This window comes from Leguminivora glycinivorella, unplaced genomic scaffold (genome assembly GCF_023078275.1).
Source record: "Leguminivora glycinivorella isolate SPB_JAAS2020 unplaced genomic scaffold, LegGlyc_1.1 Scaffold8, whole genome shotgun sequence".
NCBI lineage: Eukaryota > Metazoa > Arthropoda > Insecta > Lepidoptera > Tortricidae > Leguminivora > Leguminivora glycinivorella.
Window position 1 is genome coordinate 93682 of NW_025952833.1, and position 60948 is coordinate 154629.

At 40.2% G+C, this 60948-nt stretch overlaps 3 protein-coding genes across 3 annotated transcripts; 1 reads left to right on the plus strand and 2 right to left on the minus strand.

Moving 5' to 3' along the window:
• Positions 1 to 10489: 10489 nt before the first annotated feature.
• On the minus strand, positions 10490 to 40868 carry LOC125242127 (ethanolaminephosphotransferase 1-like). The gene is made up of 9 exons (XM_048150832.1): positions 40660 to 40868; positions 37982 to 38050; positions 32279 to 32492; positions 29285 to 29438; positions 27781 to 27889; positions 23412 to 23569; positions 14568 to 14745; positions 13011 to 13187; positions 10490 to 11228 (listed from the first exon to the last, which is right to left on the minus strand). The coding sequence occupies exons 1-9, from the start codon at positions 40714 to 40716 to the stop codon at positions 11166 to 11168; spliced, it is 1179 nt and encodes a 392-aa protein (XP_048006789.1). The 5' UTR covers positions 40717 to 40868; the 3' UTR covers positions 10490 to 11165.
• Positions 40869 to 43069: 2201 nt separating this feature from the next.
• Positions 43070 to 49977, plus strand: LOC125242138 (caspase-like). Its single transcript, XM_048150847.1, has 5 exons — positions 43070 to 43632; positions 46011 to 46183; positions 47352 to 47506; positions 48900 to 49271; positions 49714 to 49977. The coding sequence occupies exons 1-5, from the start codon at positions 43101 to 43103 to the stop codon at positions 49898 to 49900; spliced, it is 1419 nt and encodes a 472-aa protein (XP_048006804.1). The 5' UTR covers positions 43070 to 43100; the 3' UTR covers positions 49901 to 49977.
• Positions 49978 to 50101: 124 nt separating this feature from the next.
• Positions 50102 to 60724, minus strand: LOC125242137 (facilitated trehalose transporter Tret1-like). Its single transcript, XM_048150846.1, has 10 exons — positions 60562 to 60724; positions 59409 to 59641; positions 58110 to 58263; positions 57349 to 57518; positions 56671 to 56794; positions 56273 to 56371; positions 53954 to 54012; positions 52413 to 52571; positions 50723 to 50905; positions 50102 to 50334 (listed from the first exon to the last, which is right to left on the minus strand). Exons 1-10 carry the CDS (start codon positions 60596 to 60598, stop codon positions 50116 to 50118), a joined length of 1437 nt encoding a protein of 478 aa, XP_048006803.1. The 5' UTR covers positions 60599 to 60724; the 3' UTR covers positions 50102 to 50115.
• Positions 60725 to 60948: the final 224 nt, after the last annotated feature.

Sequence of the window (60948 nt, forward strand, 5' to 3'; positions counted from 1 at the left end):
GTTAACCCGTCGTCTGTTTCTGTAAAAAAAAATCGTAAAATAATTAACTTTGATATACATTTTTAAAGTCCAACGCCATAAGGATCCTCATCAAACACAGCGAAGGGTTAAGTCTGCCTGACTGTACTATAAAGCTAGGAACATACTACGCGGACGTCCGTCGTAAATCGACCGCGACCGATCAGTGTTCACGGAACAAAACATCCAGCGAGCCAGATTTCGATCGGACGTCCACGTCCGTCGACCGATAGTTTGCACGGTTAAGTGTATATTCATTGTCCAGATCCCCGTCCGCGGTAGATTTACGACGGACGTCCGCCGTAGTATGTTCCTAGCTTCAAGCTAATACAAAGAAAAATAAGTGTATTATCAATATACTTTTATTGTTGAAATATTCTTGTTGATTTAAAGATCATGTTCATTTACTGAATATTGTAATGGATGTGGTTAAAATTATTAGTAAAGAAAATTTAGTCATTTATTAAGTACTTCTTTTTTTTCTGAAACCCACTTTTATTGTAACCTTATCATACAGTCCAGCAAATAAGAGCAGAAACTATAAAGTGGCAACATTATTGTGTCATCCCTTTCTAATAAATTAGTGTAAGAAAACAGGACAAGAAATAAAACGAGCATCGAGTTGACATGATTTATTTATTAATTGTGACATTACATCGACTGGGTGAGCCTGAGAGGCCTCCGCGAACACTAGTTTTCTTTCACTTATATGAACACGTAAGAGAGCGCGCACACGGGCAACTGTTGCCGGCGACTTTTTTGTCGCGACCATGGCCTAGTATGAAAGTGCGCACACGAGGCGACGCAACTTTTCATACAAATACGAAAGTCGCCGAGCAACTGTGTCCCCCGTGGGCGCGCACCCTAATTAGAGTGACAAGCAAGTGACACCATCAGAAAAAAATGAACACTAGTTCTCTCTTACACTTATATGAACCCGTAATTAGAGTGACAGAGAAGCAAGTGACAGCATCAGAAAAAAGAAATCACCACCCCATCTCATCCCGTGGGTGTGGTATGTGTAAGGTCTGAGTGCTCGCACAATTGAAGCTCATACTAAGTGTCCTGGGGAGCGATTTTTGAACCTCGCATACGGGATTTTGTCACTAAAATACCGGTTGAAAACGGTGACTTGCTTTGCTTTTTAGTGACAATTTTCTGAATTCGAACGCGTGAGACTTAAAAATCGGCCCCCTGAGTCCACGCCGCATAGCGAGTCCGCCCCACCACCGAGCGTCTACTCAGGCCTAAAAGGGAAAACTGATGACGACAAATATGCACATGAGCAAGGCTCCCCGTATCCTTCTCGGGGTTTTTCTTCACACGACCTGTGCACGCTGCCACCAAAAAAAAAAAAAAAAGTGACAAGCAATATTTGAACATTGGCGTTCGCGACAGGCCATCTGGTGCCGAAAAAGCGAGACTCGTGTAAAAGCGCTAGATAACTATCACAACGACGAAGGCATATCGGGAAGAACCTGTTTCGTACTTCGACTTTCACAATTTGCCGTTGGCAATTGGGGTTCGCCATAGTATTTTACCGATCCTTGATGAAGATATTTCAATAGTTTGAGTATGGATTGCGGTCTGACTTCTTTAAATAATAAATACAGCTCAAGTGACAAACTCTAGAAGTCTCCCTGGTCAGGCGGTCGCGGTTATTTAAGCAAATTTTTATGTAGTCTTAAGTCCCTATTGCTAGCTGGTGGGTCATGTTTTAAGTAGTTAGATCTCACTGAAATATAATTATGATTACATTTGACAAGTACTGGTATTATCATTTCGAAATAATCAGCTTCTAAATTTAAAGAAGTCAGCGCTCACAACTTAACATGGTCGGTTAGGCACTGGTCCCATCAAAAGCGATCCCGTGTAAATAAAAGGGAGAGCGAGCGATTAGTTTATCGCTCGGCGACGAACTATCTCGCTCGCGCTATCATCGCGTCTCTTTTATTCACACGGCAGCGACTATCTTTTGTTCTTTTCTATCGAAGATAGTTCATCGCTTACACGCTTTTGGCAGCACTAGCGCCTTACAACTGACGATACTTCGACAAAACTGACCATTTGGTAGGTTATGTGCGGCTTTAGCATGGTCGCCTCTCGTGGTCAACAACACAGCTGTGAATACAGACAAACTGACAAAAGTATGTATACACACCTTAATGTACAGGCAATAAAATTCTGTATACATATTTTTCGCATTTTGTCTGTACCTGTTGTTGCTGTGACTGTATGTGCGACAGGTGACAAAAAACGCGACCATGCTAACTCTGCTATACAGCTAAATTTTTCTACATTAGTGATTAATACATTTAATTTACGCTACTAATTTAACGCTAGAGTCAAACTTTTTACAGGTTTTCGTTCGTTTTATTCAAAAGTTAAGCGGGGCTACTTTAAGAGGGCATTCAACGAAAACGTCGTAATAATGTAAAATTGATAGTTTTAGTCGGCAAAATGCTACACTTTCCGTCATCTAAAAGACTTATTAAGTTCAGGATTCGATTAGGACATCTTCTTAACTTACATGTTGTGAGACTGGATTTTTAAAAACTAACTCACTTAAATAATTATGATTTTTTTTCTGGTGCATGTTTAGGAAAACCCGCGAAAAGTGCTGACTTAGTCCGTCTAATTTGTAAAATTTGGATAGTTTTGAATGCTTCAAGTGGTAAATTTGTATTATGTATATCCTGTACTACAATCTTCTGAGACTACTTCTTTGTTATAAGGCTTTAGAATAGAGTAAATGAGGATATGATGAATTCAATTTGTTTCAGAAATCACCTCAGAATAAGTGTCAATTTCTTCGAAAACTTACGTGTTTTTGAAGTAGTTTTAATATAAAAATAATCTGCAACGCTTACTCAAACAGATTTTATGCAAAAGTTTTCTATTAATTGCAATTTAATATTTTTGACGATTTTTTAAAAATGCCTCCTTATTACCGGTTACGCGCGCTTGCGATGTCAGTACCGCGGCAGAGCTTGTAGAGGCAGGACGTATGTTAGTCCGCTCCGCACGCGGCTCGACGATCGCGAAGTTATTTTGTCATTGTGTGCGGCACCCGCCGTGTCCAAAACCGCACTTGTGTGCGTGTTTAGCTGTACTGTTGCATGTATACTGCGACCGAAAACTTTGATCCTTGGGTTGACGACTTTGGTAACTAACTAATTAACTTGACTAATATTATTTATTATTGAATATCATTTTAGGTTACTGACTCGTCTCAACAAAATCTTTGACAATAGATGGTACTCAGGATCTGATGATGAAGTCAGATGGTAGTCATGAGTTCTCATCAACCAGGTCTTGAAACCATTTCGTGTTTGGGCTCGTTTGATTCGCCTCAACAAGATCTTTGACAAGAGGTGATGGTACCCAGGATCTGATGATGAAGCCGGAAGGTAGTCAAGAGAATTCAACAGCTAGGTCTTGAAACCGCTTCGAGTTTGGGCTCGTTTGATTCGTCTCAACAAGATCTTTGACAAGAGATGGTACCCAGGATCTGATGGTGAAGCCGGAAGGTAGTCAAGAGTATTCAACAACCAGGTCTTGAAACTCCTTTATGTTTGGGCTCGTTTGATTCGTCTCAACAAGATCTTTGACAAGAGATGGTACCCAGGATCTGATGATGAAGCTGGAAGGTAGTCAAGAGAATTCATCAACCAGGTCTTGAAACAACTTCGTGTTTGGGCTCGTTTGATTCGTCTCAACAAGATCTTTCACAAGAGATGGTACCCAGGATCTGATGATGAAGACAGATGGTAGTCAAGAGTTCTCATCAACCAGGTCTTGTAACCACTTCGTGTTTGGGTTCGTTTGATTCGTCTCAACAAGATCTTTAATAAGAGATGGTAATCACTCTTTTATACTCTGGCGCATCCACTGTCTCAGTGTGTCACCAGTGAATTAAAGCAGGTAGGCGTAGCGTAGAGTTGTATTTCCTTACAAAAAACTAATACATAGATGTGGACCTTCCTGTGCTCCATGCAATTAAAACAACATAATATTTAAAAACCGGCCAAGAGCGTGTCGGGCCATGCTCAGTGTAGGGTTCCGTAGTTTTCCGTATTTTTCTCAAAAACTACTGAACCTATCAAGTTCAAATCAATTTTCCTAGAAAGTCTTTATAAAGTTCTACTTTTGTGATTTTTTTAAACATATTGTTCAAAAGTTTTTTCCTTTAGGAGCGATTAGTTCCGAAAATATTAATATTATCAAAAACGATTTTAGTAAACCCTTATTCATTTTTAAATACCTATCCAACAATATATCACACGTTGGGGTTGGAATGAAAAAAATATATCATCCCCCACTTTACATGTAGGGGGAGTTCCCTAATAAAACATTTTTTTCCATTTTTTTATTTTTGCACTTTGTTGGCGTGATTGATATACATATTGGTACCAAATTTCAGCTTTCTAGTGCTTACGGTTACTGAGATTATCCGCGGACGGACGGACGGACGGACAGACAGACATGGCGAAACTATAAGGGTTCCTAGTTGACTACGGAACCCTTAAAACTGTGATAAGTTTAATAATTAAACTAAAAGGTCAAGTATTGATGCACGAAATCATGTATGCAAATATGTAATATACGAGTATATGGTGGTATTTTTACGCAAGTATCAATAATGGTTAGTCCGCAACGCTACTGACGGCGTGGCGGTACCGACCATGAATGCTATTCCTTTCGCTCTAGCCGCACGTAAGGTTGGTTCGAAGAGGATCGCACGCTATGTCTGTACCGCAGGCTACAATCGTTATGCTTCTGGTTATAGTGTGCGTCTGCACACAGGCGCACGCCAGCGCCGCCGGCGCCGAAATGCGAGCAAGCAGATTTTTTGAAAGCGCTCTTAAACAGAGGGGTAAAATTAACCATCAATATTCGTTTGTCGATTTCTAAACACAAGTTAAAGGAGTTCATAAATACATTTCATTCATTTCTTTTGTAATCTGATGATCAATGTTGCTGTTTATAGTAACCCCAGCTTACAGTTTATTACGTACTTTGAAGTGGACCTTCGTGATTAAGCACATTTAGAATCATTTCACCCTGTTTAGACAACGAATACCTATCAAAAGTGTGATTTAGAATTATTAGACTATAATTACGTGACAAAAATATCATTCACTCGTGAGGCACTTGATATTAATACTAGCGATTTGATAAATACTAGTATGGAACTACGGTTCGGAACGACTCATACCGTTTTTATGATATTCTACAATTATAGCGATATTTATGTTCTACGTGATCTGAAAAATATAGTGAATAATTGTATGACATAGGAAGTTTCAGAATCCTCTTACTTTTCCTGGTAAAATAATAACAGCGACTAGGAAAGTAAAACCTAGTGAATAACCCTAAAAGTACTGAATTTATGATACCACAGACTCACAAACCCTATTTATTATCATTTATCAAGCAGATAGGTATGTATGTTAGCGAGTGCGGAGCGACAGCACATATTTTTAAATGAAAGGAAAAATAGATATCATACAGTTATTCACCACATCGTTCAGTTTTTCAGGCCAAATCATCACCAAGTAACATTTCAATTTTCACTGTTGCATTGCCTATAAGTATAACTCAGTCAAACTATTTACACGAACACATCATTATTAAGAAAGAGTATTATGAAATCAAGATAAAACGCCAATAGTCAAGAATAAAAGATCATATTCCCAATTGTACAAAAAAAGCAAGCAAACAAAAACAATGTACTTTCATTTTATAACATAGGACATAAAAACATATTCGATATGCATATGCATTAGCGATATGATTACAATATTTAGTTATTTTGGAAGTACCAACAAAGTGAATAGGGGAACAGAAAATTATTTTCAGCCCAGCTGTCCCTAGTCACCCCGATTGACCCGGTAGACTGGGGTTACATTGATTCATGGGGTATCATTGACCATCGATTATTGAGGAATTGGGAGATGAGTTTTGAACGTGAAATTAAATCATTTTTCAGGCTTAACAGAATTACGTAATTTAAAAACAAATTATTTATGGATACTTAAGAAATTGATGATTAAAGTTACCCCAATAATCAAAGTAGCCCCAGTTTACGGTACTTATAAACAAAACCAAACAATGTGAAAATAATAATACTACTATAAATATTATAAATAAGTACTTAACAGTATGCTTTAGTTAAATAGCTTTTTATACAAACATTGACATTTTCATCCGGAATATTAAATAAAATACCTATTTGGATATATCACATTTGTATTTAACTAACTGCCTGAATCACTGTCATAGTATATTTTAAATAGGCCAAAATTAAACTTAAATAGTAAGCTATAATACAAATTAGTTTTAAAAATACGGTTTTAATAATGCAATCAGTAAATAAACAAGAATACTATATAAATACTTAGAGAAGTGTTAACACAAAATACACACTATGGTTAGTACAGATGAGGTACTAAAAATACTAGCAAAATACTAGAAACGAAAGTGGCAATTTTTAACTTAATGTCATTGCATAAATTAAATGCCACTTTTTTACATAGAAGCTATTCATACATTCAGAAATGTAATGCCAATATTACCAATCCAACGACATTATGTAACTCCGTAAAAGATAGATAAAGTCTAAGAAAAAAACGTACCTCAGAACAATGCAAAAAAAGGTACGGTGACCTAGATGGCGTCACACTTTTGGGGGACGCTCGGCTAGATGGCGCTAATATTGATATTGGACATTTTAACACATATATCAAGCTAAAGCTGAGGTTAGACCAGCAAGTTATTGCTGCATGTTTTGAGACGCAACTATAGGTAAAAGTGAGTGGCAGATATCTGCATCTCTTTCTTGCATATACTTCTGTCTTAAAACTAGCAGCAATAACTTGCACGTCTAAACTCAGCTTTAAAATATGGGCCAAATTGTTAGCGAGTTGCTAGAGAGTTACAGCCAAAGAACAATGTGTAGTGACAGTGCATAGACTGCCATCTCTCGATACAGGCTTAAATCTTTGAACCTCAATTTGGCCCATATTCTTAGCTTGATATGCGTTAAAATGTCAAATAGCATGAGAGTCCCCCAAAGGGGTATCGCCATCTAGGCCACCGTACCATTTTTCTCTATGGTTCCGAGAAACGTTTTTTCTTAGACCTTATCTGTCTATACGGAGTTACATATGTCTTTGGCTTATGTATGAATAGCTCCCAAACTTAAAAATAATGACTTGAAGCTGTCTTAAAGTAAAAAGTTAATACATTTAGATCTTCAATATAATCTGTAATACTAAATATTATTACGGTCTATGAATAAAATATGAAATACTAACATAAATACACACATTCTGTTTTACTATAGTCAAATTAAATAATACGTTTGATTATACAGGAGTTTTCAACTGTACAATAAACATTGCTTAAATTAATGTTAAATAGTGTATAAAAATATTACTGTATAACACAAGCTTATGGAAAGCAAAAATTAATAAATACTTATTTTGAACAAGATATAAACTATGAAAACCTTTATATTCAACTAACGACCCGGCGTCTTCTTAGTTATAGGGGAACAAGCAAATGCCACACCTCGGACACTGGCGATCAAATATATGAAAGAGGCGCGTTCCTAGCACACAGTCTAAGCTCGTGTAGGTGAACGCGTACGCTTGTATGAGTGAGATATGACAGGTCGACTGTTCGCGTTTTTGACAGGCGGTAACTGTGAGGTAGCCGGAAGGGGGTGGGCGGCACTTTTCAGGAAGCGAGAGTGGCCATACTGTACGACAGTACTCTTTATTTTATGTACTGTGATCTTGGACTAAATAAAGAAACAAAAAATGTCTATGGGACAGTGAACCTTCGTTTTACAATTTTCAAATTTACTTCCTTTTTAAATGACAAGATTTACTTGAATGTCTATATAAACATTCCTCTTGAATCACTATCTATTCCAAAAATACGCCCTAAGCGTTTCGCTTCAGCATTTCTTTTGCGAACCGCCAAGGAGTGGAATGCCCTGCCTGAGTCTGTGTTTCCGCATGAGTACAATCCAGGGGTCTTTAAAACATGATTAAATAGGTATCTCATGAAATAAAACTATGGAAACGGATTAAATCGCGTATAATGAATTTAAAATACATCCCGACGTTTCGAACTCTTTACAGCGACTTTACAGACTTTGCAGTTTGTTTCTTTGTCAATTTTGTGTAGATTAATTGGTTAATTATTTTTTAACAGAGTAATGGTAATTTTTTTTTTTTTTGAATATTGTATAACTAGCTTTATTAATAGTGTGTGAACCTGCCTTAGAAATCTAGATTATTTGTGGTCATGGTTCGTTAATATTTCTTGTAAGTGGGTAGCTTTTGCACATTTTAATTTTTCCTCAGTCACCCGTTGACCACGAACGCTGTAAAGAGTTCGAAACGTCGGGATGTATTTTAAATTCATTATACGCGATTTAATCCGTTTCCATAGTTTTATTTCATGAGTAACTATCGCGGTAACCGAAGACAATATTAAATAGGTATCTCATAGGTAAGCGTGCTCCACCGTAGATCGCATCATCACATTCATCACTTACCATCAGGCGTGATCATGGTCAAACGTCTACCTATTCATACTAAAAATAAAACATTGCGTAGTTTAAAATAATCTAAGCATACAGACACAGTCAGCGGGTACAGTTTTTTTATTATTATAAATGGGCTCATTCAGGGCCACAGACTGGCCGAGGCGAAGACGTGGCCTAGATAGAATGAGCTCGCCCAGAAAAGCTTATGTTTTATAATATGTATTGAAAAGGTAATCACGGTCTATATCCCAGTCAATATTAAGTCTAGTGAACTAACTAAAACTAAAAACTCTTAATGAATAAAATAAGACAATGCATGTTAAAACACCAAGAAAATATATGCACAAGAGAATATTTGTAAATTATACGTTAAATATTTAGAAATGTCAGCATCAGCAACAACACATTATAGCTTTCAAAATTATATTAACACAATATTCTTCTAAAAACATAAGAATGTGGTTATACAATTTCGAACACTCTCTACTTTAGGTATTAAAAAAGCGTAAACAACTGTGAGTGTGTTTAGTAAAACGTCCCACTTTGTCGGTAACCATTAAGGCAAAACTTACTTGTATCTTTATATATGAATAAACTCACAAAGCGACTTTATAGCAATCGACAAAGTGGGACGTTTTCCCGTGCACATTCACAAATAATTTGTAAAAAATCGGGTAGTAACAAGATTTAACTGTTCACCAATCAAATACAAAACCAAATGGATCTGTCACTGAGCGACATATCGTCACTACTTTAAAAAAAACTTGTATCTTCGTCTGTCAATGAAAAGAAAATTGTAGTAAGTATGTATGGAATGCATATAGACTTACTGCGTTTTAACTTTGAGGAGCGGAATACGAGATTTTTTCAAAGTAGTGACGAAATCCTTCTTATTTGATCGCGTAATCTTTTCATTTACCCTCAACTGTCTTAAGGAACCTTTTGAGGGTAAATTTTGTTTACATTTATGAAATTGGCCATTTTTTTTTCAAAGTTGTCCACACCACTTTTTTGCAACATGGGTATTTTTTACACGATTCATGCTCAGAATTGCAAGATTTTTCGATCCTGATAGGAGAAAAAAAAATTTTATACATTGTTCAAACCTTCCGTTCCGTTACCGCCATACAAAATGTATGAAAAAATGATAAATGGAAAAAAAAAACCTTTGGACACCTTTTTCTCCTATTACGATTGAAAGAGCTCGCGATTCTGAGTGGAAATCACATAAAAAAGTGGGACAACTTTGAAAAAAATTGCCCAAATGCTTAAAAATACAAACTATAGCTGTGTAGTCACTGATTGGATGTGCCAAATAAGGGTAAGTAAACAGTACATGATATGATTCAAGTACATTTTTAGCTTAAAAGCTGTTAATGTACTGCTGGATTTTTTGACTGTGCATATTCTTCACGTAACGAAACATCAGAGAACATAATACAAGTACTCCAACTAATATTTAGTGATTGTAGTTTTAGTAAATTAAAAAATATATCTCTTGAGAAAAACCACATAAAATAAAAGAGTATTTAACGTTTTTGCAACCAAGAACTCGCCTGGCGGGTACTGGCGAACTTTGCTCAGATGCCGGAGAACCCGCTAAGCGGGTTCTCGCCATATAAGCGGGCGGTTATAAATTACGATCGGTTTCTGACGTAGTGCGCAGTTTTTTTTGTCTGGTAGTGAATGCAATGGGTAACGACCTGTAAGATTTAAGGGTTTTTCTTGAGGTCATCATCATCCTCCTTGCGTTATCCCAGCATTTGCCACGGCTCATGAGCCTGGGGCCGCTTTGGCAACTAATCCCAAGAATTGGCGTAGGCACTAGTTTTACAAAAGCGACTGCCATCTGACCTTCCAACCTGAAGGGTAACTAGACCTTATTGGAATTAGTCCAGTTTCCTCACGATGTTTTCCTTCACCGAAAAGCGACTGGCAAATATCAAATGACATTTCGCACATAACTTACGAAAAACTCATTGGTGCGAGCCGGGGTTCGAACCCGCGACCTCCGGAACGAAAGTTGCATGCACTTACCGCTAGACTACCAGCGCTTAAGGGTTTTTCTTGAGGTGTGAAATGAAAAACATCCGTATCCCAGTGGGTTGTCGGACATCTGAGCTAAGTTCCCGAGTGCCCGTTAGGCGGGTTCTTGGTCCCGAAAGTGCTATTTAAAATAGTAACGGGACTTAAGTTCCGTAACAAGTTTAATTATATTAGCGAACACTCAACAAGACTCAAAAAAATCGTGAATGAGGGTAGACACTCAAAGATTATCACAGATGGCGCCACCCTATTAGTCCTTTGCACTTGCATTGCACATGCACAGATAAAGAATTTCATACGTGAGAGCGAGAAGATGATGTTTTTCCTCTTTCTCACATATGACAGTGACATGCCTAGACACTTGCACAGGCGCCACCTGGCGAGATAAAATGTCAGTGTGCCTCCAACTTTAAAAATTCTGTACAGGAAAAAAACATAAAAAGTGGGTTAATCTCGTGGTAAAACTACAGAATAGTTGGAGTGCTGTAATGTATGTATGTATGTATGTTCGTTACTAACACGCATTGTCGTCCAAGAGTCAATCGTCGCGCTTCTTTATATGGAAGCAGTTTATTCGGAAGTGCGCGCACATCTGCTGTACCTGGAAGTAGAAAATTGTATGTTAGATACTTGGTTTGTATTAGAGATAGGCCGAATACCAATATTCGGCCTAACATTCGTTTCAGTTGTTACCGAACCGAACATTCGGCCGAATATTCGGTTTCGCCATATGTTAAATACTGGCTTAGAGTTAAAAACTTTTCAATGATTGGTAATGGGTACTAAGGCTCTTAATGTTTCTATAATTTAGTGCATAAGAAAATTTTGGTTTTTGTTTCTTAAGCTACGTGATTTTTACTTTTTTTACATAATTATTGTAGGTACTTATATTTTAACGCATTTTATATCCCTTTGGTGGTTCCTTAGAATGCTGAAATAGGATGTCATTATCCAATGAAAAACGAAACAACTTACGCTATTTATTTACTTTGTTTATTCGGTAAATATTCGCGCAATGTAACCGAACTATTCGGCCGAATACGAACATTGAAAAACTTGCCGAATACCGAATATTTACCGAATATTCGGCCCATCTCTAGTTTGCACCTAAAAAGCTATAACTCCCACTAAAAAATCTTAAACATAGTGTTATTTTATCATACTAGTACGGGAAGTGATTCATTATGTGCCTATGTCGAAACTTCAAAGGGTCATACGTACTGAAAAACGTCGTACGATACAAGTGCGAAGTTTGCTATAGCAACTACACAAGCGCCATAATGTATGTGCGCCAACACAGCAAGCAGAGTAACGCCGTAGAATGCATTTAGTTCGTGTTGTGGAGTGATGAGACTCACTGCGGCGCACACCAGTGGGTATATCACCCCGTTACCATAGCAACCAGTTACTAGTGACATACGTACCACACAAGCGCCATAATGTATGTGCGCCAACACAGCAAGCACAGTAACGCCGTAGAATGCAGTTAGTTCGTGTTGTGGAGTAATGAGACCCACCGCGGCGCACACCAGTGGGTATATCACCCCGTTACCATAGCAACCAGTTACTAGTGACATACGTACCACACAAGCGCCATAATGTATGTGCGCCAACACAGCAAGCACAGTAACGCCGTAGAATGCGGTTAGCTCGTGTTGTGGAGTAATGAGACCCGCTGCGGCGCACACCAGTGGGTATATCACCCCGTTACCATAGCAACCAGTTACTAGTGACATACATACCACACAAGCGCCATAATGTATGTGCGCCAACACAGCAAGCACAGTAACGCCGTAGAATGCAGTTAGCTCGTGTTGTGGAGTAATGAGACCCACTGCGGCGCACACCAGTGGGTATATCACCCCGTTACCATAGCAACCAGTTACTAGTGACATAAGTACCACACAAGCGCCATAATGTATGTGCGCCAACACAGCAAGCACAGTAACGCCGTAGAATGCAGTTAGCTCGTGTTGTGGAGTAATGAGACCCACTGCGGCGCACACCAGTGGGTATATCACCCCGTTACCATAGCAACCAGTTACTAGTGACATACGTACCACACAAGCGCCATAATGTATGTGCGCCAACACAGCAAGCACAGTAACGCCGTAGAATGCAGTTAGCTCGTGTTGTGGAGTAATGAGACCCACTGCGGCGCACACCAGTGGGTATATCACCCCGTTACCATAGCAACCAGTTACTAGTGACATACGTACCACACAAGCGCCATAATGTATGTGCGCCAACACAGCAAGCACAGTAACGCCGTAGAATGCAGTTAGCTCGTGTTGTGGAGTAATGAGACCCACTGCGGCGCACACCAGTGGGTATATCACCCCGTTACCATAGCAACCAGACCAGTTACTAGTTACATACGTACCACACAAGCGCCATAATGTATGTGCGCCAACACAGCAAGCACAGTAACGCCGTAGAATGCAGTTAGTTCGTGTTGTGGAGTGATGAGACCCACTGCGGCGCACAACACCAGTGGGTATAGAAGCCAGTTGACCGCGTCGCAACGCTGGTTCGACATCTGACTGACTATTAGACGACACTGGAACACACAAAAGGTTTTTTTTAGAATAGTAACTACTTAAAATAGTACGAGTGAGTACTACATTTACACGTTGATATTTTTCAAATGAGCCTAAAGTACTAGCCAAGAATTTTTTCGTTGATGTTTTGGCCTCCTTGTGGCTGCAGCCTCAAAAACTCATAGTTCTATCACATCTCGGTCACTGGCGATCAAATATATGAAAGAGGCGCGTTCCTAGCACACATTTAGGGTTGTAAAAAAACGGTTTTTTTTTCTGGCTTGAAAAAAAACATGAAAAAAAAACCGTGAAAAAAAACAGTTTTTTTTCTGGAGTATGTTTTTTTTCTAAAGTACGAAATCTCAAAATTTGCAAAGTAGTTAATACTTTTATACGGTTTTTTAGACTTAATGTTAACTATTAAACGAATTTAATCAAATAACTTTAATTTCTGGTCTTATAAAAGTAACATTTACGAAATCTGTAGTTTGTAGTTATCACTATTTACTGTTGGCAACACCACCGCCTCTCCACGCTACACGCCGCATCGGGGATTCCCCAATAAACGTTTGTATACTGAATTAAAATGTACGTTATTGTTATTGAAACACGTTACAACTCATGAAAAACCGTTATTGTCGTATTATTTGTTCATCTGAAAAAAAAAACCATATTTAGAAAAAAAACCAAGGTACTCGGTTTTTTTTCATGTTTTTTTTTCATAATTCTGAAAAAAAAAAACATTTGGTTTTTTTTCTATTTACAACCCTACACACATTCTAAGCTCGTGTAGGTGAACGCGTACCATGCTTGTATGAGTGAGATATGACAGGTCGAATGTTCGCGTTTTTGACAGGCGGTAACTGTGAGGTAACCGAGAGGGGGTGGGCGGCACTTTCAGCGGGGAGCGATAGTGGCCATACTGTACGATAGTACTCTTTTTTATACTGTGGTTCTATGCCGGTCGGAAATCCTCAACATTTTTTAAATGAAAGATGTATGTATTGCAATAGGCGAGACGACTAAAGAAAACTAATTAGTCCGTCAGTTAGATTATCAAAGAATTTTAGACACGTATTTTTTCTTTTTTCTCGTAAACGAAAAGGGACGACGGTACAGTGCGTTGAAGTTTCGCGTGACGTCACACCTAGGCGTCACTTCTAAGTGAAAATTGTACCTAGGTTCATTGTACTCAGGAACTTTGATGCTCTATATCTTTGTATTTTTTCATTAATTAGAAACAGAGAAAAATATGTGTTCAGTATTTTTGGACGATTTAACTGACGGACTAAACAGAATGCCATTTTTTTAATGTAGTCGTCATCCCTATTTAACATTTAACTTGACCAATGGTTGAAGCTACGAGGTGAGCCGATATCATTGTTCGGAGGTGTACTTACAGCAAGATTGCTGAACAGTGTTCCGATGAGTAGGAACAGCATCCTAGGGTCATACTCCGGTAGTCGTTGAGAGTAGTGGACCCAAATACTGCATACTAGGAATACTGAGAGTAGCGACCAGAGAGGTCTTAGGGCTTCGGTGAAGGAGCGCATCTTGCCTGTGCGGAGTTTGTATGATCTGAAATAAGAAATAGTAGATTAAGGTAAAGGTAAGGTCTGGGCAACCGAGCTTCGCTTGGTTCTGTTTCGTATCCTTGACATGTGTCGCCATCTAGTTCAAAAATGAATAGTACCTACATCGAGCGAAAGAATTCTCAGCCTTAACAACACAACTACTCCACACGAGATGGCGCGCATTTCGCCACAAAAACTCAAATAGTGTATTTTCTATTCGTTTTAGCCTTGACCTGTGTCGCCATCTAGTGTTTGCAATAAATAGTACTTACATCGACCGAAAGAATTCTGTCTTAACAGTACAACTACTGCACACGAGATGGCGCGCGAAGAAAAACGCATGAAAACTCGAAAATTCGCGTTTTCCGGGACCTAAGGATAAGTTAGACCGATTTTTCACCCCCAAAAACCCCCACATAACAAATTTCTGCGAAATCGTTAGAGCGGTTTCCGAGATCGTCAGTGTAAATAAATATATATATAAATAAATAAATAAATATACAAGAATTGCTCGTTTAAAAGTATAAGATAAACACTTTCATTGTCCCGTGGACGTAAATACAAGGTGAGGAAACGGAAAGATTTTAACCACGTATTTCTAAGGCCAAAACAGAAAAACCGGCCAAGAGCGTGTCGGGCCACGCTCAGTGTAGGGTTCCGTAGTTTTCCGTATTTTTCTCAAAAACTACTAACCCTATCAAGTTCAAAACAATTTTCCTAGAAAGTCTTTATAAAGTTCTACTTTTGTGATTTTTTTCATATTTTTTAAACATATGGTTCAAGGGGGGGGGGGCGCACTTTTTTTTCCTTTTTGAGCGATTATTTCCGAAAATATTAATATTATCAAAAAACGATCTTAGTAAACCCTTATTCATTTTTAAATACCTATCTAACAATATATTACACGTTGGGGTTGGAATGAAAAAAAATATCAGCCCCCACTTTACATGTAGGGGGGGTACCCTAATAAAACATTTTTTTCCATTTTTTATTTTTGCACTTTGTTGGCGTGATTTATATACATATTCAGGGTGTCCACTACTAAACCCAAAAAAAATTCCCTGACTTTTCCCTGACTTTCCATGACCATTTAAGAAAATTTCCCTGACCAAATTTTCAATTTTTACCGCTTTTGCTTAGGGTTGCAAAAAAACGTTTTTTTGTCTGTCTTGAAAAAAAAAACCTAAAAATTTTTAAGGATCACTCGTGCGTCTGTCTGTCCGTCTGTCAATCCAATTTTTTTTCCGGAATATGTTTGTTTTCTAAAGTACGAAATATTAAAATTTGCAAGGCAGTTCATACTTTTGTACCTAAGGTTAACTATTAAACTTTAATTTCTGGTTTTATAAAACTAACGCCATTTACTTTTGGCTATACTAGTGCCGGCCCGTGCATCATGGTAGAGCGAGTTTGGGTTTCGGCGCCCTTAGATATCCTACACTAGAAAGAAATATCTGGCGAGCGCAGCGAGCGCGAATTTTTTCCCCCTTTTTTACGTCCCTGGGACTGGTAGTAATTCTTATGTATATAACATAGAAAAAAAAATGGAGTACTTAGTCTATCAGAGCAGAGTAGTTATGTGCAAGTTGCGAAATGATTTAAAAAAAATCTTAAATTTCATGAAAAATTCACGAAACTTTCACGAAAAATAAAGGGAATTTAAATGTATGAAAGGAATAATAGTGAACGCGAGCGAAGCGAGCGCGAAATTTTTTCTTTGTTGTCAGTAGGCCTAGCACATGATGGCCGCGGGAGTATGTCGCCGCGAGATAGATGCCACGTCTTCTTCTAACTGTATTAATGACATAAGGACGGGTAGTCTATCTCGCGGCGACATACTCCCGCGGCCATCATCTGCTAGGCCTACTGCGTCGGGATGCCCATTTAGGTGTTTTGCCACTACATGATGCCTTTAGGTTTCCAAGTGTTTGAAGTTCTCTCATCGTCACGCTTATTATTTGTGCCGTTTGTATATCCGAGGTCTTTATAGAGAGAGTACGTCGTAGACGTCGCATCGGACCGATAGATGGCGCCATCGTTCGTTGTAAGTCGCTCCGGCGTCACACCGCCGCGATGTTGGTAGTCCCGTTTTCCCCACCTGCAACCTAAGGCCCCCCCCGCGCCCCGACTCGCCACCAGCCACCCACACTGTTTCGTCGAACGCCGAAGTGACCGGTTGTCGCGTATTCCGTTCGAACATTTTTACAGCATGGTGTCTCGAAATTAATCTTTTAGTTTCTATTTCCTCGTTACTTCTGGTCAAACCAGAGTTATTCGTGTTTTTATTTAAAAAGTGGCTTATAACATTTCGGAATTATGAAATTTTTCAATTTCATCCGTCAATTCTTTCTTCCCTTTTAATTTACGCTCGTTCGTCTTGAATAATGAGATATATTATGCCTCGCTAGCGATCATTATTCGTCTTTCGGGGTTCTCACGATAGAAATGAACGAGCGGTGCTTTATGATTCTACCCACTTTTTTGTAAGAAAGTTCCATGCTGCAAAAATCGTTACCGTTAATCAGTTTTCTTTTTTAAACTATTCGCATTTCCGAGACTAAAGTAGGAAGTGTTATCCGCGTATTAAAAGTTTCGCGCGAGAATATAAGCGGTAACGTAGGTAAGTTGCTCCGCCGGGGACCACGTGCTCCGGGGACCACGTGCTTCGCGACCGCGGGCTGCGCGACCTGTGGGCTGCGGCGGCGGCGGCGGCGGCGGAGGGCGCGGGGAAGGAATACCACGCTCCAAGGAGGTTTGAATTTCTCGGACGAACGGGTGAGCAGCTTCATATTATTTTAGAAAGAACATGTTCGGTTTCCGATTCGGTGCGTAGGACACGTGTCGGCGCCGAAACTTACTGGTAGCGCTGCGATAGCGCCACTGACGGCAGTGTTGTCCGCAACGTCGGCGCCGTCGAAGTTGCGTAGAAGTTGCTTCCTCGTTAACGACCTCTGCGGTGCCGCCGAACAACGTTGTGGCCGCCGCATAGGCGTCGCGTGTGACGCTGTAAGTATGTCTGCTGCTGCCCCGACGCGAGCGCCGCGCCGTTAGTGATCAGTCGTCAATACGCAGGCTACCAGCGCGGCCACCTACGCCGCGAGCCTGCTGAAGCTGTCCACCAATATCGCTGGCCGCCACGCTTATGCTGGCGCCTCGATGGTGATGCAGAGCGTTCGTCTGCCGTGACAACGCCGCGATCCTGCTGAAGCTGTCCACCAGTATCGCTGGCCGCCACGCTTATGCTGGCGCCTCGATGGTGATGCAGAGCGTGCGTCTGCCTTGACAACGCCGCGAGCCTGCTGAAGCTGTCCACCAATATCGCTGGCCGCCACGCTTATGCTGGCGCCTCGATGGTGATGCAAAGCGTTCGTCTGCCGTGACAACGCCGCGATCCTGCTGAAGCTGTCCACCAGTATCGCTGGCCGCCACGCTTATGCTGGCGCCTCCATGGTGATGCAGAGCGTGCGTCTGCCTTGACAACGCCGCGAGCCTGCTGAAGCTGTCCACCAATATCGCTGGCCGCCACGCTTATGCTGGCGCCTCGATGGTGATGCAGAGCGTTCGTCTGCCGTGACAACGCCGCGATCCTGCTGAAGCTGTCCACCAGTATCGCTGGCCGCCACGCTTATGCCGGCGCCTCGATGGTGATGCAGCGAGCTCATCTGCCGTGACAACGCCGCGATCCTGCTGAAGCTGTCCACCAGTATCGCTGGCCGCCACGCTTATGCTGGCGCCTCGATGGTGATGTAGAGCGTTCATCTGCCGTGACAACGCCGCGACCCTGCCGAAGCTGTCCACCAGTATTGCTGGCCGCCACGCTTATGCTGGCGCCTCAGTGGTGATGCGGAGCGTAATACTGTTAACCGCTGCACAGGCGTCGCAATCCTTCTGCTGCGTCTGTCATGACAACGCCGCAAGCTACTTGAAGTTTTCCACCGGTGTCGTCGGCCGCCACGCTGATGCTGGCGCCTTGATGTCGCCTCGATCGCACGAGGTAAGATTGCAGACGCGGCGACCTTCATCGCGCCACCGAGCGCAATACTGCGGCTGCCGCGAAGGCGTCGCTAATTTTCCTCTCGCGTTTGCCGTGACGACGCCGCGAACTCTGTCGATGCTGTTCACCGATGTAGCTGACTGCCACGCTGGCGCCGGTGCCTCCCGCGCTGACGGCGGCGACCTCGAGAGGGCCACCGAGCACGATACTGCGTGACGCGACAGGGCATCGAGACGCCTTTCGAGCTGACGACGGCCGTCTCAATCTCACCGCCGAACGTAACACCGTCTGCTGCAGTGACAAGCTGGTAAGATTGCTGATGTGCTCCCTTGGTGTCGCTGGCCGCCACGCCGACGTCGGCGGCTGCCGTCGCGCCTGATGTCACGCTCACCGCGAACACTGTCTTCCGCTACAATGGTGCCACGACCACGACTATCCAGGCCCCGTCTGCTACGGTATCGTTGCAGACTCTGTTGCTGACCAGGCTGATACTACCCTCCAATGTGACGCCGGGCGCCGCTATCAGCTGACATCCCGTACACTATGGTATCCACTCTTCTCTTTCCAGTTCCCGTGAAATACTTTGACAGTATTTACACTCTATTTTGACCAAGGACTCCTCCGTCGCCGAAGTGAGAACAGATAAATTCTAAAGATGCTACGTCCTAACGTGGCTTGGCCACCCATAGTTGAACGAGGTAAGACGTCAATAACCGGACGAGAAGCCGCACTGCTGCGAGGGTGTCCTGACGATGTTCGCGAGCTATCTAATCGGAGAGGCGCCTCGCGAGACGACCCTGTGGTTCCTGTACATCGCTCATTGTGTAGGTCAAACACATCGTAAAGGTTTGCGGAATTAAAAAAAAAAAAAAAAATCTCAGAATGTCCAGATCTGAATTCGAGCCAGCGTCCTGCATCCTGAGCGTGCGTCTGTTTACCGGGCGGACACCAAAACCGATCGGTAATCTGGCCGCGGGGGTTCCAAGTACACGAAGATTTCCCGGAGGCTTGTGGCGCCCCCTGTCGATTCGAGAGATGAACTTGTTCGCCGAGCCTCTAATAAACAAATTGGGAAAAATAAACCCGCTTCGCCTTAGTGAACTTGAGATTCCAGCTCAAAGCGAAAGGGGCCAGGAACTCAGGAGGACTTCAGTAGTTATCATCTGGCTCGACTATACTGAATTAATAGTGCTTGATTCGATCGTAGAACCTGATTTCATCAATTTCACAACTTTCGTAGTCTACAGAGGAAGGTTGCACCGCTGCAGTTTCCAGCATTACCTCGTACAGCTGCCGATAGCTGTAGGCCAATCGCTCCTGTTTTGCTTGCATCTGCAGTCCGATAAGACCTTCAATAATCGTAACATTGTACGAAGTAAAGCTCTTCCGATGGAAAATAATCTTCTACAGGCGGTGGCGCTGGCGACTGAAGTGACATGCAGCCGGATTAAGGTTCGCCTAGCACTATATGCTATGCACAGTTCGGTTGTATGTTATGTTATGATGTACGATGGCAGGACTACATCTCTTCTGTTACGAGTAACTACGACAGTAACTGCTGACTCCAACAGACTGTCGTACGAGGTCAGTATGCACCCCCTGGGAGCCAAGTGACCTTCAGTGACCTCGCCTTCTTCTGCTTCGCCCGTCATCGTACCTCTTCGTCTGCGAGAGCCCTGCATTACGCCGTACAACGGTACGTATTAAGCCTCCGCCACACATAAAGCGCATTCCGCTTCGCTAACGCTACGCTATCAGCGCGCTGAATGCGCGCGCATTCCGCTCGCGTCCCGCGCGCGTTGCGCTCGCAATCCGCGCTCGTTAGTTCCCGCTAGCGCCCACTGGGCGCAACGCCAGCGTTTGTGCGGTGCACCGCCATTATTGCGCTCCGCCTACGCTCTCAAAGCGCGCATGTGTGGCGGTGTTTTAATTCATCCCTTGACCTGCTACCACGACGTGTTCAGCAACCACCAGCGATGCGACACGGACGTCACCTCTCAGTCTACGCTGTCGACCTTCATTGCACGAAGTAGAAATCCGTCGCATCGGGTTTTGGATTAGGTAATGGATTACCCTAAGAGTCAATGACTGACTTGAAGAAATCGACTGATACCTCCGTCCAGTGTAGTAGCAATCGACAGCGCTCGTACTTTTCATCTTCTAGGCTAGTTTTACCGAGCGATCAGTATCCTCAATTGCCCTCACTAAAAACTTGGGCGCGTGAGTGATGACCTTTTTCTGTGTTTGATATGGACGTAAGACGTTGGACTTTAAATAGTCATATCAAAGCTAATATTGATTTTGATAATTTTTACGAAGGGTTGACAAAAGCAGTATCAATTACGTTACCCTGCTACAGTACAGATAGTTACACTACTTTTACAGTTAATTTACACACTTTGTGTCTGAAATTGGGTTTTTAACCTGATAAAATAACGTCTCTGTTAATAATAATAGTGTATCTAAAGTTTTTGTATCTTGTTCAAGTCAACCTCGCCTACATCTTTTTTTTGGTTTTGATCTGCGATGATGCTGCGATGTATAATAATGTCATTTCTCTAACTATTCGCTGACTAAAGCGTCATCACGAAAATCTCTAGGCGTTTCTGGCACCGAGATATTCGCGGATCGAAGGCGATTTCGACTGATACATCTGTCAAATCGGTTCAACAACTGATTCTCTTATTCTTCTATGCTATGCCAATAGGGCTACCAAAGGCTTGCGCGCCAGCTGACTCGCCACCAGGAGATAATAAACAGGTCTCTATAAAGACCTCGGATATACAAACGGCACAAATAATATAAAAATTTTACCTTCCAATAAAATTATTATTATTTTGCCTGGTATATCCGAGGTCTGAGTGATGCCTTCCTGGTAGGCTTAATATACCGTCGGCACTTCTCCTCAACAATGAGGGTGGCTGGTGGCGAGTCGGGGCGCGGGGGGGGCCTTAGGTTGCAGGTGGGGAAAACGGGACTACCAACATCGCGGCGGTGTGACGCCGGAGCGACTTACAACGAACGATGGCGCCATCTATCGGTCCGATGCGACGTCTACGACGTACTCTCTCTATAAAGACCTCGGATATACCAGGCAAAATAATAATAATTTTATTGGAAGGTAAAATTTTTATATTATCCTCCTATGCTCCTTTGACTCATACAAATTGCGCCTCTATGTGACGTTTTGCGCCATTCGCTTTATGAGGAACTCCGCTTTGAATTGTCGGATAGATACTTAGACAGCGACGTAACTTTGTCTTTGTCGTTTTCACATCGCCCTAACAGAAGCACCTGACTTATGAATGTTGTACATGGTGACATTGTGGTGCAACTTTCTAGTTAATCTGAATCACAACAACTGAATTTATTCCCGACCCCCTTTGCCATTTTGGAATATGTGGGTAGGGCACGCAATGTAAAAAACCACATCTACGATTTTGGGCCGGATAAATTAAGGTCAGCTAGAGCATGAAGATATATATCTCGTTAGCAATCACTGGGATGGAGGCCAGGTACTATACTTGTCATGAAAAGTCTAAAGAGACAATTTAAAGTGGCCTTAAAATCACTACCGGGAATCCATCTTAGCTGTCATGGATATGGCCAACCCAAGAAATCATGTAATTTTTTCAATACTTTTTGATTTTTTTTCATGGTGCCAAGTTTTTCCCTGACCTCCAAATCATTTCCCTGACTTTCCCTGACTTTCCATGACCACTATGAGCTTCCCTGACTTTTCCCTGACTTTCCCTGACTTTCCAGAAAGTGGACACCCTGATATTGGTACCAAATTTCAGCTTTCTAGTGCTAACGGTTACTGAGATTATCCGCGGACGGACGGACGGACAGACAGACATGGCGAAACTATAAGGGTTCCTAGTTAACTACGGAACCCTAAAAAATGCAAATCTGAACAAGCTTTTTTGTGTTTTATTTTCGATATGTTTTCTTATGGTGACAATTTGCTTTACAATATTTATTGAACATTAGGTTGTCGGAAATTTATTTCTTTGACTGTACAAGTCAGAGCAGGACAGTGAACGTATTAGGACAGTAAAGTAAAACTGCATACTATAAATACAGAATTATTAATTAAGAATATAAAATACAAAAACAAAAGAAACACATTAAAACTAAACTAAACATAATTTAACCTAGTGGGACTACATTGTCTACATTGTTTTTTTTTTTTTTTTTTAGTATGAATAGGTAGACGTTTGACCACGATCACACCTGATGGTAAGTGATGATGCGGTCTACGGTGGATCACGCTCATTGTTTCCACAGATGTCTCCCAAGTCGCTGCCAGTGCCTAATGTGCCCATAAGCCTGGCGCGTTTCCTCGCTGGATGGCGATGCCAATGCGCTGAGCGAGGAACGAGCTAGCCTTACGGTCACCAGTGGACGTAATTAAAAGATATTTGAGGCGTTGAAATAGTTTTAAGGCCTTAAATATCTTTTAAGGCTGCTAAAACCTAACCATCGCCTAGAGATGCGTATTTGCGACGTTTTGCGTTCTGCCTGAATATATATTCATAATTTCAATTATCCCTCTAGTCTAATCCCTTTTTTTTTTAACATTGACTATGAAATATACAAAAATAAATTTCGGGCCGGATCCTACGCTACTATTCGGTATACCGGACGAATATCCGTTGCATCAAGTCACTCACTGGTAGGTATTGTAGAGCGCCACGGGCAGGTTGGTGAGCACGCCGGTGGCGTACACCAGGCACTCGAACCCGTCCGCGAGCGTGTAGCCGCCCGCCAGGTGGCGCTTGTACCAGCCGGTACCCGCGTGCCCCGTCCACAGGAAGAACATAGTCGACGCCTGAAGGAGGAAATATTCATCATTAGCTGGGCTTCTAACAAAGGCCATGCCAGGATAAGCTAAGGGCCGGTTGCACCAAACCATCTGTCACCGTTAAAGCGTTCGTTAAATTTTATTGTATGGGATGTTCCATAGATGTCTGCTGCGTGACGATGATGTGTCTGCTAAATGTGGTTGATGCAACTGGCCCTAAGTGAATCTGCCCCCAGCGAGTTTTGGCTTGAATTTTTTTTTATTGATTCGTCTTTGTATTAGTATCGAGTATGCCAGATTTCAGCTCCCAAAACTTTATAGTTAAGTAATAAAAAAAAAAACGAAATTTGAACTTTCTTCGATATTTTTTTTCTGGGCAGCCGATTTTGACGTGCGTGACGTATATTGTACATATAGGTAGGATAATCATATGATATTAATTTTGTGTTATATTGCCATTGTGTTATATTGTTCATCAAAGCTGGACTCGATTTTTTTTTGTGATAACCGTGTAGTTTTGTGGGGCCGGGAAAAAGGAGTTTTTTTTTTTTTTTAATTCATAATATCTTTATTCATGTAGGCCTAGTTACAAGCTCTTATGAATAGTTCATTACATATATATTATGATCTTAATCTAACCTAATTATCAGAGCAATTTATTGTTGTAAATTATTGTTCATAATAATATTGAGTCTATAATATACAATTTCATAATTTTTATATAAAAATAATCGTTAAACAAAAAATATATAATTAGGTATATGTATATATAAAAATACATGTCTAGAATATTTCTAGGAAAAATCCAATGTCCAAAAAAATACAATATTAATTTCATCAACAATAATAATAATAAAAAACGTAAAAATAAGAAACCATTTCGAATAACAATTAATCCCACGTTGTTTTATCATTCATGTAGTCTTGTGTTGTATAATAAGCTTTGGAAATGAGTACACGCTTTACATGATTCTTAAATTTATTAATTGACAAGTCAGTAATATGATTCGGAAGTTTATTATAAAATCGAACACAATTACCCATGAATGATTTTTTAATTTTACAGAGCCGTGTGAAGGGCACCGCGAGTTTATGTTTATTTCTAGTATTTATATTATGTACATCACAGTTTTTCTTAAAATTACAAATGTTTTTATGTACATACATAATATTCTCATAAATATATTGACAATGCACTGTCATTATATTAATGTCCTTAAATTTATCTCTAAGTGAGTCTCTATGGTTCATTTTATATATTGCTCGAATAGCCCTCTTCTGCAGAATAAATATGGTATTTATCTCTGAAGCACTGCCCCAAAGTAAAATACCATATGACATAATGCTGTGAAAGTAACTAAAATAAACTAATCGAGCTGTTTTCACGTCTGTTAACTGACGGATCTTGCTCACTGCAAAAGCTGCAGAACTAAGTCTATTCGAGAGGTTAACAATATGGGGACCCCACTGAAGTTTAGAATCTAAAGTTATACCAAGAAAAACTGTACTATCTACCAGTTCTAATTCCTCATCCTTCACAACGACACTTGTTTGCTCATTCCTTACGTTACTATTAGTGACAAACTTAATACATTTAGTCTTTTTTTCATTTAATAATAAATTATTAGCATTGAACCAGTTCACTACTTTAGAGATAGCATTGTTTACATCACTGTGAGCTTGTTGCTGTCGTTTGAGTTTGAAAATAAGTGAGGTGTCGTCTGCAAACAATACTATATCATGGTGGGTCTTTACAAGGAATGGCAAGTCATTTATGTAGATAAGGAACAGGAAAGGCCCCAATATTGATCCCTGTGGTACACCCATAGAGACCAATGACCCAGTTGATCTCTGTCCATTGACATCTACCCTTTGTATTCTACCATTTAAGTAGGACTTGAGTAAATCTAGTGCTGATCCTCTGACTCCATAATAATGTAGTTTCCTGATCAATGTTTCATGACAAACACAGTCGAAGGCCTTAGATAAATCACAAAAGATACCTAAAGCATCTTGTGACTCCTCCCAGGCATCGAAAATATGCTTAATTAGCTCAACACCAGCATCGGTTGTCGAGCGACCCCGTGTGAAGCCAAATTGCTTATTATGCATTAAATTATTAACGTTAAAATGTCGTACTAATTGAGAAAGAACTAATTTTTCAAATATTTTACTGAAAGTTGGCAGCACAGATATTGGTCTAAAGTTAGTGGGGTCAGAGTGGCTGCCGGATTTAAATAAAGGAGTTATTTTGCTATGTTTCATTAGATCAGGAAACTCGCCGCAGTCAACACTGTTGTTGAATATAACTGCTAAGTCAGGCGCTACAACCTCAACTAAGGATTTTACGGCATGGACGGAGACCCCCAGAGGTCACTAGTTTTTTTGACATTAATTGATTTAAATGCCTTTACTATATCTGAGGTACAAACATGTTCAAAATAAAGGTCTCTACAACACTCAGGAACGTTTTCCTCTAATAATGTGACGGCAGATAAGGGTGATGAATTTAAATCCTTAGTTGTGAATGCTGGTATCTCGGTGAAAAATTTTTCGAACTCTGTTGCTACTTCAAAATTGGAATCTATAATTTTGTTATCAATATTCAGTTTAATATCTTTTACTGCGTGTTTCGAGCGACCAGTTTCCACATTAATTACTTTCCACGTTGCTTTAATAATGTCAGAGCTATTTTTTATTTTATTACTAAGATAATTTCGCTTAGCGATATGACAATCTATCTTGAACTTCTTCGAATATTGCTTAACATGTTCTTTAAATTCATCACTCGTATTAAACCGCCGTTCTTCATACAAGGCATACAATGCACGTCTTCGTTGATGTAACTCTGCAGTAGCCCACTCACTAAAAACTGATGCACCACTAACTACGACCGATTTTGAAGTAAATATTGCATTATAATGTTGCAGAAAAGTGTGAAAGAATGAATTATACATACTATTAGGACTCATATCGGAAGACAGGGAGGGTAGCGCCTGAACCAAACTTTGCTTCATTCGTTCCACGCGGTCGGAGGTTACTGGTACAAAAGTTATTTGTTTTCTCAAAGTATTTTTCCTTAATGTCTCAAATACTATCAATTGGCCTAAATGGTCTGATTCTAAGTTGCTAATTACATCTTTAGTAGTAGGAAAAATATCAGTGAAAATATTATCTATACAGGTGGCACTAGTGGCAGTCACTCTAGTAGGCTCCATAAAAATATGATTGAGATTACATGATTTGAAAAGATTCAACAATCTGATACTTATTGTTGAAAGTAAATTTTATTTAAATTTAATCCTAAAATAAAATACAACCTGACAAAAAAGATTACAAATTAATAAGTGTTAATATCGTAAACGTATTGTCTCGTTTTCTTACACAATATTGATTTGAAAGGGACGACACTACAAAGTTGCCTTTTTTTTAACCCCCGACGCAAAAACGATGGGGTGTTATAAGTTTGACGTCTCTGTCTCTCTGTCTGTCTGTGTGTGTGTGTGTCTGTCTGTGGCATCGTAGCTCCCGAACGGATGAACCGATTCAGATTTAGTTTTTTTGTCTGAAATCCGAGTTAGTCGGGAGTGTTCTTAGCCATGTGTTTATGAACGGACAAGAGGGGGCAAAATAGAAATACAAAAATCTGTCAAGGTGGTCAAAGACATGCACTAACCTTCTCTCCGGGAGTCAGGAACTGCAGGCAGGATTGGCTGGGGTCCACACTTCATCACGGAAGCACAACCGTTTTCGCACATGTCTTATAACAGTCTGTCAGGTGTCAACAACTAATTAGAGGGCCGCGCGGACGGGGCGAGGCGCGAGGGGAGGGGAAACATATCTTTTAAATATATATGGTTAGGTAGGTAGAATTATAGGTAGAATTTTGAACACCATGTTTCATGAAAATCGGTCCACTATGTCGGGGGGTTTTTTCAAAATTTTAATTTTGAGGTTAGGTTATTTACTCTTTTTACCAGATTATGTACTTAAGTCACATCTCGGACACTGGCGATCAAATATATGAAAGAGGCGCGTTCCTAGCACACATTCTAAACTCGTGTAGGTGAACGCGTACTATGCTTGTATGAGTGACATATGACAGGTCGACTGTTTGCGTTTATGACAGGTGGTTTTTGTGAGGTAACCGAGAGGGGGTGGGCGGCACTTTCAGCGGGGAGCGGAAGTGGCCATACTGTACGATAGTACTCTTTATTATACTGTGCTTAAGTACTCACCCACATACTGAAGTCATACCCCCAGGGTAGGAAAAGCACGCCCGTGTTGTACTTCTCCCAATGGCTCAGGTAGAAGTTGAGGAGGATGTTCCACATTATGTAGTACATTCTGGAACAAGTGGTTCTATGTTATCGAGAATGAGTAGGACACATGACACATTGTCATACGTTATAACAATTTGGTTGGTAAAATAATAACCTTTTCATCACACTCGCACACTAATTGTGTTATTGCGCGCAGGCGGAGCGTGAGTTATAGAAAAATCGTTCTCCCTGGGGAGTTAAGAAATTTCTAGTACTGTATTGAACTTTTTTTTAACTTTTTGCATATTTTTTATAATGCAAGTGTGATGAAAAACATTGTGTGTAACTCGGGAAGTATGAATATACTAACTCGAGTCTTTTAATCGCTCCGGCAAGCCGTCGCGATTTAACTTACTCTTGTTAGTAATATTCAACTTCCTCCCCTTGTTGCACAATGTATTTTTTTTTTAAATTGATTATTCTTACATGGTGAAATAAAAAGGACCAGGCCCCTTAGCCGAATGGAATTTTTTTTGTGGAATGCTCTTATTACGTTCAGGGAGCGTTTTATAGTGGTGCGGACGACAACATCAACTTCATACAAATTGGATCGCTCCGTGGGGTCGGTCCACGTGACACTAAAACCAGCCTAAGGGGCTTAACATTTACCTGATAGGCTTGACAGAGTAATCCATACACCCAAAGATGGAGTAAAGACAGGCCGGGATGAAGAATACTGAATAGGAGTCCAGGCCGTGATCGAATAGTTCACCCTAAGGTCCTGAGGTCTGTGTGTCAGGCGGGCCAGACAATACAAAAAAATTCCCAAAAGTACCTACCAACAAGCCATGCGCGGATCCAGGGGGGGTCATGGGGGTCATGACCCCCCCTGGAGCCTAGGTTGGCCATACAAATAGATCACGTGACCCCCCCCCCCCCTGGGGCCCCGGGCCTTTACCACGTGACCCCCCCCTGGGCACGAAGCTGGGCGCGCAACAAGCCCATAAAAACGGTAATTATCATGTGAGTGTGTTTAGTAAAACTTTGTCGATTGCTATAAAGCTGCTTTGTCAGTTTATTCATATAAAGATATGTACATACAATACAAGCAAATCTCGTTTTTATGGCAAGCGACAAAGTAAGACTTTTTAATAAACAAACTCACATAATGTGAGTGTGTACGGGAAAACGTCCCACTTTGTCGATTGCTATAAAGCCGCTTTGTTAGTTTATTCATATAAAGATACAAGTAAGTCTCACTTTAATGGTAACCGACAAAGTGGGACGTTTTACTAAACACACTCACAATATTTAGTTTCTTTATCGGTTTAGCAACCCGCCCCGGCTTCGTACGGGTTTTATACATATAAACCTTCCTCCGAATCACTCTATCTATTTAAAAAATTACCAGCTCTTATGGATTGACCTGTAGTGATTTTGACTTATAAGTTTTTATAGGAATAACTGGCTTAATATTTACCTGATAGGCTTGACAGAGTAGTCCATACACCCAAAGATGGAGTAAAGACAGGCCGGGATGAAGAAGACAGAATAGGAGTCCAGGCCGTGGTCGAACAGTTCTCCCAGAGGGCCCGACGTCTGCGTGCGGCGGGCTTGCTTGCCATCGATGCCATCTGGAATTCAATGAAGATGTTCATGTCTAAATTTTATAACCGGGCGATTTTTTTCAAAGTTGTTCACCCCACTTTTTTTGGATTTGGAAATTTTTATGTGTTTTCCACTCAGGGTCCCCCCACATCAGCGTCTTGCGAGCGTCGCGTCGGGCCAACTGTAAGGAAAAAGAGGCTTTGCCCGTACAGTTGGCCCGACGCGACGCTCGCGAGGCGCTAGATGTGGGAGACCCTCAGAATCGCGAGCTCTTTCAATCCTAATAGGAGAAAAATTGTCCCAAGGTTTTTTCCCCATTCCGTTACCATTTTTTCATACATTTTGTATGGCGGTAACGGAATGGAAGGTTCGAAAAAATGTATGGAATTCTTGGGACATTTTTTTTCTCCTATCAGGATCGAAAGAGCTCTCGAATCTGAGTATGAATCGCGTAAAAAATACCCATGTTACAAAAAAAGTGGGGTGGACAACTTTAAAAAAAAAAATGGCCCATCCACAGGATTTTTTTTTCAGTAGATAGGCATTCTGTGCTCTTCGCTCGCGTTAGAAAGAGACAAAAAGTAGCCTATGTCACTCTCCATCCCTTCAAGTATCTCCCCTTAAAAAATCACGACTATTCGTCGCTCCGATTTGCCGTGAAAGACGGACAAACAAACAGACACACACACACACACTTTCCCATTTATAATATTAGTAAGTATAGATAGCACAGTATAATAAAGAGTACTATCGTACAGTATGGCCACTCCCGCTCCCCGCTGAAAGTGCCGCCTACCCCCTCTCGGTTACCTCAGTTTACCGCCTGTCAAAAACCCGAACAGTCGGCCTGTCATATCACTACATAGTATAAAACAAAGTCGCTTTCTCTGTCCCTATGTCCCTATGTATGCTTAAATCTTTAAAACTACGCAACGGATTTTGATGCGTTTTTTTTTAATATATAGAGTGATTCTAGAGGAAGGTTTACATGTAGGTATAATACCCCTGCGAAGCCGGGGCGGGTCGCTAGTTACACTCATATACAAATAATGTTAAAGTAGGTTTCTTTTTTGCTAAATATTTCCTAGCAGAAATTTTCACCAGCCGCCACTGTGAACTACTAACCTAATGTATAAGCCAGGAACAGAAACACAGCTAGGAAGTACCACAGAGTCTGCGGGATGCTAGTTCAATTCCACTAAAAGTAGTCTCGTTTTTAACCCCCGACGCAAAAACGACGGGGTTTATAAGTTTTACGTGTCTGTCTGTGTGTGTGTCTGTCTGTGGCATCGTAGCTCCCGAACGGATGAACCGATTTGGATATTTTTTTTTTGTCTAAAAGCTGAGTAAGTCGGGAGTGTTCTTAGCCATGTTTCATGAAAATCGGTCTATTATGTCGCGGTCGGGGGTTTTTTCAAAATTTTTATTTTGTGGTTAGGTTATAAATAGATTGTCCAACTCTTGCCTGAGCCGCTTTCTTAACTATAGTAATCTTCTTTCAAGCCAACCAGATTGTCTGACTGGTAAACTAAAAAAAAAACTCACCTAAAGTATAAGCCAGGAACAGGAACACAGCTAGGAAGTACCACAGCGTCTGCGGTATGACCTCAGGGCGCTGGCAGGGGCGGCTCACTCCGCGATTTTATCGCCGCGCTACAAGTACATGTCGGCGGCCGCGAGTTCGCGGCCCATCCAGTGGTGACGACCTTCGCGCGACGCAATAGCGCTTCGTTTGTTAATGTAGGTAAGAATTTATAAATAAATAAATAAATATTATTATAGGACATTCTTACACAGATTGACTGAGGCCCACGGTAAGCTTAAGAAGGCTTGTGTTGTGGGTACTCAGACGATATATATAATATATAAATAGAAAACATCCATGACTCAGGAACAAATATCTGTGCTCATCACACAAATAAATGCCCTTACCGGGATTCGAACCCGGGACCGCGGCGTAGCAGGCAGGGTCACTACCGACTGCGCCAGACCGGTCGTCTAATTTAGAATAGCGGCATTTTGTGAACATCAAAGGAGTGAGCCACAGATGTCATATATACCATAGATCAAGCAAACGTATCTACTTAGCGTGTCAAATGAACTCAGTGAAATCCACTGAGTTGACCGTTTTTACTCGCAGCTTGCAGCTTTCGGGCGTCAATTTTTGTAAGTTGAAGTCAACCAAAACATAAAAAATGCCTCGTTACGTGATATTCGATTGCAACAACACAAAAATTATGAACAATCAAGAGCCTGAGACATATTTAAAATTACAGGCAAGAATCAACTTCAGTACAAAATTTGACACGCTCGGCCCCTATACAAATATATGAATTTGTTTCTTCTACCTAAATTAAGTTCTGTGGAGTGAGCCTTCTGTACTAGTTTGTATTATTATATATTCTGTGGCGCTGGCGCAGTACCACAGTTCCACTATTTTCTTCTATTATCTAGTTTGATTGTGTGCTACCTCATCGTATAAGCTACTTTTAGCCAGTACTCACCTAAAGTATAAGCCAGGAACAGGAACACAGCTAGGAAGTACCACAGTGTCTGCGGTATGACCTCAGGGCGCTGGCAGGGGCGGCTCACTCCGCGATTTTATCGCCGCGCTACAAGTACAGTTCGCGGCCCATTCAGTGGTGACGACCTTCGCGCGACGCAATAGCGCTTCGTTTGTTAATGTAGGTAAGAATTTAGAATAGCGGCATTTTGTGAACATCAAAGGAGTGAGCCTTCTGTACTAGTTTGTATTATTTTATATTCAGTGGCGCTGGCTCAGTACCACAGTTCCACTATTTTCTTCTATTATCTAGTTTGATTGTGTGCTACCTCATCGTATAAGCTACTTTTAGCCAGTACTCACCTAAAGTATAAGCCAGGAACAGGAACACAGCTAGGAAGTACCACAGCGTCTGCGGTATGACCTCAGGGCGCAGGCTCAGTTCCACTATAGTCTCGTTCCGGGCGCTGGCGGCCGTGTACGAGTAGTCGTAGTACGAGAGTAGAACGAAGTCCAGGACGGTCAGGAGGAACCCGAGGAATGTTAGCAGGTTCGGGGCCACCCAGCGGGGTACCAACTGGAAAAAAAATAGTATGTATGTCTAAACCATATATAAAATGTTCGTATTTGAATTTATCATTTAGGAAATTATGTTGAATTAATTAACTTAAATAGAAAACTAACAAAACTCATTTCGTCACTACTTTTAAAAAAACTTGTATCTTCGTCTGTCAATGAAAAGAAAATTGTAGTAAAAGTATGTATGGAATATAGACTTACTGCGTTTTAACTTTGAGGAGCAGCGTGAGATAAGAGATTTTTTCAAAGTAGTGACGATTTCCTGACTCATTCCAATTAATATATTATTAAATTTAATAATTCCGATAGGCCAGCTTATGGCCTTATGATGATAAATGATAAGAATGTTGGCTAAAATTGTAATCATTATCATTTTGTATTTTATTTCATAATAGTTCAGCACAATCGAGGAAATTGAGTGCTCATAAACAGGACAGACGAATCTATATGAATTCTTGTAAATTTCCTTAAGCACAGGTCCTAAATCCTATACATATACACACAAGCCTTGAATTTCTGAGTATCTAGCCAACACAATCGATTGCGCTTCGTAAGCGTATCGTAGCCAGCTCTCCCTATCAATACCAACATTTAGAGACTCTATACATCTCTATAAAAGGCTGGAATAAAAGACTACTTGAATGGCGACCATGGGGAGAAGAACGCCGTCAAAAAAGACCGCAGATGCGCTGGGCGGACGATATCAAAAGGGCAGCTGGCAAAAAGTGGCTCCAGATCGCACAAAACCGTGACGAGTGGCGCATGTTGAAGGAGGCCTACACCCGAAGGATAGAATCAGGTTAAAGAGAGAAGAGAGATACATCTGTAACATCTCTTATTAATCATAGTAGCTTTGTACTTTGTATAATTTATTGAAATAAATTTCCATAGAGTTTTGTTCCATTGACTTTTGCTTAATGTATCTTGTTTTTTAATGCATGTTAATTATACAGGTAAGATGTAATGTTTTGAAAAGAAGTGGCCCGCCGAGTTTCTTGCCGGTCCCATAGTGGATACCCCCCTCCAACTGAGGGGGGACTGAAATCTTCTCGAGGCTGAGGCGTAGGGTTAGAGCCGGCGTAGCTTTATTTGACGTTCATAAGCGCATTGTAATATGCCTACTTGGAAAATAAATATTTCATTTCATTTCATATCAGTCTTCTGTAGTGGCGTGACAGAGCCAGACTGCGTTTTGAGCGCGTAACGTCAACGATTGCCACTTCGACTAGGCAGTGTTCATTCATTATCTATAATATCTGGGCGACCGAGCTTCGCTCGGTTCTGTTAATTTCTTATCCTTGACATGTGTCGCCATCTAGTTCAAAAATCAATAATACCTACATCGAGCGAAAAAATTCTCAGCCTTAACACAACTACTCCACACGAGATGGCGCGCATTTCGCCACAAAAACTCAAATAGTGTATTTTTCTATTCATTTTAGCCTTGACCTGTGTCGCCATCTAGTGTTTGCAATAAATAGTACTTACATCGACCGAAAGAATTCTGTCTTAACAGTACAACTACTGCACACGAGATGGCGCGCGAAGAACAACGCATGAAAACTCGAAAATTCGCGTTTTCCGGGACCTAAGGATAAGTTAGACCGATTTTTCACCCCCAAAAACCCCCACATAACAAATTTCAGCGAAATCGTTAGAGCGGTTTCCGAGATCGTCAGTGTAAATAAATATATAAATAAATAAATATACAAGAATTGCTCGTTTAAAAGTATAAGATTTGCGTACGCTAAATACAGATGTATTCTTATTCTTACAAATACGTGACGCGCATCGGACCATATTGATAAGGATATCGCGTGATAACGATCTCCAGACAGACTGTTAACACTTAGAAAATTAATTTATGACTACATCTTCCGGTGGAAGATAAATATTTAAACTAAAGACCCAAATAATAGAAAAAAATATTAATTTTAACTTCTGATTAGCAGAAATGTCTGCAATCGATGCCACTAGGCTTAGAATAAACTTTTAAAAGTGGAAAACGTCTGCCTTCCAGAGGCCCAGAGAGGATCCAGAGGCCGTGAGTTCAAGTCTCACCCAAGGCAGACATTTTCCACTTTTAAAAATATTAATATAATATAATATAAGTAATGTAATAATGAACCTAAGTATGTAAGAATTTTGGCTGTGCCCTAACAGAGTATCATGTACGTCAACCAATTGGAACCCTAGGTCACTGTAGAACAATGTTACAGTGACGTTATAAATCAGATTGTAAGAAATCTCTTACTGCTTGTCATTGTGACATGGTTGTAGAGTGGTCTAGGGTTCCAATTGGTTGACTGTACCAACACCAACTATATTTTTATTTATTTATCGTATGGCAATTAAGACTACTATATTACTACCTAACTACTGTATAAAATAACCTAACTACAACATTAAAATTTTGAATAAACCCCCGACCGCGACATAGTAGACCGATTTTCATGAAACATGGCTAAGAACACTCTCGACTAACTCAGCTTTCAGACAAAAAAAGCTAAATCTAAATCGGTTCATCCGTTCGGGAGCTACGATGCCACAGACAGACACACACACAGACAGACAGACAGACAGACACGTCAAACTTATAACACCCCGTCGTTTTTGCGTCGGGGGTTAAAAATGAAAATGAACATGATCACAATAAAGATTTGCTTGTTTTGTATATATTTTTTGTAATCATTATTAACAAATAAAAACTAAACTAAAATTACACTAAAAATAAACGACGTACAAACTAATATTAAAAACAAACAACTTAAAAATATAAACAATTTAAACTAAAAAACCGCTCCCAGCCGTTCCTGATGCAAAAGTGCCCAAAACGCTCACTGCATTCCCGCGTTGGATTACAATGGAAAGCTTTTGCACCAGGAACGACTCGGAGCGGGGGTCCTCTCCTTTTTGTCTAAGTCGACGGCCCAGTTCGCGCACGAAACGCTTCGCGTCTGCACCCCAGCACCCTGCCGTCTCCACCGCAAAAGGGACAAAAATGTACCCAGGCCCAATGGGAATATACTTTTGCCTCTTTACGTTCGCCTGCGTTTCCGCCGCCGCTCCGGCCGCGTGCGAGGTACGAGCGATATGGGAGGCGGCGAAGATACTGACGCACGTAGCGTCCCATACCAAGCACCGCCCCCGTTCCCAAGGTACTAATGTCAGGCCATCAGGACGTTTCCCATAAAGATTTGAATTGAATTGAGTTAAAATTTAATGATGACAGAAGGAATATTTTTTGGGTGGCTGTAATCCATACTAATATTATAAATGGGAAAGTGTGTGTGTCTGTTTGTTTGTCCGTCTTTCACGGCAAAACGGAGCGACGAATTGACGTGATTTTTTAAGTGGAGATAGTTGAAGGGGTGGAGAGTGACATAGGCTACTTTTTGTCTCTTTCTAACGCGAGCGAAGCCGCGGGGAAAAGCTAGTCTTGTTATATGTTCGTCTGCAAGCTAGGTATAGAATGAATGAATAACTGTGGTCATAGTTCATTGCATAAATTTTGGATTGCATTTTTTTTTTAAAGTTGGATTAGAATTAAATAAAGATGTGATGATAGTGTTTAGTAAAACGCCCCACTTTGTCGCTAACCATAAGGACGAGATTTGCTTGTATCTTTATATGAATAAACTGACACAGGGGCTTTATAGCAATCAAGAAAGTGGGACGTTTTACTAAACTCGCTCACAAAATGACGAAATGAAATTGCTATAAGTATGATAACCTGTATTTTTAACCCCCGACGCAAAAACGACGGGGTGTTATAAGTTTGACGTGTCTGTCTGTCTGTCTGTCTGTCTGTTTGTCTGTTTGTCTGTCTGTGTGTGTGTCTGTCTGTGGCATCGTAGCTCCCGAACGGATGAACCGATTTAGATTTAGCTTTTTTTGTCTGAAACCTGAGTTAGTCGGGAGTGTTCTTAGCCATATTTCATGAAAATCGGTTCACTATGTCGCAGTCGGGGTTTTTTTCAAAATTTTAATTTTGTGGTTAGGTTATTATGGGTCATGCCACACAGACACATGGTATGCATGCATTTTCATTAAAATTTTCAAAAATGTAGTACAATTTGCAAGTGATATAACAATGTATATACTGTAGTACGTAGCTGCAAAAGTGCATGGCGAATTTAACAATGAATTCATTTAAAAATGTCTCCACGCTAATTTGCAACTCATCTACCTTATCAAAAATAAATCATTAAAATTATCAATGCTGAATGTATCAAGGACAAATATAATGTAAAATGCATGAGAGCAGAAAATAAGGAATTATTATTAAAATTATAGCTATAAGTAAGTATAGATAATGCATATTTTGAGTAGAAATTGTTTTTAACCCCCGACGCAAAAACGACGGGGTGTTATAAGTTTGACGTGTCTGTCTGTGTGTGTGTCTGTGGCATCGTAGCTCCCGAACGGATGAACCGATTTAGATTTAGTTTTTTTGTCTGAAATCTGAGTTAGTCGGGAGTGTTCTTAGCCATGTTTCATGAAAATCGGTCCACTATGTCGCGGTCGGGGGTTTTTTCAAAATTTAAATTTTGTGGTTATTGCAAATAGATTATTCTCTTTAACTAACAATTATACAATTTTTCTATGGCTCGCAAAATAAATATCGCAAATAGATAATTATACACCGTGTTTTTTTTTTTAGTTAAATTCGACACATAGCTAGGTTCATTATCAGGAACCACACTGTACATCAGTTTTAGTTTATGGGGACCTAGGCAGGAGATGATTGAAATTGGCAAAAAAAAATTTTTTCATCATTTTCATACATAATTAATGAATTTATTAGTGTGAGAGACCCTTAAGAATAACATTCAAGTTAGTGTCAAGTGATTGGCGGCACATGTCAAAACTAATAACATTAGGAATTGGTAAAGGCTGTCACACACATGTTCAGTGATTATGTTTATTTTTTTAATGACTTGATAACCGTAAGAGTTAAGACGCTAGTTTCTTAGGGAAATTAATTGTATTTGATCTAAAGAACCTTCCCTTAAAGTTAACGGAATTCAATAACACAGTGTAGTTGATTGATACACCCTTTTTATTAACATGTTTGCAGCAGATATGAGTTACTTAGCTCATCAAATAACAATATTTAACATTAATTAATTTAATTTACTTGTGAGTAACAAGCTAAGGTTTTCCAATGTTATAATAACTCATATGTAGCATTCTATCATTTTATATTTTTTTTAAATCTGGCAACTGTACTGTCTTCTAGAATACCTCATAGTTAAAATACAGTAGACAATAATGAAAAAAAAAAAAAGCCAAAGTACAGTTAATCCATACTAATATTATAAATGGTAAAGTGTGTGTATCTGTTTGTTTGTCCGTCTTTCACGGCAAAACGGAGCGACGAATTGACGTGATTTTTTAGGTGGAGATAGTTGAAGGGATGGAGAGTGACATGGGCTACTTTTTGTCTCTTTCTAACTAGCTAGTATTTTATATGTTGATCCTTACCTCAACCACTTTGTTCCAAAACGGGTGCATCACATAGACACTGAGGGGGCTTGTGTCTATCGCCATATACTGGAAATAAATAAAATTTGATGTATAATAATATTATATTACTTTTCTTACTGTTCAGCTAAAAGAAGATACCCAAGCTATATGACCATTTTTAGACCCCTTTCAGTAACCAAACTTAGTATATGATGCACAGACCAATACAACAAGACGGCCCTTACAGGGCGACTCGCAGTCACCAAGCATACGACAAATCAGGTTTATAAAAGTTTGAACGCGTGCGACACCGATCAGTAGCGCCCAAGTATACGACCCGCTAACAGTGTTCGTGTCCGCTCGGGAAAAAATCTTAAATAATCAAATTTGGTTGCAAACAATGGTCTCTTGCAGCATAAAGTGGTGTGGCAAGTCTTCTAACACTTCTACATATAAAAAAGATGGAATAACATTCCACAGTTAAGTCAAATTAATTATTTTGTTGAATATTGTTTATTATCCGCGGAGTTCATTTATACTGGTCAATATGGTTGTATTGAGCGGCGCCGAGGCGCGTCCATCCCTTTTTGCCTAGTTAACAATGCGATATGCTATCCCTTTCACGTAAACGACTAGGGATGGGGCCATGTTAGTTTATGCACAGAATATATAATAGTACAAGTACAGAAGGCCCACTGCTTTGATGTTCACAAAATGCCGCCTTTTAAATACCTACAAAATTCTAACAAAGAAACGAGCCGCACGTGCGCAGCGTCGGACGATAGGGTTGCCTATGGATTAAAACGAATTAATACTCATATAAAATGTTATACTATTATATTCAAGTCTTAGGTACTTTCTAGGTATACATATATATATCCATGCAGTATTTATATATTTTTGTTTAAGTCCCAACATCACAAGCCTAGTTGAACTTTTCCGTGGGACTTAATCAATATTAGATCTGTGTAAGATTGTTCGATTCTATTCATAATGTCTATTTAACTAAATATTATTTAATATTGTCTTCGGTTACCGCGATAGTTACTCATGAAATAAAACTATGGAAACGGATTAAATATTATTTGCCATTCACACGAAGACATCACATATGAACCTAAAAAAAACTCGCGACGTAAAGTAACAATAGAAAGTGCGAACGTGCGTTCCGTGAGAACGCGCGCCACCCCTGATTAGGCCACGAACTCGCGGCCGCCGGCATGTACTTGTAGCGCTGCGATAGAATCGCGGAGTGAGCCGCCCCTGGTTTATGTCTGTTGCGGGAACTTCGTACTACCGTTCGTACCATGTGCTACCATTTTATGAAATATAAAAGAAAGCAGATTTGTAATTGTGAATAATTATCTAGAATCTGTAGAGTCTGTAGTGTTATTTAGTTGATTGATTAGTTTAGAATATTTAGTTGGTAATTTAACTTAGTAAACGTAAGTAAAAATGCACAGTTTAGTTATTAGTTACTAGAATGATTTTTATTGAGGTGCTATCACAATCATCATCCTCCTTGCGTTATCCCGGCATCGGCATTCGCCACGGCTCATGGGAGCCTGGGGTCCGCTTTGGAAACTAATCCCAAGATTTGGCGTAGGCACTAGTTTTATGAAAGCGACTGCCGTCTGACCTTCCAACCCGAAGGGTAACTAGGCCTTATTATAATTTAATTATAATATTATAATTTGTTGCAAAACAAATTCACCACAATACCACAGCTGGTACCGGTACCATTGTCTATAATGGACACGTCCCATTCCCATCCCTACTGCTAATCGTAAAGGCGCGCCATTATTTGAAACGACCAATGGCAGCACCGTGCGCGCCCGCCTCACCCCGCAAGGATTGGTGATTTGCGTCTCGAACAATATCGCTTGCATTAGGCTTCTAGTGGGGTGTTCTGTGATATGATGAGATTACTGATGTGCCAACGGAAAGTTTCCAAAATTCTGAAATTTTCACATAGGAAAACTTCGGAAACTTTCCATACTTTGTATGGATGGAAACTTTCCACTTCATAAATTTGAATTCCCTTTACTTTTCGTGAAAGTTTCGTGAATTTTTCAAGAAATTTAAGATTTTTTTGGAAAGTTTCCGCAACTTGCACATCACTAGGTGAGATGGTATTTTGATGACTACATATGTAATCTATCAGAAATTGTTTTATAGGAGTAGGTAAAAACTTTATGCCATGTATTTTTCACTTCAATTTCATTAGGTGGTTTATTATTTTATTTAAACTTTATTGCACAAAAGATTTGATTGCTTAAAAGATTTTCCCTATTATTTACCTTCATCTCTTAGTTCTTATAAAACATTGTTAATAAAAGCCTATTTCACTCTGTATAAAAAGGTAATGACCTAATGAATTTCGATGATTTCGTTGAGTTATTTGTAAATTGAAATGTATTATATTCAATAAAAAATAATGTTGAAAAACAAAAGAATTTTATTGGATATTAAATAAGAACTATATATTGTGTGTCAATGACAAGATTATTCGGAATAATAATTGTTAAAACACGTTTAGACTAATTAATTGCCAGTTTTAATGTACGGCGTCATGCGAAGCGAGTAACTAGTTATTTTAAGGTTATGTAAGTAATCAATATTTGGAAACACATAAATCAGGCAATAGCTGACACTATGGAACAGAAATATCCCGCATAATAAAATGAATTTCTTACCTTATAATTATCGAAACCCTCCAAGTGGTCCTTACTCAAATACTTGTAATTGAACATTTTCACGCCTTTACTTCACTTATATATAAACTGAAAATACTAATCTATAAGCGGTGGAGCTTAATTTAATTTATCTAAAGTATTCACGCCATACTTTAGATTTTAATTTGTAAATCAGTAACGCTGAGTTTGATAATAATCGACCGTGCGCATTTCGCACAGTACATACAATACAACTGACGTAACTGACATGACATGATGACAGTCATGACACCTACAACGTGGTTTAACCAATCATTGATAACGTTTGACAGCTCCACTTCCAGTCGGCCAATAGAATCACAGGAATGAAAGAGCTTTCGCGCTGCGTCAGTTTTACGTAATTGGAAACGGAGTGACTTCCTGTTTAGGTAAGGGTGCGCGCCCACGGGCGACAAAGTTGCTCGTGGACTTACGTATTTACTGTATGAAAAGTTGCGTAGCCTCGTGAGCGGACTTTCATACTAGCCCATAGTCGCGACAAAAAAGTCGCCCGTGGGCGCACCCTCTAAAGCATCCATTCACGAAATGTTTTTACACGATGTTCATGTTGAACAAGCAAAAATTGTACCAGTACTTGACGATTTTAGATTAATATATCTAGGTCCGGATTATAATTATTATTTTAACAATACATATTTCAAAGTTGATTACGAATAAATAGTTGATCTTTTATTTTTTTACGCCCAGTTATGTTTTATTAGATGTAGCAACATCAAGGTACTGTTTATTTTTTTAGTTTTGGCGGGAATTTACCTTGGTTTGTAAAAAGAATCGGATCGAAAAAGGTTCCGTATCGATTCGTCTTGTCCTTTTCTAGTGCATGTCACTATCCCTTTCGAATATTTAGGGTTGTCACAAATTAAGTGATTATCTTGTCTGAGGTAGCGCACGCAAAGGGACGTTAATTTGTTGGAACCTTAATAATTCCTACGCAGCTATATGAGCTTTATAACCATTTTTAAATAAATTGGGGTCACAGATAAAGGTGACAGAGAAAGATGCGCAAATGGGTATGCGAAAGATGGGTATTCTATTCATAGTAGGCCTTCAGAAGCCGACATTAAATTTATATTTTCGGTATTCATGATGGTACCGGATTAACCGGATTAAGTAGGTATGCCTTGTGTGTATGTTATGGCCCCTGTACACACATGGCCAACGGTTCCACCAGCCCTTTGTGAAACCCCTTGGCCAAGATAAGAGCCGCTGTTTACACATTGGCGAACCAATCACTTGGCATTGGCTCTTCATGAAAGATGGACGTGGAATGGAAAAGTCTAGGAAATTCTAGGTCATAGACGTTGTCAGAAAAATTTGATTAAAAAATAATAACCCCGTAGTAAAATTAAATTATTTGAAATATTAACAATTTTTTGAATATTCTGATAAGAACATTTATCTTTTTTAGGAAATACATTAAACATTTGCAAGGTTATTTTATTTCCTAAAATCTACACTATTATTGACATAGATAAACTTATTATTTTCGTAAATATTTCACTACTGTCCTCTCTGACGGCTGACGACCAACTGAATGAAGCGCCAACGTGTAAACGCAGTTGGCCATTGGCGCCAAGATCCTTTGATGTGTGGCCAAAAAACCGACACCAATCGGTTGGCCGGCAAGCGCAAGCGCCAACTGCCAACTTACGGCCTAGTAGCCCTCTACACGCTTGGCCAAGGGGGCTGGTGGAACCGTTGGCCATGTGTGTACAGGGGCCATTAAATCTTGTAAGTATAACTTAAATATCTACAGACCATTGGTACACTCAGAAACTCTATTTTCCTTTAAACGCTTTGACTTTTCGTTTCAGAGATCCATGACTTCTAGTTACTTACTTAAAGAATCTTGTCACCAAAGTCAAAGCGGATTAAATGGTCGGAGAAATAGCCAGCTTCCGGTCAAAAACGTGCTGCATCTTTACTCATATTCATATCTCATAATAAAGATCCGTTATGGAAGTTATGAATCAAATGAATCATCCAAGTATCTTAAATCTAATTTTATCTAGGAGTATATGTATGCTTCTTCCACTTTCATTTATTGAATGACGCCATCGGTGTCACGTATTATCTCTTATCAGAGCGAATTTAGTTAATCTACGATGTTTCAGCGAATCCGTAAGTGCGTATTATCTATAATTCCGATAAGGTTACTAACATTTTAATAACATGTGTTTCAATTTAATGCAATATAGATCTTTTCTAAAAGAAATAAAGTTCTTCAATATTGTCCTAAGATTCTAGAATGTCTATTTGAACATTATTATTTACGTGAATAGATATAAATTGCATTGACAAAGTAAAATATCGAGGATAAGATAAACAAGTCGTTTAAACGCATTGTGAAATCAGTGGCTGTAATGTAAACAGGTGTAAAAAGCGTAAATAAATTTAAAAAAATGTCAAATTCCGATAGTGATAATGTATATCATAGTGATAGTGAAGAGCTGGTTAGAACTAATAGAATAAAAAGGAACAAATATAGACCTATAATCAGATTAAATCAAGACCCAGACAAAGAAAGACAGGATTGGAGCATTCAAATTATTGATACAAGTGTTAGAAATGATACAGTGCAAGATGGGATGATGAAAGCACCACCTACTATTACGACTCCGGAGGCTGAAAACATACCTCTGCATATAGAAGTACCTGAAGATGAAGAAAAAGTAGAAAACGAATATTCGAGTCCTGAAGAGCTGGTTTATAACACCAGAGCATTATCAAAACACAGTCCAACGTACGAATTGGAGAAATTTGAAAAGAACGCCATAATCATCTTTAACCAGGAAAGTATTGATGGATATAGGAAAAGATTGGGAACAGAGAAAGATGTGGAGGTTTTAGAGACGACGTTTAAGAAATTCGGGTTTGAAGTTACGGAGAGGAAGGACTTGTCGAAAGCGGATCTTTTTAGTGAACTCGAAACGTGTAGGTATTTTACACTGACTTTATATGTATTAATGAATAGTTTTAGTAGTACAAACAAACATGCAAACGCGCGCGATTCGCGCAAACATAATTAGAGTGTATATACTATACCATATCGTTCGATATCAATAATAATAATAATGCGAGTAGGTATATATTCAAATTGCATCTGACACTCATTTCTAAATTAAATTCCTTTGTTTGTCGGAGGTGTTCGAAAATTGAATGCACCGACCGTGAGTCATCTTGAAGTTTATAGTGGGAAAACCCCCTAGTAAGTCTTGTAACCTATTCTGTTGGTGGCTTCTGGTGCCCGATAAGTTATCAGTGGTGTAGTAACATTAATATGTAGGTTTAAATACTCTTTATTTACATGAACATATTTACATAATTATATAAGAATGATTTATATAATTATATGTAGGTTATATTTAGAAAAGGGTTCATTAACAATTGTGGATTTGTGTCCATTAAAATTGATGTGCATTAATATTTTTGTCGCCGATTTTTTTTAAATCTCTCATTTATGAAAAGGTTAGCGGTAAGAGAAAAAGCTGCAAGGAAGGACCTAGTGACAACCCTAGGTATTTCGTATACCTACAGCAGGTAAAAAAGAGTAGAAAATAATGGGGGCGCCACCGTATATAGGTTATATGAGAACCTGCACTTTTTATATGGCAACTTTTGTATAAGAACAGTTAAGTGTTGCTATGATAAAAATATTGGGTTGGTAAGAAAGTAATGAGCGAATCATAACCAATATTGTAATTTTTATTTAATTTATTATTTTAATCATTTATCAAAAATATAACGGCCTTCGTTATCTACTACTTGTCTCCATCGTTCTGGTAAAGAATGAATAGCATCGGCGAAGAAGTTCTTAGGTTTAGATTAAAAAAACTCAGCTATGTACTGTCGTAGATGGGCTTGATCATCGAACTTTTTTTCATTCAAGGCATTGCTTAGCGATCTGAACAATGCGTAATCCGTAGGTGCCAAGTCTGGAGAGTACGATGGATGAGGTATCACTTTCCAACCTAGCTCCAATAGCTTTAGCCGAGTCACTTTTGCAATGTGTGGGCGAGCATTGTCGTGTAAGAAAAAAACTTTAGCATGCTGTGGACGATTCTGACAGACTTTTTGGTTTAAATTTTCAAGCTGATTACAGTATACTGATGCGGTAACAGTCATTCCACTTGGTAGGAGTTCCCAGTGAATAATAACATGAATATCCCACCAAACGGAAAGCATAACTTTTTTCGGGTGAGGCTCTGTTTTTGGTGCCTCTATTCCTTTTTCGTTTGGAGCTAGCCACTGACGTTTGCGTGTGTGATTTATATATAAGACCCATTTTTCATCTCCAGTGACAAGATGGTCCAACCAGTTGAATGTGCGGCGAAAAGACAGAAGTTGTATGCAGATATCGGCACGGCGGTTTAGTTGATCTCTATCAAGTTCGTGCGGTATCCAAACACTGTATTTGTAGTTTTTTCCCAACTCGTGTAAATGTGTTTCTATGGTGACATGAGAGCAGCCTAACTCGGTAGCGAGAGTACGACTCGTTAGCCTCGGATCTCCTTCAATTAAGGTTTTTAATTTGGCTACATCAATCTTCACCGGTCGACCAGACTTAGGTTGATCTGATAATGAAAAGTCGCCAGTCGCCACTACGAAACCGCTGGAACCATCGTTTCGCCGTGGCCTCAGATACAACTTCAGGAGCAACACGCTGACATATATTACGCACTGCTTCGGCGTCTGAATGGCCAGACTGAAATTCATATAGTAAGCAATGCCTTACATGCACTTTTAATTCGTCCATTTTCTTCCTTATATTAGCTCGGCGACAGCTAGTGAATGACTGACGAGAAACTGTGCGACTCGCCCTTTATATACTTTCGACCATAGAAGATTCTAGAACTCTCTCAAAAATTTTATGTGGAATTCAATCGATCGCTCATTACTTTCTTACCAACCCAATATTACATTTCTCCTCCTTTTCGCCAAGCTGTAGGAGTACTTATTAACTGCTGTGGAACAGCGACCTGAAGTTGATCTTGGCTTTGGCTTAGCTTAGCCTACGGCACCAGAAACAGCCATGCTTCTCTATTTTATCCAAAGCCTTTCATTATCATAATCATAATCATATCAGTCGAAAAACGTCCACTGCTGGACACAGGCCTTCCCCAATGCCACAATGACCTTTTCTGCGCCACCCGCATCCAGCGCGGACTCCTGCGACAGTCCACGTTTTTTTTTGTTGTAAATGGGCTTACTCTTGACCACAGACTATCCAAAGGCAAAGACGTGGCCTACGATGGAGTGAGCTTGCCCAGAAGATGCATGTATGCTTACTCGTAATATTTTTATTATTCCAGTCAGCAACACCGACTTCACAGACTACGGCTGTATTGCTGTTGCGATCCTGACGCACGGCTCAAAGAACGGGCTGCTCCGGGCTCGCGATGCGCCTTACTGTGAGATGGAGCTGCTGAATCTCTTCATGGATAAACCTATGCTGGTGTCCAAGCCGATTTTGTTCATCATCCAGGTTGCTTTTTTTTTTTTTTTTTTTTTTTTTTATGAGGAACAGGTAAACCATTTGACCGCAATCTCACCTGATGGAAAGTGCCGATGCAGTCTAGGATGAAGCATGTTTACCCAAAAAATGTCTATTCACTCTTGATTTAAAAAGATCCAAATTATAGTGGGTTGGAAATAGACATGCAGGAAGTGAGTTCCACTCCTTAGCCGTTCGCATGATAAAGCTAGATGCAAATCGTTTAGTGCGAATCATTGGCAAGGAAACGACGTAAGGGTGAAACGCAAGTCCGCGCCTAGTCCCGCTTTGACAGAAAGGAGACGGGGGGATTAGATTATGTAAGTCCATCGCATGGTATCTTTGATCCTGACCTTAAATTGGTTCAGGCACGCTACATGGGCTCCTGAGTGTGGAACTGCTGAATCTCTTCATGGATGCTATGCTGGTGTCCAAGCCAATTTTGTTCATCTTCTAGACGGAGAGCTGGCAGGATTTTGGAGCAGGTCCTTGAGGCAACCTGGAAAGGTGCTCAGATGCTTCTCTGATTATAGCCAACATCAGGTCTGCAAGTCTGGCAGCTGGGGAGCGGGGCTTTATCGAGCTATGAATTTTTAAAGATTTAATTTTTTGAGGCCCAAAAAAGGTGTTTGAGGCAACCTGGAATTATTAAAAAGTGAAAATAGATTCCAGTTTGGTCCTCGTATGAAATACAGCTGTCAACCTTTTCAGGAAGGAGCCAAAGCTCGTATCCAAGCCTATTCTCTTTATCATCCGGTAGCTAGTGTATTATATGTGTATTATCTGATCCTGACTAAAAATAGGTCTTACATTTTGGAAGTTTGAAATATTGAATACTGTTATGGTTATTGGAATATTTCTTTATTATAGCAAATTCACCTACATTAACCTTTTTTGGTCAACAACGCCATCTATTTTTCTATTTATACACTACTCCATTCTCGCTTTCAACGGAATATTGTTAAGGTTTTAAGTTGATCATTCACTTGATCTTTGCCACAAACACCAAACATGAGTACCACAAACACGGCATCACTAGTAAACACCATACAGAACCGAACCCTCCACACGCTCGTGTTTGTTGGTTATTGTTCTGTTTGTCAAACGTTGGCCATAAAAGGCAGAGTTAACCAAGGTTCTTATCTCAGTTTCTGTCCAGGCATGCCGCGGCACGAAGCAGACGGCGGGCGTGGCGGTCCACACGGCAGGCCGCGTGCGTCGAGACCTGGATGAGGAGGTGGAACCGTACACGCTGCCTGTGGAGTCCGACATGCTTATACTACACAGCTCTTATGTGGGGAAACCTGCGCATAGGTGAGTGAATAGGTGATGGAGGAATGCTGTAGCAGACGGCAGGTGTGGCAGCGACACAGTTTGGATGAGGAGGTGGAACCTTATACGCTGCCGGTGGAGTCCGACATGCTCATGCATGCAGGTTATGATAACGGAGTCTGATACTTCGTTTTTAGGGTTCCGTAGTCAACTAGGAACCCTTATAGTTTCGCCATGTCTGTCTGTCCGTCCGTCCATCCGTCCGTCCGTCCGCGGATAATCTCAGTAACCGTAAGCACTAGAAAGCTGAAATTTGGTACCAATATGTATATCAATTGCGCCAACAAAGTGCAAAAATAAAAAATGGAATAATATGTTTTATTAGGGTACCCCCCCTACATGTAAAGCGGGAGCTGATATTTTTTTTCATTCCAACCCCAACGTGTGATATATTGTTGGATAGGTATTTAAAAATGAATAAGGGTTTACTAAGATCGTTTTTTTATAATATTAATATTTTCGGAAATAATCGCTCCTAAAGGAAAAAAAAGTGCGTCCCCCCCTCTAACTTTTGAACCGTATGTTTAAAAAATATGAAAAAAATCACAAAAGTAGAACTTTATAAAAACTTTCTAGGAAAATTGTTTTGAACTTGATAGGTTCAGTAGTTTTTGAGAAAAATACGGAAAACTACGGAACCCTACACTGAGCGTGGCCCGACACGCTTTTGGCCGGTTTTCTATGATTGAACAACAGGCGGGCAAGCACTTTCTGTAAGTGCGAAAAGGAAATAAACCGACGCGATAGGCTGTTGCGATAGATTAGCTTTTAGCGTGCTAGGCGCGCATGTCTACTTTCGTGGATTGTTCCCTGCCTATGTGGTGGGTGGTTTTGGGTTAGAATCCTGGTAAGGGCATTAGTTTGAAGAGCACAGATGTTTGTTCCTAAGGCCGGCAACAGACAATCTTAAATTTCATAATCTTAAAAAATCATAATCTTATAAAATTAGATCGACTGCCTTGCCACACACATTCTTAAAATTCAGATTATTCGCAGTCTGTCAGGTCAATCTGAAAAAAATCATAATCTTAAAAAATAAGACTGTGTGTGAACAGTTGCGAAATTGTATGGAAATCCGTGAACTCGATCTGATTTCATAAGATTATGAAATTTAAGGCTCCCCACAGACAGTCTTAAAAATTCATAATCTTAAAAAAAAACTTGTATGCAATCTGACAGTTCAAACTGACACTGACAAGACACTGACAGATCTGTCAGTGTCAATTGCATACAATTTTTTTTTAAGATTATGAATTTTTAAGACTGTCTGTGGGAAGCCAACGACATGGGTGTTTTCATAAAGAAGCTCTGCTTAATTCTTGACCTTCACTCACTGCTTAACGCAGCCTGTTTACACCACTTCCTCAAATTTCAGGAACGAACTCCAAGGCTCCTGGTTCATACAATCCCTCTGCAGCAAGATAGCTGTAATGGCGGAAACCCACGATTTCGAGTCGATCTTAACCGAAGTCAAGCGCGAAGTAGCCATCGACCGTTACCACAACGAATACAACCGACGAACACTAGAAATGGTGACAAACAAACAAATGCCGGTCACTACTTCAACTTTAATAAGAAAATTGTATCTGAAGAAGTTCGGAGATGACGCCATCTGTTATAGTAAGGTGGATAATGAGAGAGGAGACTCGAGGAATGAGGTGTTGGACTGTGGGACGCCGCGGACGCCATCTTTTGGACGATGCTCGTGTTTTCTGGCGCATTTTGAATACATCAAAAGTTGTTTAAGGTAATAATAAGTTTATGAAATGGCCCTTACGTCCTGCATGGGAAGCATGGTCGCGCGATAGACGATAAAATAGCAGGCCGTCCCTATCGCACTGTTTGTAAGTGCGATAGGGACGGCCTGATATTTTATCGTCTATCGCACGACCATGCTTCCCGTGCTGGCAGGTGCTGATTATGCATGCGTCCCATGCCACGGGCAAGGGCTGCATCTGCTCGGTGTACCCCTTAATTTAATTAAAGTGCAATGTGAATTAATGAATCCCGAGGAAAACAAGTTTTGTTCCTCTGTCCCTACGTTAAAATTTTCATCGTCTATCTTCGACATGGTTCTTAATTTCATAATTATGATTAATTAATATTTTATGATGAGTTATGGGCCCAGCAAGATAATTTTTGATGGTTTAACCCGAGAATTTCGTACCATTTTTCCATTTATTTTCCAGGCATTTTGTAGAAGACAACCCCGAGGACACGACGGCAAAAGGGTTCCTGAACATAGCCAACACTTTTAAGAGCGACAGAGATTTCGACACCCCCAAAGAAGTGATGCTACAGACGATATGCGACCATTTAATGGCAAACGCGCAGGCTTGCGCGTTTTATAAATATTTGTATCTGTATAAATATTGAACTTTAATCAATAGTGTCAATATATGTACTTTTTACTGTGATTTTATATTAGATAATACATATTTGCTAAACATTCATATCTCAGTTTTTATATACGCTTAAGGCCTCGTCCGCACCATTTGGAATACGTCCATTGCTGTACACCAATAGAGCTACGGAAGCCTGCCAGACCCTGCCCGAGGCTTGTAAAAAAACTGCCAATATCATTAACCATTTTATTTAGAGAACAGCTCCTGAATCTGCTTATTGGACATCCCTTTCGTTTCCGGTACGTAGATATAGCTAACAACTGTGTTGATGATACCAACGCAGGCGAAGGCATAAAAGGACCCGTGGATGGTCAGCAAGGACACCATGACCGGGAAGACGGCGATGATGAGGAAGTTGAGGAGCCACACCCATTCCACTAGGATCATTGAGGCGATGCTTTGGACCTGTGAAGAATTAGGAAGCAATTTATACAGTGATTCATTCTTGATACAAAGTTGAGCCACGCACGCCTGATTCGTATTCAAATATATTTTGGGCTCGAACTAAAGAATACTCAAGATGCATGAAGGCCATAGAGTACATTTTAGGACTCGTTTTTTTCAAAACAGACACAAAGTAGATCGCAGACGAGACGAGTGATTAGGTAGATAGATTTTAGTCATTAAATGTATGAAGGTTAGGTAATAGAGTACTTCCAGAAGTTGATATTGAAGATTTAGTTTTGTTAGCGGAAAAAATTCGATAATCCAATTAGGTTTCTACCATAAAACTACTAATATTTTCCATATCTCACTAGATGATGATGAAATCGAGTATGTACTCAAATCCTACCTCTGGTGTAAACACTTCAGCCAGCAGCACATACGGTACGCTGCCAGCTCCGTAAATGAAGCAGAAACAGTACAGTAACACCACGACAGCTGACACCCACGCTGGTAGGATGCCCGTTTGCATGTTGGCAGCCAGGCCTCCCATGCACAGCGCTACTAGCGCTGATGAGGAGATTATCAGCACCTGGAAAAGCATAAGGATCAGAACTGTAGAATTTCCACCTTTTAGTCTTAGGTTCTGGTTTACTAGCCTTGGATAGCAGTGGCGCTATATGACGACATCGCTTTCCTAAGAAATCCGAGACTTTGTTGACAAGACATCGTGGAGACAAAACTCTGTCACTTTTTGGTCTAAGAAAAATATGGCGAGGAAACAGGTCAACTCCCAATAATAATTAAATTAATCTTTGGCACCTTTTTCTTAAAAATTCTGAAGACTAACTGGCCATCGAGACCATTCTATAAATACTTATACATATATTAACTTACTGACAGCTGACATCAAAAGATAAACTTGAAAAGCTTATCATATCGGTCGAAATAATATTATTATTTTTAATTCTTAAATATATTATTCAGTGATTAAAATTTTACCACCACAGAAGAGCAGTTGCATTAAAATTTGAAAATTATTGTGACAAGGACGAATCTGGACCGGATTCGGTAAGTCGTCTTCGAGTACAAATTGAAATACATAAACTCACTCCTTTATTTCCAAGAGGGATAAGCAGAGCTTATGAAACTGCTCAAGTTTCAGTGACTTTCTTAGCACTTAAGGAGTTGAAAGAAATTGAAATCGGGATGTATTTTTTATTATAAACTGGCCAGTGATTGACCTCAGTCGCACCTGATGGAAAGTGACGACAAGGCCGAAGTTGTAGCTCACTGGTTCAGTAATAGCCTATGCACTCTTGATTTGAATACACCCAGATTGTATTCGCCCGAGAATACAGATGAGGGGAGCATGTTCCATTCCTTAGCAGTTCGCATTAGGAAAGAAGAGGCAAATCTCTTCGTGCGAATGAAAGGTAGGTCGACAACGTAAGTGTGTTTTCACATTATCCGATCCGATATCGGATGTCGGACCGACATCCCATACATTACAGGCGCCATCTTGGATTTTTTCTATTGAAATCCTTCCGACATCAGATATCGGATCGGATAATATGAAAACGCACTTAGGGTGAAACCGTCTGGTTGTCCGGTGATGGAAAGGGGAAGGAGGTTCCTTCCGGAGGAACCAGGTTCAGTGACAGGTGCTAAAATCTTAAAATCCAAACCCCACGGGCAGTTGAAAGCTTTAAAGAGGCAAGCATTGCCGCGATATATTATATTACCCTGTGTGGTGATGGGTTAAGAATTTCACTACCCCCTTTCTTCCCGTGGGTGTCGTAGAAGGCGACTATGTGATATGGGTTAAATTGTGGCGTAGGCGAGAGGCTGGCAACTTGTCACTGCAATGTCACAGTTTCGTTTTCTTTCAACCCCTTATTTGCCAGGAGTGGCACTGAAGCTTTGGTAGTTTCGTGTGCTCTGCCTACCCCTTTATGGGATACAGGCGTGATTGTTTGTTGTTGTATGTTATTTATTATATTATCAACGAAGATAATGACATGACGATTAAAAGATTCCTAGCGTCTGTGTCTAACGCACGAAAACTCTGCTACTTGTACTTTGCACTAAGTACTTACCCGTCTCCCAGCCTTGTCAGCCACGACAGTTGTGACGGTGCACCCGGCGAACAGTGTGAGAGCCAGTAGCACGGAACAGAAGTCCTTGGACAAGTCCGGAGCCGCTTGCGCGAAGAGGTTCCCGGCGTACACTTGTACTGCCACCATTCCCATGCACACCTGGAACGTCACATGAGTGTGTTAACTAGGGCATGCAATAACCGACCACATAACCGGTTATGGTTTCAGTTGTGCCCGAAAAATAACCGATAACCGATAATTGGTTAGAGTTATTTTCAGTAAAAAGTGGTAAATTTTCAATCAAATAATCGAGAAAACACAATAATAAAGGGAAAGTATTAGAGAACGTGCATGAGTTAGTGCGTTTTCACATTATCCGATCCTATATCGGATGTCGGAAGGATTTCAATAGAAAAAATCCAAGATGGCGCCTGTAATGTATGGGATAACGGTCCGACATCCGATATCGGATCGGATAATGTGAAAACGCACTAAGTCTGTGTGTTTTTAAATAAAACCCGCAAATTAATGAAAATGATAATAAGGCTTAAGACGTGACGTGATATTCAATCAAAATCGTATACCTACAAGTATGACAAGTGTTATATTTTCATTACTAAATTACAAGAATGCCAAAACCAATAGTCACAGGTGAAAAGACAGTAACTAAAAGGCCAAATTCATCGAATTTCAGACATAAAATAATAATCGATAATAACCGGTTATTTGAGTTTCCTAATAATCGGTTATGAAAATTTGCTGAATAACCGGTTGTAATCGGTTATTTCGGTTACGGTTATAACCGGTTTGCACTCCCTAGTTTTAACAGAATATTCAATTCATTATATTAGCGTCGTAGAAATGCCATTCGGCTACGGGGCCCGGTAGAAATTTCTTCTTAGTGCGTTTTAACATTATCCGATCTGATAACAGATCTAGGAGTTGTAGGACCCATCCATACTAATATTATAAATGGGAATGTGTGTGTGTCTGTTTGTTTGTCCGTCTTTCACGGCAAAACGGAGCGACGAAATGACGTGATTTTTTAAGTGGAGATAGTTGAAGGGATGAAGAGTGACATAGGCTACTTTTTGTCTCTTTCTAACGCGAGCAAAGCCGCGGGCAAAAACTAGTATCTTATACAAATTAAAGGCGCCATCTTTGACATTTGCTTTTGATGATCCTTCCTAAGTTCCTACACCCGATATCGGATCGGATAATGTGAAAACGATATCTATTGCTTCGAATTAAAATTTTGAAAAAACCCCCGACCGCGACATAGTGGACCGATTTTCATGAAACATGGCTAAGAACACTCCCGACTAACTCAGCTTTCAGACAAAAAAAACTAAATCTAAATCGGTTCATCCGTTCGGGAGCTACGATGCCACAAACAGACACACACACAGACAGACAAACAGACAGACAGACAGACAGACAGACAGACAGACAGACAGACAGACGGACAGACAGACAGACAGACACGTCAAACTTATAACACCCCTTCGTTTTTGCGTCGGGGGTTAAAAATGAAACGTTACCTGTAACGTCAGGACAGTTCCTACAACCAAGAACGCTCTCCGACTAGCCGGATCAGTAACTGAAAAAAAAAAATGAGTCGATTAATTTCGATGGCACCTTGTTTTGGTAAAATTGATAATCAAATAGTTAAAGTGCAGGAATGATTTATGGAGTAGATTACAATGTATATTTAGCCATCATGTGCTAGTCCTACAGGCGTCGTCCCTTCACACAAACAATAAAGCTATCCGCAACAGGCTTCGTCATTTACCCATATGTGGTCGCAACAACAACATACGTGCAAGGAGTAGATTAACTGCACTTTCAGTCTAACAAAGTGTACTCAGAAATGAAAAAGTGGAAAAACAATAGTCTATAAGGAACCTCATCTCACAGAAAGTCACATAAATTGTAAAGTACCCAAATGTTTTCTAGAACCTGTGGCGCGATATGATTTAAAAGTAAATATGTATTATACCTACTTAATAGTTTCGCTCAAAGGATTATGTTGACAACTTAATTCACCACTCATGATAATAAGTGTTTATTTCACTTTTATACAGTTCTTTGTTTCATTTGCATACGTCCCAGATGCAGTTAAGTGCAAAATATTTCAAATTTGTTTATCATATAAGGGGACAAAGTGGTTGTTTTACCGCACATGCCAATGATACCCGAACAATCGAACGATTCCAATATTTCCAATCTAATAGGCCCCGTAGCCGAATGGGATTTCTGCGATGTGAAACTCAGCAGAAATATAGTCTGACTCTGTCGCGCCAATACGCAAGAGCGATAGAGAGAGATAGCTACGAAAGTGATATTATCGTGAGCGTTTTGTGCATTCGGCTATGCGCACAGAATGTGAGATCTTGAGCGTTGCGAGAGCTTCAACAGCTAACAGAGCCACCACTTTTTTTGACGATCTCATCCTCCTTGCGTTATCCCGGCGTTTGCCACGGCTCATGGGAGCCTGGGGTCCGCTGGGACAACTAATCCCAAGATTTGGCTTACTAGTTTTACGAAAGCGACTGCCATCTGACTTTCCAATCCAAAGGGTAACTAATTGGCCTTATTGGAATTAGTCCGGTTTCCTCACGATGTTTTCCTTCACCGAAAAGCGACTGGCAAAGATCAAATAACATTTCGCACATAAGTTCCGAAAAACTCATTGGTACGAGCCGGGGTTCGAACCTGTGACCTTTGTATGTCGCACGCTCGTACCGCTAGGCCACCAGCGCTTTTTAAGACGGTGCCACATTATAAATTACCTAGGTACCTATCTTGTCTTGCGTAGAAACGTAATATTTTATAAATACCTATGACTTTCTTTAACTTGACGTCATAGAAGAGACATTAGGTATGTCTCGAGCAAAGACATATATAACTCCGTATAGACAGATAAAGTCTAAGAAAAAACGTACCTCAGTACCATACAGAAAAAGGTATACGATGGCCTAGATGGCATTACACCTTTGGGGTACGCTCAAGATGGCGCTAATATTAATATTTGACATTTTAAAACATATCACGCTAAGAATATGGTCCAAATTGTCAAAACTGAGGTTCAAAAGTTTTAAGCCTGTGTCAAGAGTTGGCAGTCTATGCACCGTGATTACACATTTTACTTCGACAGTGACTCTCTATAATACTCGATCCTCTTTGGTCTCGAGTTTACTTTATCTCTTACGCATATTTACTATAAGTCGTTTTTATTGCATGGGTAATAAATACAATGTAAACCGAAATAAACATTAAACTAGCGAAGGGTATTTGATGATATTTATGGCATCTTTACAGATTAAATCTAGCTTCTCGTGACCTTGTCTGTACTGTACTTAAGATGATGATTGATATAAACAATCGTACTTACAGGTATGCAACGTGCAAGTTGCTGAACATTATACGTAATGAAGGTATTGTACAGCCAACCAGGAACCCTAGGCCACTCTACAACCATGTCAAAATGACAAGCAGTAAGAGATTTCTTACAATCCGATTTATGACGCCACTATGACATAGTTCTACTGTGGGCTAGGGTTCCAATTGATTGACTGTACAGTCAGCCGCAGAGTAAAGTATGGACATTTAAGGACCTCTAGGTCCATGGGGTCGAGAATTCGTTCACAAAATATTCAATTAAGTAGGTACTCCACTGGGCACGTAGCCAAATGCACAAACGCTTACGTCTGTCTATCGCTCTTCTGTATATTGACGCGACATAGCTAGACTGTGTGTCGATCGGCAACGGCATCTAGCGTGAATGATTGTCACTTCTGCTAGGCCGACCGTATTGTACACATACAAACAATACATCTCAATGATCAAATGAGACTTACACAATGTCTTAATGGCGGGCTGTCTCTGTGGTGACGCTGGTTCTCCGGTGGTTAATTTTTCTTTCTCGGCTAACTCGGCTTCATCTTCTTTCTTTTCATCTGAAAGTTTTATATGAAACTTATTATACTTATAATGTCGTCTGATTTTACATAATTTGGGACATTTCTGTCAAAAAAGCTCACCTAGATTTACCTTGTTTAACCACTTTTTGTTTTGCCTGGCATGATGCATAACTACAAGATTTTATCAATAACGGCAAGAAAGGTAAATACCAGTAGGTTGCAAGTATTGTCAGAACTAATAAGTATGTTCTTTAATTTGTATTAAGTAAAAATAAAAAATAAAATTGTCACAACAGCGTGCGGAATTTTTATAATGTTTCTTTATAAAACCATACCTGAGGTAACCGTATGAAGTTCCACCGGCGGTGAAAGCTGCTGTTTCATCACTGAGAGCTCTTCTAAAACGATCTTCGACGTCACAGACCCGTCCCTATAGTGGGCTAGGGCCTTCAAAGCTTCCTGAAAATATGAAACTTTTTAAACTTCTGAAAATGTCAAGTTATAGATAGATACAAGAACAGTCATATCAAAACTCTTAGCCGAGGACTTTTGCATGAAAAGTTTTAAGAAGGGGGTCACTTCTTGCATCTAGCTGTAGCGTTAGAAAATTCTCAAGGACTTTAATAATAAGTAAGTAAATTTAACCCACTGGAGAAAAAATTAAGGTAATTCACTTACGAAGATGCACCTGGGTACCTAGCCAACGCTTACGATTCATAGCGTATCGTAGCTAGCTATGGCTTTTCTGTAGTGGCGCGACAGAGCACTTCGGTTGGGCGGGCTAATCTAATATCTGCATCAAGTTCTAGTAGAGTTGCAATCCGAATTACCTTCTACCAACCTAGCGTTTTCCCTGCCAGGCGCCAGGGTCCGCTTTCCTGCTCAGTCTTCTCCACTTCGCCCGGTCTTCGGTGTCTTTGGTGTGAGATTCTTCTCTAGCATGTCCGCTGTCACGACGTCCAGCCAGCGCTTCAACAATTTACGTTGTTTATGTAAATATATTAACTCATCACCTTTTCATTATTCTTCTTAAGCAAGAACAGCGGGCTTTCAACCACCAGCATGAACAGCATCAGATTGATGACGCCCAGGGCCAGATTCACCCAGATGATCATCCGATAGGACAGGAACCAGCCGCTCAAATACGATAGGATAGCTCCGAAGCAGTACATTGTTACCGTTCCTGTTAAGAAAAACAAATATGACTTACAACATTTTTAGTATTTTACGATACAATACAATACAATACTCTTTATTGCACACCTCACATAGTTTACAAGTAATGCACAAGAAAAAAAACAAATTAAACAGAGGTAAAAACGTTATCAATTTCTGTAACAACAGGCGGTCTTATCGCTTAAGAGCGATCGCTTCCAGACAACCTACCTCCTAGTATTTTCCTCGCGTCAGTGCGTTTTTACATTAACCGATCCGATATTGGATGTCGGAAGGATTTCAAAGGTAAAAATCAAAGATGGCGGCTTTAATGTATGGGATATCGGTCCTACATCCGATATCGGATCGGTTAATGTGAAAACGCACTTAGTGTACCTATAGTGAATAGTGTCATGTTACACAGGACAGCAAAGTTCTGACTTGAAAAACTCAACGCTCAAGATTCAACTATAGGAATCTTCCGTTTTCTCGGATAAGTGACACAAAAGGTTAAAACAGCAATATCGTCAATATGGTAAACAAATAAAGGGATATTCTCTAAAACATGTTGCGTAAAATTTTACCATTTCTGAGAAACTGGAACTGGAATGGAACTTACCTGAAGATAATGATCCTCTAATGGACGGCTCGCTGATTTCCGATATGAAGATGGGAGCATACACCAGGTTGGATCCTCCAGCAATACCTCCAATGAACCGAGCAATCATGATTGGAAGCATCGACGACGAGAATTGCACAATAATCCAGCATAGCTGAAAAATCATAATTTATGAGCTTCTGAAATTATTGACGTAAAATTTCAGTCTAAGACCAAATTAAATTATTTCATAGGAAATATTTTAATTTGTGTTTTAACTACAAACTGAAATAAAGCCGCCATAAGCCTTCGGTAATTGTGTCAAATACTTGAAAATTTCGACCCTTGCCGTCGTGACTGGTTGGCTGAGTGGTTTAAGCATCCGTGGCTATAACGGAGTACGCTGGTTCGAATCCAGCATCGGACACTTGGAGGCCTTGGTAATTTTTTCTTTGTATATGACATTTATTTCAGTTTATAGTAAAATTTCAGAATTTATTTATTTAGTCGTATGGCATCAATTTAAAAATAGGCAAATTATTTCTACATTTCAAATGTCAATATTCAGGGAGCTTAGCCAGTCAGCTGCATCGGGTGTGAGATGTAGCAAGTCTTCTGGCAGCCCTCGATATGAACGAAGGGGGCAGCGCTGGATTATGTGTTCCATGGTCTGGTCTTCCTCGCCGCAATCGCACAGGGCTGAAACCCTCCATCCCCATTTGTGTAGAATTGAAATCGGAGGATCGTATTTTTTACGTGTTCATGTCACGGTTTTTCCACCGCGATACAACAAGCTAAGATTTTTTTGTTCATAATAGATCCTAAACGGGTGGCGATGACTGGATTTCTTTACGTGTCTTGGTGGTTGCTATCCCTCAACCACAGTATAATAAAGAGTACTATCGTACAGTATGGCTACTCCAGCTCACCGCTGAAAGTGACGCCTAGGTCCTCACCTCGGTCACCTCACAGTTACCGCCTGTCGAAAACGCGAACAGTCGACCTGCCATATCTCACTCACACAAGCATGGTACGCGTTCACCTACACGAGCTTAGACTGTGTGCTAGGAAAGCGCCTCTTTCATATATTTGATCGCCAGTGTCCGAGATGTGCCTCAACCCTCTAACAAAGCACCAGCTGCCCATGAACGTTTGTTATTCATGGACGTTAACGACTATAGGTACGAAGTATCGCCCAGGAAAAAATAGGTCCTGGAAACCTATTTGTGGTTCGGTTTAAGAGAGCCAAGAAGGAACACATATAAAAATAAAACAAGCTTTCTTTCCGTTGCACTGTTAAATAAAAGATAATAAACTTACCAGAGTGGGTAAAACTAGCGCCATGGAACCTCTTTTCCTCCCCAATTTGTCAATGAAAAGTCCAGTCACTGCTGTCCCAGCCATAGCTCCTAAGGACGGCAAGCTACCGACTAGAGACGCTTGCACCTCTGTCATGGGTGTGGATAGAACCGTAGTGTTTGGGTTCGTGAACAGATCCAGGGTATATGATGGCCAGGTGTTCAAACTGCCCATTGACAAGGCGGCAAAGCACGCTAAAAGAGGCCAGTTGTATCAATCACAGTTAACAGACACATTGACGTCAAGCAAGAGAGGTCTACGGAATTTCCCATACAATAAAATTCAGCGGTTTGGAGCAACCGACCCTAATTTGACGAATAATGTTGCCCCTAAGAAAGCAGAGATTTTTTGGAATCTTTTGCGTACTCTGGTAAAATATCACAGGGGGATAAACAACTATAGGTACTTGTTCACAGTGTAAACCAAAACTATGAACATTTATTGCGAGATACTCAACAGTTCTTGAGACGCTTAAAAGTTTAGACGCTTCAGAATATTTTACGTTACCAATTTCTGTAGGGAACCCTAAAAAAGGCATCCTCCAGAGGATATGTTTTTAGGGCGAGGTGGTATGGTTTGTGACATTTTATTTGGATTATTACTTGTCTTATCTATCGAGAAAATTGGCATGCTGACTTAGCAAGAAATTTTACTTGGCCTCACTGCTTTAGCCTTGAAGGAAGAGATACATTTAGAGAAGGGATTGAAGATGACTAAGATGGATTTACGGAAGGAACACAATGCCATTGAGAGAAGTAGCCAAAATAGCGAAGGTTCTGATGGAAATTCATTTGGGGGGGATGGAGATTCTTCGCCTTACCTTTTCGATCAATTTCTTTGGCATTTGATGAGTTGATAAATAAACGCCAGTTAGTAACTCAAAGATGCAATGAAGCGATCGTCAATTGTTTTTAAGAATACGTATTGTGCTACTCCTCCTAATATTAAAGACTGTGCTACTACTACTTTTCCTAATATTAAAAAAAATGTTCTCAATGGAAACTTGCATGAGAATCTTCTCATGCTTTACAATAATTTACGGATATTTTGAAATAGTTCTGCAACTTGTACATTGGTACTTGTGATACCTAGTTGTAAATATATCAAAACTTACCTGCTAGTCCAGTTATATATTGCTGTGCTTTACCCATTTTAATTATGTTACTTAGTGTCTACTGAATAAAACTACCGAACTTGCAAACTAAACGTAGCAATCTTGCAAAATCTATTTTGTAACTGTTGAAGGACAGGAGTAGAAACTGTTTAAAAGACATTGCGAACATTAAGTAGAAAAGATAAATAGCGTAGTGACAATTTGAAGACGAAGCAAATATTGTTATAGAGAGATAGTGAATACAACTAATGCACTGCTTATCAGTTGTCAAAGATTTGTGGCTCATTTTCGGAATAATTGCCACGAGGTAGAGTTAGATGTATTTGGCGAGTTGTCTTCTTCGTTTTTGGAGTTTCGTTTTGGATACAGCTTTGTCAGGATTGAGTT

What these genes read in the sequence shown, in the direction of transcription:
- LOC125242127 (XM_048150832.1), bottom strand. Translation starts at nt 40,716, where the DNA reads ATGTTCAATTACAAGTATTTGAGTAAGGACCACTTGGAGGGTTTCGAT. An exon ending in TACTCTGTCAAGCCTATCAG is followed by an intron (nt 27,890 to 29,284) that starts GTAAATATTAAG and finishes CACTTGTTCCAG; the next exon opens with AATGTACTACATAATGTGGA. An exon ending in CACTGTTCAGCAATCTTGCT is followed by an intron (nt 13,188 to 14,567) that starts GTAAGTACACCT and finishes TGTGTGTTCCAG; the next exon opens with TGTCGTCTAATAGTCAGTCA.
- LOC125242137 (XM_048150846.1), bottom strand. Translation starts at nt 60,598, where the DNA reads ATGGGTAAAGCACAGCAATATATAACTGGACTAGCAG. An exon ending in GAACTGTCCTGACGTTACAG is followed by an intron (nt 52,572 to 53,953) that starts GTAACGTTTCAT and finishes GTGACGTTCCAG; the next exon opens with GTGTGCATGGGAATGGTGGC. An exon ending in CTGACAAGGCTGGGAGACGG is followed by an intron (nt 50,906 to 52,412) that starts GTAAGTACTTAG and finishes ATGCTTTTCCAG; the next exon opens with GTGCTGATAATCTCCTCATC.
- LOC125242138 (XM_048150847.1), top strand. Translation starts at nt 43,101, where the DNA reads ATGTCAAATTCCGATAGTGATAATGTATATCATAGTGATAGTGAAGAG. An exon ending in CGATTTTGTTCATCATCCAG is followed by an intron (nt 46,184 to 47,351) that starts GTTGCTTTTTTT and finishes GTTTCTGTCCAG; the next exon opens with GCATGCCGCGGCACGAAGCA. An exon ending in TACATCAAAAGTTGTTTAAG is followed by an intron (nt 49,272 to 49,713) that starts GTAATAATAAGT and finishes TTTATTTTCCAG; the next exon opens with GCATTTTGTAGAAGACAACC.